Source organism: Neoarius graeffei, chromosome 25 (genome assembly GCF_027579695.1).
Source record: "Neoarius graeffei isolate fNeoGra1 chromosome 25, fNeoGra1.pri, whole genome shotgun sequence".
Taxonomy (NCBI): Eukaryota; Metazoa; Chordata; class Actinopteri; order Siluriformes; family Ariidae; genus Neoarius; species Neoarius graeffei.
The window spans coordinates 20,833,902-20,905,990 of NC_083593.1; the positions used below are offsets into that span (position 1 = coordinate 20,833,902).

The following is a 72,089-nucleotide window of genomic DNA, read 5'->3' on the forward strand; positions in this document are numbered from 1 at the left end:
AGAAAGCACATGGTTAAAATACAGTTATGAAGATAGATTATGATATAAACTAACGATTCATGTGAATAACTGAAAATAAGGAGCTCACACAACTAATCCGAACCATCTCCGAAAGTCAGTTTCTATGCAGAATTCCCCCATCATCGACAATTTCATAAACGCCACCATTGAAAATATTTTAACCAATCAGAAAAATCCCCCCCAATCGTTTGCGGCAATGCTCTGACGTCACTTGGGCGCAGAAGCTCCACATGGCGGATAAGACTTGAAGCATTGGGATTGTAGGCCATTACATCAACTGTTGTTTTCACCATTTTCCTACGCTAAAGGACACTGTTAGTCTCAAACAGACCTTATTAAACAGGGAAATATTTCAAGAAGGCTGTTCGATGACCGAGAGAGAACAAAATGCCTAGCTGTGTAGCGGTCAGGTGCACATGCAGGACTGGATCAGGTCAGCAGCATGGCTGCACATTCTATGGCTTTCCGCTGAAAAAAACAGACTTGCTCAAGAAATGGCTAGTCAGTATGAAAAGGATGGGCTTTGTTCCTACAGTGAATTCCCGTGTGTGTTCAGCACACTTCCTGGATACCTGTTTTAAGGAGTATTTGTACGCCAAGTATGTCAGTGTGGCGAAAGGCCAGAAGAGACAGAGACAATTGAAGGAAGATGCTGTGCCAACAGAATTTGAACATATTCTCATCTTATCTCATTATCTCTAGCCGCTTCATCCTGTTCTACAGGGTCGCAGGCAAGCTGGAGCCTATCCCAGCTGACTACGGGCGAAAGGCGGGGTACACCCTGGACAAGTCGCCAGGTCATCACAGGGCTGACACATAGACACAGACAACCATTCACACTCACATTCACACCTACAGTCAATTTAGAGTTACCAGTTAACCTAACCTGCATGTCTTTGGACTGTGGGGGAAACCGGAGCACCCGGAGGAAACCCACACGGACACGGGGAGAACATGCAAACTCCGCAGAGAAAGGCCCTCGCCGGCCACGGGGTTCAAGCCCAGACCTTCTTGCTGTGAGGCGACAGCGCTAACCACTACACCACCATGCCGCCCTTCAGAATTTGAACATATTGTACCAAGGAAAAGGCTCCAAAAGAACGTGCAAGTACGGTGTCAAGGATATGAAAATGAGAAAGGGAGGCCATTATTAAAGAGGTATTTATATTGTTCTTATCTAGTAAAAGTAATTTTGTCAGTCTGTCTGTTTAGCTCTATTCACGTTAGGAAGACCAAATGCGCTAACTGATCGCTCAATGCCCTATTATTGCTCAGCACGAACCACATCACATGGCCTTTTTGAAGGAGCAAATCTGATTTCTTTCCACAGTATTGGACCCTTTGCATATTCGTTCAACTGAACTGATGGCAGTGATGTGTCAGCCATAACACTAACAAGTCAACTTGCAACTAGGTGACTCGCCCTGGTCTGCGGAAGTTGATTACCGCTGAATGCTTTGCCCCTTCAGTACTGAAGAGAGACACTCAGCCTTGCACCCAACTGACGTCATGCATCGCCCTTCCAACAGGCTGCATAGCAGCCTACTGGTGGCATTACAACAGCGATACAAAAATGCTCACAACTTTCTCATAAATGGTCAAACATGCCTGAAACTTTTCTTACAGGGTCTCAATATTACAAGCTACCAACCCATGCATGTATTTACATTACATTTTCCATTCCTTTAATTTCTATTTCATTTTACTACTAATCATCCATCCATCCATGATCTGTAGCCACTTATCCTGTTCTACAGGGTCACAGGCAAGCTGGAGCTGACTATGGGTGAGAGGCAGGGTACACCCTGGACAAGTCGCCAGGTTATCGCAGGGCTGACACAGAGACAAACAACCATTCGGTCAATTTAGAGCCACCTGCATGTCTTTGGAAACCAGAGCACCCGGAGGAAACCCACGCAGACACGGGGAGAACATGCAAACTCCACACAGAAAGGCCCTTGTCGGCCACTGGGCTCGAACCCAGGATCTTTGTGCTGTGAGGTGACAGTGCTAACCACTACACCACCGTGCCGCGCCTACTACTATCCATCCATCCATCCATTATCCATAGTCGCTTATCCTGTTCTACAGGGTCGCAGGCAAGCTGGAGCCTATCCCAGCTGACCATGGGTGAGAGGCGGGGTACACCCTGGACAAGTCGCCAGGTCATCGCAGGGCCAACACATAGACATAAACAACCATTCACACTCACATTCACACCTACGGTCAATCTAGAGCCACCAATTAGCCTAACCTGCATGTCTTTGGACTGTAGGGGAAACCGAGGCAAGGGCCCTTCTGTGTAGAGTCTGCATGTTCTCCCCGTGTCTCCGGGTGCTCCGGTTTCGCCTACAGTCCAAAGACATGCAGGTTAGGTTAACTGGTGACTCTAAATTGACCGTAGGTGTGAATGTGAGTGTGAATGGTTGTCTGTGTCTATGTGTCAGCCCTGTGATGACCTGGCGACTTGTTCAGGGTGTACCCCGCCTTTCGCCCGTAGTCAGCTGGGATAGGCTCCAGCTTGCCTGCGACCCTGTAGAACAGGATAAAGCAGCTAGAGATAATGAGATGAGATGAGATTGACCATAGGTGTGAGTGGTTGTTTGTGTCTATGTGTCAGCCCTATGATGACCTGGCGACTTGTCCAGGGTGTACCCCGACTCTCGCTCCAGCTTGCCTGCGACCCTGTAGGACAGGATAAGCCTGGATGGATGGGCTCCTGAGTAGCAATAATGTCTAACATGCTGGTGATAAATTCCATGCATTTGAAGTTGAATACCACAGGGCCTCACTTTTGATTTTTTATTTATTTATTTAAAGTTTGGGCGTTTAATGGATTTGTTTACGCAGAACAGTGTCATAGCAAAACTTCAAATGCATCAGAGATGTCTGTTTCGGCAGTAGCGCTCCACTGCAAAAAATAAAATTCTTAGGAAGTTTATTTGTCTATTTTCAAGTCAAAACATCTAGCCACCCTTATTATAAGACATAATTGCCCAACAAGCAAAACCTCATTTAGCTAGAAAGGCTAGTTTTTAGACAGTCCATCTTGAAAATCTTGTATAGACAAAATGTCTTGAAAAAGTCTTATTTGGAGCACCTTTGAAAATAAAACAAGTTTTTTTTTTAAAACAAGTAAGTACATTTTGGACATTTGTCAAATGCGGTTCATCTTGTTTCAAGAAAAAAAAACAAAGTATGCTTGTTTTGGGAATAAATGAACTTTACTGAAATCTTTGAATCTTTCATTACAATTCAACTCCACATATCCTAAGTTTACTGCGACTGTTTTCTCAGTCATTCAGAGTGAGCTCCTTCTAGATGCTGCACATACTCTAGACCAGACAAGTGCCTTTAAAAAGGCTATGAGTGAGTGGAGGGCATTTTAGTGAGGTCTTTTTGGAATGCTGTGAATTAAGTTCAGTGGTTTTTGTTTGTTTGTTTGTTTGTTTGAGTTTTTTTTGTGCCTGATCTTGTAAACCCCTCGTACACATGAATAGTCAGTGCCCCCAAAATGCACTGTTGCTTTGGCGTTATGTAAGCACTGTAAGTCAAAATGCGTAGACTTTTTTATTTATTTATTCATTTATTTTTTTGGTGCCTGAGGTCCTGGGGAAGTGGAATCTTAAGAGATGTTTTAATGTTTGAATGTTGAAATGGGAAAAAAAAATAAACTTGTTGCAATGCTACACGTGTCGTCAACTTGATTCAAGATAGTCTCTGGTCTCATATCTAGAGTATTTTACTAATTACAGGTCACAAAAGGAGAATCTTTTAAGCTAGCAATGCTTAGTTGTAGAATTTAACAATCCTAATATTAGTATATTTATCTTAAATTCAGGGCGGCACGGTGGTGTAGTGGTTAGCGCTATCGCCTCACAGCAAGAAGGTCCTGGGTTCGAGCCCCGTGGCCGGCGAGGGCCTTTCTGTGTGGAGTTTGCATGTTCTCCCCGTGTCCACGTGGGTTTCCTCCGGGTGCTCCGGTTTCCCCCACAGTCCAAAGACATGCAGGTTAGGTTAACTGGTGACTCTAAATTGACCGTAGGTGTGAATGTGAGTGTGAATGGTTGTCTGTGTCTACACAGCAAATTTCTCAGTGTTGAATTAACACTTTCAGAGTTAATTTGTGTCCAACTGAACCTATATACAGTGGTGCTTGAAAGTTTGTGAACCCTTTGGAATTTTCTATATTTCTGCATAAATATGACCTAAAACATCATCAGATTTTCCCACAAGTCCTAAAAGTAGATAAAGAGAACCCAGTTAAACAAATGAGACAAAAATATTAGACTTGGTCATTTATTTATTGAGGAAAATGATCCAATATTACATATCTGTGAGTGGCAAAAGTATGTGAACCTTTGCTTTCAGTATCTGGTGTGACCCCCTTGTGCAGCAATAACTGCAACTAAACGTTTGCGGTAACTGTTGATCAGTCCTGCACACCGGCTTGGAGGAATTTTAGCCCATTCCTCCGTACAGAACAGCTTCAACTCTGGGATGTTGGTGGGTTTCCTCACATGAACTGCTCACTTCAGGTCCTTCCACAACATTTTGGTTGGATTAAGGTCAGGACTCTGACTTGGCCATTCCAAAACATTTACTTTATTCTTCTTTGACCATTCTTTGGTAGAACGACTTGTGTGCTTAGGGTCGTTGTCTTGCTGCATGACCCACCTTCTCTTGAGATTCAGTTCATGGACAGATGTCCTGACATTTTCCTTTAGAATTCGCTGGTATAATTCAGAATTCATTGTTCCATCAATGAGGGCAAGCCATCCTGGCCCAGATGCAGCAAAACAGGCCCAAACCATGATACTACCACCACCATGTTTCACAGATGGGATAAGGTTCTTATGCTGGAATGCAGTGTTTTCCTTTCTCCAAACATAACGCTTCTTATTTAAACCAAAAAGTTCTCTTTTGGTCTCATCCGTCCACAAAACATTTTTCCAATAGCCTTCTGGCTTGTCCATGTGATCTTTAGCAAACTGCAGACGAGCAGCAATGTTCTTTTTGGAGAGCAGTGGCTTTCTCCTTGCAACCTTGCCATGCACACCATTGTTGTTCAGTGTTCTCCTGATGGTGGACTCATGAACATTAACATTACCCAATGTGAGAGAGGCCTTCAGTTGCTTAGAAGTTACCCTGGGGTCCTTTGTGACCTCGCCGACTATTACACGCCTTGCTCTTGGAGTGATCTTTGTTGGTCGACCACTCCTGGGGAGGGTAACAATGGTCTTGAATTTCCTCCATTTGTACACAATCTGTCTGACTGTAGACTGGTGGAGTCCGGACTCTTTAGAGATGGTTTTGTAACCTTTTCCAGCCTGATGAGCATCAACAACGCTTTTTCTGAGGTCCTCAGAAATCTCCTTTGTTTGTGCCATGATACACTTCCACAAACATGTGTTGTGAAGATCAGACTTTGATAGATCCCTGTTCTTTAAATAAAACAGGGTGCCCACTCACACCTGATTGTCATCCCATTGATTGAAAACACCTGACTCTAATTTCACCTTCAAATTAACTGCTAATCCTAGAGGTTCACATACTTTTGCCACTCACAGATATGTAATATTGGATCATTTTCCTCAATAAATAAATGACCAAGTGTAATATTTTTGTCTCATTTGTTTAACTGGGTTCTCTTTATCTACTTTTAGGACTTGTGTGAAAATCTGATGATGTTTTAGGTCGTATTTATGCAGAAATATAGAAAATTCCAAACGGTTCACAAACTTTCAAGCACCACTGTAAACACAGTAGGGTGTTAAATCAACACTCTGGGTGTTAATTCAACACTGGGGATTTTGCTGTGTATGTGTCAGCCCTGTGATGACCTGGCGACTTGTCCAGGGTGTACCCCACCTTTCGCCCGTAGTCAGCTGGGATAGGCTCCAGCTTGCCTGCGACCCTGTAGAACAGGATAAAGCGGCTAGAGATAATGAGATAATGAGATGATATGAGATCTTAAATTCAGTTTTTACTGCTAAGACTATGTCATGAATTTAAGTGAAATACCCTTAAAATGAAAGAAATAAAAATGACTTGAATGGCTAAATGTAAGAAGTACGATCTTGTTATAAGAACTATTTTGATTATTTTGAGTTAATCAGATCTCGCATAATAAGTTCCCCAATCTTATTTTGGAATTATTTCATCTAAAAACAGGTTAGATTTTTCATCTTACTTTAAGAAATCTTACCAAGTCAAATTTGTCTAGTTCCATTGGCAGATTTTTTTCACCTGATTCAAGCAAATATGCTTTGTTTTAATCTTTTATTTCTTATTTTTGAAAGGCCTTTTTTTTTTTTTTTTTTTGCAGTGTCCGGTTAATGAACTCAAATGGCTTGTTTGTTTGCAGGTTGGCCTAGTAATTACCCCATTACCTTCTTAACCGCTGCCCTCAGGGATGTGATGTAAAGTAAACGCTCCCTGCGCTTGGATACCGCTTTACGCGCGCGCACTGACCGGTTAATGATTGACAGCGACGCTGGCGGTAGAAAAGCTCGTGCACAGGAGGCATTAACGCATTAGACCTCAAACCCAAAGCCGGGTTGAGTCTCGCAGTCAGAGCGCTCAGTGCTGCGGCAGGTGGTGCTGAGATGTCTGGGCCGACCCTGAGGAGCGCAGTGAGCTGTCTGGGGCTGTTCATGGCTCTCGGTGCGTGCGCATTTTGGAAGCGGACCGTTGCGCAACCAGGTGCCGGGATGCGCACATGGGACCGGTTCAGTAAACTGCCCTATCCAGAGGATAAAGCATTCCTGTATGACACGTTCCCTGAGGGATTTCTGTGGGCCGTGGGCACCGCTGCGTATCAGGTGGAGGGCGCGTGGCAAAAGGACGGGAAGGGTAAGTCGGTGTGGGACACTTTCACGCGCGCAGGGACTCGCGTGGTCACGGGTGATGTGGGCAGCGACAGTTACCATAACGTTGCCGGAGACCTGCGCGCGCTGCAGCAGCTCGGTGTTACGCACTACCGGTTCTCTCTGTCCTGGCCGCGGATTTTCCCCGACGGCATGAAAAGGTCTTACAACGAAAAGGGAGTTGAATATTACAGGAGTCTGATCGCGGGACTGAAGCGGATCAGAGTGGAGCCTGTAGTGACTCTGTATCATTGGGATTTACCGCAGAGCCTGCAGGACGCCTACGGGGGCTGGAGCCACTCTGCGCTTGTGGATGCGTTCACGGATTACGCAGATTTCTGTTTCCAAACCTTCGGCTCAGATGTGAAGTTTTGGATCACAATCGACAATCCATTTGTCGTGGCCTGGCACGGGTATGGCACAGGAGTTGTGGCGCCTGGCATTAAAAATGACCCAGATTTGCCTTTTAAAGTTGGGCATAATCTTTTAAAGGTAATACACATGCAGTGAAATATCAGTATGTTACTCAGTAGATGTATAAGACAGTAGTGAGACCAGCTGTGATGTACGGATTGGAGACCGTACCCTTAACGAAGAGACAGGAGGCAAAGTTGGAGGTGGTGGAGTTGAGGTTTGCGATGGGAGGTTAGACAGGATAAGGGACGAGCAGATCAGAGGGACAGCACATGTGGAGAGCTTGGGAATTAAGCTAAGAGAGATGAGACTGAGATGGTAGGGGCACATCCTGAGAGGAGAATGTTGAGGATGGAGCTGCCAGGCAAACGAAAATGAGGAAGGCCAAAGAGGAGATACGTGGATGTGGCGAGAGAGGACATGAAAGTGGCAGGTGTGGTAGAGAAGGATGCGGAAGACAGGGAGCAATGGAGACGAAAGATCCGCTGTGGTGACCCCTAATCGGGAGCAGCCAAAAGAAGAAGAAGAAGACTCAGCTGTGCTCAGTACTATACGGATGCCCCAGTCACACTTTTTCCTTCTTATCTCTTCTTGTTCTTTTGGCTGCTCCCGATTAGGGGTTGCCACAGCAGATCTTTCATCTCCATTGCTCCCTGTCTTCCGCATCCTTCTCTACCATACCTGCCACTTTCATGTTCTCTCACCACATCCTCTTTGGCCTTCCTTGTGCCTGGCAGCTCCATCCTCCACAGGAAATGGGGAAATTCGTACTTTTTCCTTCGTATATACAGTATGATAAAGATATCAGAGCTCTTGGTATGAGCTGATACTCGATTCTGACCTGATACTGACATCCTCCCAGTACCCACTGACTCACCCACTACCAGCTCTCTGTTACCAAGTCATGCGAAAAGCAGGGTACAAAGGGCCCATGCTTTAAGACACTTTCTGAGATCACACCTTCACATCCAAGATCTTGTGTTAAATAATAAAATAAACATTTTATTCAAAAAATATGTTTATTAAAAAATACTATACCTTTGTGGATGGAACTGTAAAACACATAATATACATATAGTCTTAGAAAACGAAGTACATCATTGTACCTTTAGGGGTACAACAGCTTGTCACTGGGGCGATACCCTTTAAGGTACTTATTTGTACCATTAAAATACACTGCAAAAAAATGATTTCTTAGCAAGTGAAAATATCTTGAATATAATTGAAACGATCTAGCGTTTCCTATTAGAAGAATACAAGACACAGATTCTCAGATTATTAAACCTAGTTCTAGATTGCAACCAACTTGTTCTAAGACGTCTTATCAAGTAAAAATATCTGTCCATGCAGCAAGGTAATTTCACTAGTATTCAGTAATTTTCTCCTCAAATTCAGTTTTCAATTTTTTGCAGTGTATTGATTGGGAATATACACTTGTGTTCAAAATAATAGCAGTCCAACACGACTAACCAGATCAATCACTGTTTTTGGTGGAAATTATATTACTGCATGGCAAATAATTTACCAGTAGGTGTAGTAGAGTCATAGAAAACCAACAGACTCAACATTCATGATATGCATGCTCCTGAGTCTGTGTACTCGAATAATTAAGTGAAAGGGACGTGTTCAAAATAATAGCAGTGTGGAGTTTAATTAGTGAGATCATTCATTCTGTGAAAAAACAGATGTCAGTCAGGTGGCCCTAATTTAAGGATGAAGCCAGCACATGTTGTACATCCATTTCTCTCTGAAAACATGAGAAACATGGGTCGTTCCAGACATTGTTCAGAAGAACAGCGTGCTTTGATTAAAACGTTGATTGGAGAGGTAAAACGTATACTGTAAAGAAGTGCAGAAAATGATGGGCTGCTCAGCTAAAATGATCTCCAGTGCTTTAAAATGGACAGCAAAGCCAGAGAGACGTGGAAGAAAACAGAAGACTACCATTTGAATGGATCGAAGAATAGCCAGAATGGCAAAGACTCAGCCAATGATCAGCTCCAGGGTGATCAAAGACGGTCTGAAGTTACCTGTGAGTACTGTGACAATTAGAAGATGCCTGTGTGAAGCTAATCTATCGGCAAGAAGCTCCCGCAAAGTTCCACTGTTAAAAAAAAGACGTGCTGAAGAGGATACAATTTGCCAAAGAACACATCGACTGGCCTAAAGAGAAATGGAAAAACATTTTGTGGACTGATGAAAGTAAAATTGTTCTTTTTGGGTCCAAGAGCCGCAGACAGTTTTTCAGATGACCCCCAAACACTGAATTCAAGCCACAGTACACTCTGAAGACAGTGAAGCATGGTGGTGCAAGCATCATGATATGGGGATGTTTCTCTTACTATGATGTTGGGCCCATTTATTGCATACCAGGGATCATGGATCAGTTTGCATATATCAAAATACTTGAAGAGGTCATGTTGCCTTATGCTGAAGAGGAAATGCCCTTGAAATGGGTGTTTCAACAAGACAACGACCCCAAACACACCAGTAAGCGAGCAGCATCTTGGTTCCAGACCAACAAAATGAAAGTTATGGAGTGGCCAGCCCAATCCCTGGACCTTAATCCGATAGAAAACTTGTGGGGTGACATCAAAAATGCTGTTTCTGAGGCAAAACCAAGAAATCCAGAGGAATTGTGGAATGTTGTCAAATCATCCTGGGCTGGAATACCTGTTCACAGGTGCCAGAAGTTCTCAGAAACCGTGTTTATACAACTAAATATTAGTTTAGTGATTCACAGGAATACTAAATCCTTAAGATTTTTTCAGTTTATACAGTAAATATTTGGAGTTTGTAATGAAAAATGGAGACACTGCAATTTTTTTGAACAGCCCAATGTTCATTTTTCTTCATTTTCTGTAAAGTAATTAAAATATTGATACATTTTTCTTCATGTTTTGATATAGAATATAATGTGCAGTGTTCCCAATGCATGGAAATAAAAACTATTATAAGGATTTTGAGCTTTACTCACGTTTTTAAACACACGGCTATTATTTTGAACACAACTGTATATGTAGCTTTTTGACCCTAAACTCCAATAATGAGCCCAAGAGAGTACATTAGTGTAGATTGTACTTTGGGGTACAGAAATGGACTCCTACTCTACCCCTATTTCTGACAGTGTACAGACCGATACCAATCTAGCTTTTCAGGCCTGTATTCTTGGGTTTCAGTCATGTGACTTTTCTTAGCAATTTCACTTCTGGTAAAACAGCTGGTGGTCTAGCAAACCAAAATGGCTGCCGTAGTGCAAACAACTAGCGATAATTTATCAGAGTACGCTCGTAATCGAGAAGCCACTGCTCGCTATAGATATATTCAGAAGATTGCTATGTGCATTGGATTAGACCCCTACAGTCTGGGAAAGAAGGATTTGTCATACGATCTTGAAAACTACCCTTCAGTAGAGTTCCCCGACATCTCAAACTATCTGGTGTTGCAGACATCCTTCTACACCGCAAAACAGATGAAAGCGTGGAAGAGTATGGAGGCTTACAACTTTTTTGCACGTGGCTGGGTAAAGGACCTCGGTATCAAGTCGCTGCCGAATGAATCCTGTATTGTTTTTGCCCGTGCACAGTAAATTTGCCAGTGTAAAATATGCAGTGTCAAAGTATTTTAATTCTTTCGGAGTTCTTCCAACAATGGACAGAGTAAATTTGAACAAGATAACTTCCAGTGTTGGTGAAAATAATTGGAGTTTTTACACTGTCAGTGTCACATATTTAGTGTTAATGTAAATTGACTCTCTCAGAGTTAATTCTACACCGATTAGAGCACAATACCTTCCAGTGTAAAAAAAATTACTCTGAAAAGCCCCGCTCACCAACTTCCCCGGTCAAACTGACAACGTCGACTCTGGCATCGCCATCTTCCTCGCATCGAAAGATTGTGGTAAGTTTTTCCAAATAAACTATTAGTTGTTTTTTTCATTGAAGCAGAATCTGTGTGTAAGAATAAAGGTACATTGTTATTTACCATACCTGTCAATGTTGGGTACGTGTCTTCAAATACCGAATTTCAAATGGCTAACATGATATCGGGTCGGCGGCTAGCTTAAATGTACCAGCCACATAGAGATAATTAAGGCTGACCACGCAACACCAAACTGAACAAAAACAGCACGAGGTAATGTTAATGTCAGCGAGGACGGGCTGTTGTGTTGTGTCATGCTTGCACATTTATTCCAGTAAAATAGCCAACACTGCACGTGTTGGGAGTCGGCTGAAGTAGCTAACATTAGTGACTTGGTGTCTGTGGTGGCTAACGCGGCAATGCTGCGGGGAGATAAACGTGCACGCTGGCATGAAGATTTTAGTCGAACGTGGCCTTGAATGAATCAGTTTCCGGCGTCGGTCGGTGCAGTCAGTGCTCCGGATGTGTTTACATGCTGCACACCGTGGCTGCTAAAACATGGTCGCTGCAGCTAAAATTTCACCGCCGATCAATATCAATGATTTTTGTTATGTTTTACTAGCGCGGTGTGAGCACATCAGCACAGGATGTCGTGTCGTCAGCTGTGGGGGCTGGGGAGGTGGTGGTGCATGCAGAATGGCTTTAACTGTAAATTGTGAATCACAATAAATAGGACAGAAATACTGTGTGTGTGTGTGTGTGTGTGTGTGTGTGTGTGTGTGTGTGTGCGCGCGCGTGCGTGTGTGTTGGACTTTGAAATATTTTCATACCCACATTTGAGATGGCTTTGTTTTCCCGTTTTTTTTTCATAATATGCATATTTTCTTTTCTTTTTTCTTTCAGATTGTTCTGTAATGTACTGTGGTGCTCTGGTGGTAAGTAATAAGTTGATGTACTTGATACAAAATTGAATTGTGTGTGTTTGTGATTTTTAAAGCTGAAATAGGTCATTTCAGTTTGTCTATTTACAACCCCAATTCCAAAAAAGTTGAAACGCTGTGTAAACTGTAAATAAAAACAGAATATGATAATTTGTAAATCATGGAAACCCGATATTTCATTGAAAATTGTACAAAGACAACATATCAAATGTTGAAACTGAGAAATTTTATTGTTTTTTGAAAAATTTATGCTCATTTTGAATTTGATGTCAGCAACACGTTTCAAAAAAAGTTGGGACAGAGGCATATTTACCACTGTGTTGCATCATCTCTACTTTTAACAACACTCTGTAAACGTTTGGGAACTGAGGAGACCAATTGCTGTAGTTTTGAAAGAGAAATGATGTCCCATTCTTGCCTGATATACAATTTCAGTTGCTCAACTGTTCAGGTCTCCTTTGTCGTATTTTGCACTTCATAATGTGCCAAATGTTTTAAATAGGAGACAGGTCTGGACTGCAGGCAGGCCAGTTTAGCACCCGGACTCTTTTACTACAGAGCCATGCAGTTTTAATATGTGCAGAAAGTGGTTTGGCATTGTCTTGGTGAAAGAATGAAGACCTTCCCTGAAAAAGATTTTGTCTGGATGGCAGCATATTGCTCTGAAACATGTATATATCATTCAGCATTAATGATGCCTTCCCAGATGTACAAGCTTCCCATATCATGTGCACTAATGCACCCTCATACCATCACAGATGCTGGATTTTAAACTGTGCACTGATAACAAACCGGATGGTTCCTCTCCTCTTTAGCCTGGAGGTCGTGGTGTCCATGATTTCTAAAAAGAATTTCTAGTTCTGATTCGTCAGACCTCAGGACAATTTTCCACTTTGCCTCAGTCCATCGTAAAAGAGCTCGGGCCCAGAGAAGGTGGCGGTGTTTCTGGATATTGTTTATATCTGGTTTTAACTTGCATTTGTGGATGCAGTAATGAACTGTTTTCACAGACAATGGTTTTCTGAAGTGTTCCTGAGCCCATACAGTGATTTCCACGACAGACACGTGTCTGCTTTTAATGCAGTGTCTCCTGAGGGCCTGAAGATCACAGGCATCCAATGTCAGTTTTCAGCCTTGTCTCTTGTATACAGAGATTTCTCCAGATTCTCTGAATCTTTTAATGATATTATGTACCATAGATGATGTGACCCCCAAATTCTTTGCAATGTTCCATTGAGGAACGTTATTCTTAAATTGTTGCACTTTTTGCCCACACAGTATTTCACAGAGCAGTGAACCCCTCCCCATCTTTACTTCTGAGAGACTCCGCCTCTCTGGGATGCTCTTTATATACCCAATCATGTGACCGACCTGTTGCCAATTAACCAAATTAGTTTTTTTTTTTTTATATTACACAAATTTTCCAGTCTTTTGATGCCCTGTCCCAACTTTTTTGAAACGTGTTGCTGACATCAAATTCAAAACAGGCATCAATTTTTCAAAAAAACAATATATGAGTAGCACGCTGTGTGAGCACAATCGCTATCAGGCGCGTTAAAATGTAAATAACTTTTCTAGAATTTCACCAAAACTCACTGAATTTTCAGCATTGTAAGAGAACTCCCTAAAGTATTATTCAGCAAAACCCCAGAATGATAGCACAAATCTAGAATTTTTAACAGAATTTTAGTTCTTAAAATTTAACGTAATTATGGACGTCACGCGTAACATTTACACCCGTGAAAAATCACTTTGAATGCTGTTTTGAAAGTTTTGATCAAATATTCTCTATAATAAAAAATCGCTTAAATATTATAAACACACAGTCTTTTAATGTATCAAAAAATAATTTTGATAAAGCAAGGAAATTCGGAAGAAAATTTGTTTTTTCTTTTGCTTGTTGTGTGCGTCACGCTGCCAAAATCTAACTAACCCCTTCACAAACAATTCCAACTTTCATGGACTTGTAGCGCGAATAAACCTTTCAAAAAAATATATAATACTTCTCACCCAGTAAATTAGAATCCTGGTGATTTATATCCTCGTAGCTTCAGTAGATCTAGAGATTTAGTCAATTTAGTAAATCCCAAACGCTGTGAAACACGCCAGCCATCTATGCTGAGAAGTGCTGCTGTAGTTGAGAAACTCTCATTTCTCCCGCTTCCAACTAACTCTGTGACCCATACCAAAATAACAATGTCATGCTCATCACTTAAGGATGATTTATGCCAAGTTTCACGGAAAAATACAGCGAAATAAACTTGCTAGAAGCATTTTTCAAAATCCCAAACATTATGAAACATTTCTTGTAGGGTTTCAGGTTACAAATTTCGAGAATAGAGAAATTGCAGCACAAAAGTTTGCCACTAAACTCGCGAAAATACTCCATCCTAGCGAGTTTCACAACCGAACTAGGCTACGTGACAGTCCGTGACCACCCAGGAATGTTCTAGAAGGTACGCTTCTAGGCACGTGCGATCGAGAAAGACGCCACGTGAAGGTAGTAAAGGTAGTATTTTGTATTTTTGCAGTATATTGCTGTCTGTTGTTGCCCAAATGAGGATGGGTTCCCTTTTGAGTCTGGTTCCTCTCGAGGTTTCTTCCTCATGTCGTCTGAGGGAGTTTTTCCTTGCCACCGTCGCCACAGGCTTGCTCATTGGGGATAGATTAGGGATAAAATTAGCTCATGTTTTAAGTCGTTCAAATTCTGTAAAGCTGCTTTGCGACAATGTTTATTGTTAAAAGCGCTGTACAAATAAACTTGATTTGATTTTGATTTAGTATTTCCACTGTCCTATGACATTTTTGCTTGTTTTAGCGCGATAAACAATGCATTATGGGTAATCATTAAAATGCTGATTTCAAGGTTAAAATGGGTAAAAACTAATTTATATAGATATTGTAAAAATTGTGCCTAATAGTTATTTCAGTACATAAAATCAAAACCTGAAATTTTTTCCCTATGTTACACCATTGTGCATCTATAGCATGCTACTCATCTTAACATTTCTCAGGTTCAACATTTGATATGTTGTCTTTGTACTATTTTCAATGAACTATAGGGTTTTCATGATTTGCAAATTATCGCATTCTGTGTTTATTTACAGTTTAGACAGCATCCCAACTTTTTTGGAACTGGGGTTGTACCTTTTGTGCCACAGCTTATACTGCTGTGTTGTGGATCATAATGTTGATTTCAGTTTGCTGTCTTTGCAGATACCATCATGTTAATCAAAACCAGAATCTACAGTACACAGAAATATGTCAAGATAAACGAGCCAAGCCTCGAGGAATTCTTAAATTCTGGTAAGCCACAGTCAGTATGACACTGTTGTTAGACACACCGTTGTTAAAACTAAAGGAACCAAGAGTGTTGGTGTGTTCATCATTTTTTAAAATTGAAAATAATCGTTGTCTTCACCTTTTTGGCAAGCTACCCTATGGGCATGTTTAGGGGTCAGCAATTAAGATCTGAGTTTTGTGGTTGGTTTAGTTGAGTTGTATTTACAGTTGTACACCATTGAAAGATTCAATGCCTGGCAGCATCAGTGCATTAGTAGTATGTTAGCACCTCAGACCATGCTATGAATGCACTGATGTGTTTTTGGAGAATGGCCTTGGTTAATCTTGAGCATTTTGTATGGATTGAAATCTTGTTTGTTTGTTTGGTCATAGCTTTCTTGAAGTTCTCAGTTCCACCAGTCAGTGAAGGTGTCAAGGTTTTTGATGAAACAGGAACTGAGGTGGATGCGGAGGTCTTCTCTGACATAGCACAGCAGCCCAATACTGGCATACTTACCATCAAATTTGATGATGGTATAATCGCTCTTTATTGATTCTATTTAAGTCATTATAATCAATGGAATGTACTGATAAATTGCTTTTTTATTGTTAAAAATAAAACAAATTGGTGTTATTTTGTCCTGTCTCTTTCTCCTGAACTACAGATTTCAAGGAAACTTTGTCCAGCAGTTCCCAAGAAACAAATTCCTGGTAGTATTTTATGTTTACTTTTAATGCCAATATTTCATGTTTTCTTTGAATAAATTGGTATTAAGTTATGGATATAATTGTGTTTGTGTTCTTTCCCCCCTGCAAACATATTAAGTTTTGTGTCATAGCTCTACATGGTGAGCCATAACACTGGGACTACACAAGTAGATCATGTGTAACACTGGTAGGAGTCAGTTAAAAATCAACACTCTTTGGAGAAATTTCTTAATCAACATGTAGTGTTAAGTAGGTTTAACACTTGAAAAGTTATTTCTTAACACTTAACTCTTCAGTGTTGAATGTGAATAACACTATGGGTGTTACTTCTCACATAGTGTAAAACTTGATTGACACTTCTTAGTGTAGTGTAGTGTAAAATATTAACTCTTACCAGAGTAAAATTGACTCTGGAAATTTAACTCTATGTTCAGTGTACATTTTACACTCTGTAGATAGGGACCATATGTTCACTGAAGTAGTGTTGAAATGAACTCTTTAAGCGTTATATTAACACTGGCGATTTTACTGTGTGCAAGTATATATTTTTTAAGCATTTCATTCGCGTCTTTACAACGAAGCGCTGCAAGCTGAAGTGTAAACAAACAACAGTTCACTTGATTCTCACTTGTGTTGGCTCTTATCTCTCAGGTAAATCATTCACAAAGATCATCAGAAACCCCTTTAAAGACCTGGATCTTAGTTAAACAAGTCGGAGAAGTGATCACGACGCATTATAACTGTATGGCTGGGGAAGAATTTTGTCGTGCATATGGATTTTGTGAGGAGTAAACAAAGAAACAGCAGGGGGCTTTAGTGCTTCGTGACTAAAAAAAAGTACCGTAAAATAACGAGACATAGCAAGAAAAGTACTTGTAAAATACTAAGGACATAGCTGAAAGGGATATACGAATCTAAAAAACACTAAGGACATAGCTGAGAGGGATATATGAACCTATCACGGAGTGATCACTGCAAACTCGAGCATGCTTCGACTCGGCTCCCTTCGATTTCAGTGAGAGGTTCAAAAGCCACCTTTCTCAATGTCTTTTTGTGAAATCCTGTGTTCGTTCACCCTTTTTTATTAGTTCACAGGGAACCCTGAAGAAACTTTTATCAGTTTCATGGTTTGATCGATTCAAACAACCTAAAACAACGCAAGCGTAAGGCATTTTTCATGTGAGCAATGCACCTTCTTTGTACAAACGCTTTGTCAAGTGAGCTTTGGTAGACCACCAGCTAAAGTTTTGAATAACTAATGAGGCGGATGTGACATCACGTGAAACCCAGCAATTAAACGCATTCCTTTAGTTGAAGTTAAGATCCATCCATTATCTATACCACTTATCCATTAAGGGTCGTGGGGAAGCTGGAACCAATCCCAGCTGACTTTGAGCAAGAGGCGGGGTGCAAACAGAGATGAACATTCACACCTATGGGCAATTTAGAGTAGCCAGTTGACCTAATTTGCATGTCTTTGGGCTGTGGGAGGAAACCGGCACAGACTGTGCACAGAAAGGCCTCCTTCGGCTACGAGTCTTTCTTTCTTTACTAGTATGAATATATCTTGGTGATGATCTTGGTAAATAGCAGTTTATTTGATTATAGTAATTTGATTTCTGACTGACCTATAGTGGGACGCTGTGGAGGCCCTGAGAAGCGTAAGTTGCTGAGTGATGTAACATTGTTCCATAACCATAGGGAAAAGTGTAATAGTTAAATACACTAATTGTATGACATTCTACTCTGTGGGAAAATATATTATAGCATTGGCAAGGAAGAAACTCAACCAGGAATCATCACTCAGTTATGGACAAATTCACAGTTATAGCCCAAATACAGGCTTGGTGGTAAACCACAGGACTGACTTGATGAGGGTAGAACTTTCAGGGGTGACAAAATCCAGTGGGCTTTCACTAACATACACTGACTTCCCAGTAGAACGTACCAGCACAGACAAATACACAAGACATTTCAAACGCTGGAAGCAGATAGCAAATCAGTTGTCTTTAAGCAAATATATAATTGATATAGCGTTATGATAATAATATTTGTATTATATATATATATATATATATATATATATATATATATATATATACACACACAGGGCGTTTCAAAAAAATTTGATATAATTTCGTAATCTAATAACTTTGCTAATTCTTGTTCAATTGACCTCAAATTTTAACAGCATGTGTGGGAACAGGTCAAAGTTTTATGTTTAATGTGTTTTGTTTTCATCTTTTTAGGTATCGAGATGCCATTCACTGGAAAAAAAAATAGGCATTTTGTGTGATAGAGTGCCATGTCTACGGAAGAGTGATAGTTCCACTAAGAAATACATATATTTTTTTAAATTTCTGAGAAAAAAACTCAGAATTTTTGAGATTAAAGTTAGAAATTTCGAGAAAAAAGTCAAAAATTTCGAGAAACAATCTCAAAACTTTTGAGAAAAAAAGTCAAATTTCGAGAAAAAAGTCAAAATTTTCAAGAAAAAATTCGAAATTTTTGAGAAAAAAGTCAAAATTTTCGAGAAAAAAGTAAAAAAATTTGAGAAAAAAGTTGAAATTTTCAGGAAAAAAAGTCAATTTTCGAGAAAAAAGTCAAAATTTTCGAGAAAAAAAAGTCAGAAATCTGTAGAAGGCGGGCTTCCATACGGAAGTGACACTCACTCGCGGCCGGTAGACATGAATGGCTGAGACCAGAGCCATGGAATTCAGAGTTGTGACAACCGGGGTACAGGAAGTCGGTTGGTGATGTGATTCACGTAGATTCAAATACTTCTAGGCAGCGGCTTTCTGTTTGCTAGAGACTAACACAGAACCACTACATAACAAGCAAAGATTAAGTAGAAACGAATTACATTTACCTTTACCGCACTTTCTGTGTTCTACGGCCACTTCCTGGAACTAGTGGAACTATGTCAATGGCGATCTATGTGTCTAGTTCCAGGAAGTGGCCGTAGAACACAGAAAGTGCGGTAAAGGTAAATGTAATTCGTTTCTACCTTAATCTTTGCTTGCTATGTAGTGGTTCTGTGTTAGTCTCTAGCAAACAGAAAGCCGCTGCCTAGAAGTATTTGAATCTACGTGTATCACATCACCAACCGACTTCCTGTACCCCGGTTGTCACAACTCTGAATTCCATGGCTCTGGTCTCACCCATTCATGTCTACCGGCCGCGAGTGAGTGTCACTTCTGTATGGAAGCCCGCCTTCTACAGATTTCTGACTTTTTTTTTTCATGAAAATTTCGACTTTTTTTCTTGAAAATTTCGAATTTTTTTTCTCAAAAATGTTGACTTTTTTTCTCAAATTTCGATTTTTTTTTCTCAAAAATTTCGACTTTTTTCTCAAATTTAACCCAATATCGCAATATATGATGTGATTCGTCTCACCAGTATTTTGTATCACAATATTCAAGACAACAATATTCTGTCCCGTGCCTAATTAGCATTCTGTGAATCTATCAGCTGAAATGTTATCTAATCTTTTACAGGTTTATACAGCAAATCTATAAACCGTACTTGTGGATAGCACATATTTCTTAATCAGAATGTTATGTACATAAATTACATCTTTTCTCATGTATTCTATAAAATTATGATGAACTCTTTTTCGACCAATTTGCCTCTCACTGTCCTGCACCAGGCTCATGCTGCAGCGTGGCATGTTTATGATGAGCGCTATCGTGCCCATCAGGGAGGGAGAGTGTCCATAGCTCTGGCTTCCCACTGGATCAAACCAAGTAGGACGAGGCAGGAGAGCCGACGGGCTTGTCAGTGCTCGCTGGAATTTGTGCTGGGCTGGTTTGCTCATCCACTGTTTGTAGATGGAGATTACCCACCATGCATGAAGCGCAACCTCACTCACAGGCTACCATCATTTACTGAGGCAGAGAGGAATTATGTTAATGGAACGGCTGATTTCTTTGCCCTGTCTCATGGGCCTGCTCTCAGTTTCCAGCTGATTAACGACAGCCTGCGCTTTGGGCAGATTGAGGATCTAGATCTACGTATGCTGCTCTTCTGGGTTCATTCAGAATACAACAAGCCTCCCATCTTTGTGGTGGAAAGCGGCTGGTTTGTCAATGGCAATACCAAGACAAAGGATGCTAAGCACATGTATTACCTCAAACGTTTCATAGTGGAGACTCTGAAGGGTAGGTGAAGGGAAGAAGAAACATAGTATTTATATTTAGTATAAATAATAACATTAAAAAAATACATTTACATGAAGTAATAACCTAAACGTGGCTCTTGATTCCAGTTTTCGGGATCCACAAAAATCAAAAAGGGTTGAATTAACTGTGGTTGAGTCTAGCTTGTCAATCTAGTTAAATAACTAAGTTTTTATTTTCCAATTCAACATGAATAGTAAAAAAAAGTCCACAATTAGACCACGTTGATCAGTCAAAATATTGCAAAATCATAATCTGTGTATTAAAAGGTTTTATTCTGGTGAAAAGCTGTTTAGAGATGTGGAACATTACAGTGTTGACATTCTAGCTAGCAGAACCCTGAAGTTCTCGAAATTGTGGCTACACTCTAAGGTTGCTTTAAATTAATCATTAAGACATCAGTAAAGTGTTCATTCTCTCTCTCTCTCTCTCTCTCTCTCTCTCTCTCACTCTCAGTCAAAAGTTTGGACACACCTACTCATTCTTAGGTTTTTCTGTATTTTGACTGTTTTCTACATTGTAGAACAATACTGAAGACATCAAAACTAAACTATGAAATAACATCTGGAACACATATGGAATTATGCGGTAAACAAAAAAGTGTTTAAAAATGCTTCAGTATATTAGATTCTTCAAAGTAGCCACCATTTACCTCGATGACGCTTTGCACAGTACTGGCATTATCTTAACCAGCTTCACAAGGTAGTCACCTGGAACGCTTTTCAATTAACAGTTACGCCTCGTCAAAAGTTAATTAGTGCAATTTCTTGCGTTCTTAATGCATTTGAGATCAAACAGTAAATAATAAATAATAAAAATACAGTAAATAGCCTGATTCCACAACTGTAGTAATTCATATTATGTCAAGAACCGCTCAACTAAGTAAAGAGAAACGACATCCATGATTATTTTAAGATATGAAGTGTCTTTTAATTAGTAAAAGAAAATAAAGAAAATCAATTGAACTTCCAAACTTTAGACTTGTTCTGAATATATATACAGTATCTTCACTCAATGAATACATAGATATGACTGGTCATGGCCATCTATATTGCATATTCTTCCTGGATAATGAATGGCTGGCAGATATTACCTTATATACAGTATAATATTATAATATATAATGCATCCTGAATTAACCCTTTTTGGATTGTCAGTTTATACCTGTTTTTAGGAAAATTACTGTAATTTCCTGTCTATATTATTGGCTATTGAATGCAGCATGTCTCAAGTATCTTTTTACAAAATCTCTGTTCCAGACTCCAAGATGTATCGATTGAAAATACTTTTAAACCTCCGAAACAGTTCAGAATTTCCTTCAAAAATGATATCTGTCAGTTTGGCCATCAACGTTAAATATTTAAGATCTGAATGGTAATTTTTGCTTATAAACACATTCGAAGTTTCTGTTTTTTTTTCCCTCAGGTATAACATTTTAACCTTTTTTACTCGTAGTATTCATAGATATGGACCAATTATTTTGCTAAAAAAAAACAACACCACTCGACATAAGAGAAAGAGTACCTTTCACTGCTTTCATGATATTTTTCTAGTTTCACAAACCACTGTGTTGTTTCAACATTTTCCATGAGTTTGATCGTATAACAGGATAACAGCAGGCATGCATGAACAATCATAGCCAACGTCTTAGTATCCATAATCAGTATAAAAGCCTATAAAATATAGTCCAGTTTTTAAAATATCACACATTAATTAATCAGTGAAGACGTACTGATATACTTTCCTCTTGTTACTGACTTCTCAGCAATTCGACTGGACAAAGTGAATGTGTTTGGATATACTGCCTGGTCATTGCTCGATGGCTTTGAGTGGTATCGGGAGTATGGAATACGACGTGGTCTTTACTATGTAGACTTCAAATCTGATCACCTGAAGCGAGAGCCAAAGACGTCAGCCATGTTTTACAGTAAACTGATTGAGAAGAATGGCTTCCCTCAGCTCCCAGAGAACAGGCCTCTTGCTGGAGTTTTTCCTTGTGATTTCACTTGGGGAGTGGCGGCAAACTCCATACAGGTACAGAACAATGTTGTTTATTTCACTACTTGTAAAGGTAGAAGTAACAGAGAGGTATGTTCACCAATTATGCCTTAATTTTAATTAAAGGCCCCCCCCTTTTTTTTTTTACCTTTCAACTGGTCTAAAATGCAAACTTATTTACAGGGATTATTTCTATTGGCTGTTACATATTTTCATTACTTACTGGTAATTTAGATGACGTGTCTCTTAATTTGTACTGCACAATATGATGAATAAAAAAAAAGAAAGCAAATTAAAAGTTCAGAAAAAGCATAGGGTAGTTTAAGGCTGCCACACTGTAATTAGAGTTTCTTGTCTTGTGACAGAGTTTGGTGAATGCACTACATGAATTTTCCAGAAAATACACATTAACCATAACTTCCGTTTACTTTGATCTTGGATCAAGAGAAGAGCAGAAAGGCAAACTTCTGAGGCGTATAATTTATGTTTTGCTATTTGACCATCAGCAGTAGTTTATAATATGTAACTTATTAAAGCAGCATTATTTAGGAATTTTATCTTAAAGGGATCCTCCAGCGGATTTATTCTCAATCTTATTTTAAGTAAAAGTAGTCGCAGATTTCAAAAATCAAACTTTCATTTTTGGAGACTAGTGTTCAAGGAATATGAATTTTCTTTAAAATGTCAGATGGGCTTCCTGTGGTAGTGATGTATGCAATGACACCATGTAGCAGTCGCTTGGAGCAACTTATCAGTTTATATTCTCTGTTTACATCGTAGCTTTGCAAGTATTTTACCAGATTTATCAGTTTTTTTAATAAGTATGCCTCATTGCATGCCACAATGATGCTAAAAAGAAAGCATAAGCAGGAAGTAGACTGCATTTCCACAGGGAAAATGCAAAGCTTGCCTACTCAGCTGTGACAGAGGGTCACCGACAGAAACTGGATCAGACATGAGACCTTGCACAGAAGGTCCGGGTTCGAGCCCCGTGGCCAGCGAGGGCCTTTCTGTGCGGAGTTTGCATGTTCACCCCATGTCCGCGTGGGTTTCCTCCGCATGCTCCGGTTTCCACCACAGTCCAAAGACATGCAGGTTAGGTTAACTGGTGACTCTAAATTGACCGTAGGTGTGAATGTGGGTGTGAATGGTTGTCTGTGTCTATGTGTCAGCCCTGTGATGACCTGGCGACTTGTCCAGGGTGTACCCTGCCTTTCGCCCGTAGTCAGCTGGGATAGGCTCCAGCTTGCCTGCGACCCTGTAGAACAGGATAAAGTGGCTACAGATAATGAGATGAGATGAGATGAGATGAGATGAAATGAGATGAGATGAGACCTTGCACTACAAAATCTTTTTTTCCATGATCTACATAAAGTGTGTGTGGCAAAGTGTGTGTGTGAGAAAGTGTCACAAACAGAAACTGGATCACACATGGGACTTTGTGCTGCAAATGTTTTTTTTCACATGATCTACAGAAAGTGTGTGTGTGTGGCAAAGTGTATGTAGTGTGTGTGGCTGCATGCTCTAAAATCTCAGTTTTGAGTGGCTCAGCATGCAGCTGAGCTCTAAAATCTTTTTTAAACCGTGTCACACACTCTCTTTGCTAATCTTCCCATCACCAGCTGTAGATCATGTAAAAAAAGATTTTAAAGTGTGAAGTATCATGTCATGCTGCGAGTTGAGCCATTTTAAACCGATATTTTAGAGTGCGTAGCCATACACACACACACACACACACACACACTTTCTGTTGATCATGTAAAAAAAGATTTTGCAGCACGAAGTCTCATGTCTGATCCAGTTTCTGTCGGTGACCCTCTGCCACAGCTGAGGAAGCACACTTTGCATTTTCTCTGCAGAAATGCAGTCTAGTTTCTGCTTGTGCTTTCTTTTTAGCATCATTGTGGCATTTATCCATCCATCCATTATCTGTAGCCGCTTATCCGGTTCTACAGGGTCGCAGGAAAGCTGGAGCCTATCCCAGCTGACTACGGGTGAAAGGCGGGGTACACCCTGGACAAGTCGCCAGGTTATCGCAGGGCTGACACATAGACACAGACAACCATTCACACTCACATTCACACCTACGGTCAATTTAGAGCCACCAATTAACCTAACCTGCATGTCTTTGGACTGTGGGGGAAACCAGAGCACCCGGAGGAAACCCACGCGGACACGGGGAGAATATGCAAACTCTACACAGAAAGGCCCTCATCGGCCACTGGACTCAAACCCAGGACCTTCTTGCTGTGAGGCGACAGTGCTAACCACTACACCACTGTGCCGCCTTGTGGCATTTATATGCTATACAAATGAGTCATACTTATTTAAAAAACTGATAAATTCGGTAAAATACTTGTAAAACTAGCAAAACTATGATGTAAAGAGAGACTATAAACAGCTAAGTTGCTCCAAGCGACTGCTACATGACGTCATCGCATACTTCACCACTGCAGGAAGCCCATCTGACATTTTAAAGAAATTAAATTTTTCTCGAACACTATTTGGTCTCTGAAAATGAAAGTTTGATGTTTGAAATCTTCGACTACTTTTACTTAAAATAAGTTTGAGAATAAATCCGCTGGAGTGATCAGTAATCAGGTATCTTTCGAAATACATAATATTAGCCTTTGAAAACCATTAGTAAGCCTGCAAAAGCTGTCTGTCTGTGTTTAGATTGGAGTGATGACCGCTTCCAGAGTAGCTCTTCTCCAGTTAGAGACAGTTATCCTTGCACACATACACAAAAAAAAACAAACAGATTAACAGTATATCCATCCATCCATCCATCCATCCATCCATCCATCCATCCATCCATCCATACCACTTACCATCAGGGTCACAGGGGAAGCTGGAGCCAATCCTAGCTGACTTCAGTCAGGGTACACCCTGGACAGGTCACCAACCTATCACAGTGCTAACACAGAGTTGAACAACCATTCACACTGTGGACAATTTAGAGTCGCCAGTTGACGTCAACCAGACTCTAGACAGAAAAACCCCAGTTGGCCACGAGGTTCGAACGCAGAAACTTCTTGCTGTGAGGTGACAGTGCTAACCACTGCACCACTGTGCCCCCCATTAACAGTACATTAGCGGCCTATATTAAGGTGTATATTAACATGCCTCCACATTAACAGCACTGTAATTCCTAAATTTAGCTAAACTTCCAAAACTTTTATGTGTCCCAACTGTAAAATCCTAAATGGTTTTATTCCATATAAATTAGATAATGATTGTATTATTTGTGTGCTTGTAAATATACTCACTACCTACGGAAGCCGCGAGAGTCCCTTCATATAATCTTTTTTTTATTCACCTTGTTATCCTGAGATAACGACATAATTGATTCAGGATGTCGAGAAAACAACAGAACTATTCCGTGATCTCGAGAAAACAAGACAATTATTCCGTGATCTCGACAAAACAAAACAATTATTTCATGATCTCGAGAAAACAGCTGAGATTTCTAGCAGATAATTAATAATTGTTTTGTTTTCTCGAGATCTCGAAATAACGGTTTTGTTTTCTCGAGATCTCGAATTAGTTGTGTTGTTTTCTCGAGATCCTGAATTAATTATGTCGTTATCTCGGGATAACAAGGTGAATAAAAAAAAAGGATTATATGAAGGGCCTCTCTCGGCTTCCATACACTACTGAGGCGGGCTGAACTTTATTTGTTTTTAAACTCATGCAGTTTGCCAAAGTCACCTCACTGACCCTGTTTGACTTTATGTAAGTGGGAAGATTCAAAGGTTGGAAAGGAGAACTCAGTCTCCATGTGTGATCTTATGCTCACCTATGACCTATATTCACTGTCAAGTTCTAAAGCTCTAAACAAAATGCATTATAATCTATAACAGCGATGTTAATTCCAGTCCACAGAGTTCAATTTCTAGATTTCCAACACAACGTGTATTTAATCTGAAATTAATTCAGATTAATTCTGTAGTGAATTTCAGCTTGTTGATGAATAACTTATTTACTACTTTTTGGCAAGTTATAAATTTTCTTATTAAATATTCACGACATAATACTCATCTCATGTCATTATCTCTAGCCGCTTTATCCTGTTCTACAGAGTCGCAGGCAAGCTGGAGCCTATCCCAGCTGACTACGGGCGAAAGGCGGGGTACACCCTGGACAAGTCGCCAGGTCATCACAGGGCTGACACATAGACACAGACAACCATTCACACTCACACCTACGGTCAATTTAGAGTCACCAGTTAACCTAACCTGCATGTCTTTGGACTGTGGGGGAAACTGGAGCACCCGGAGGAAACCCACGCAGGAGAACATGCAAACTCTGCACAGAAAGGCCCTCGCCGGCCACGGGGCTCGAACCCGGACCTTCTTGCTGTGAGGCGACAGCGCTAACCACTACACCACCGTGCCGCCCACGACATAATACTGAATAAGAAATATCCTGACTATCATGAAGCCCACAAGCATCAATGTCAAACAACACCCACATTTTGTACACAATGGGTGATGAACACACTGTGGCCAAAAGTATGTGGACACCTGATGATCATATCCAGATGTATGTACTTGCTGAACATCCTTTTCCAAAACTATGGGTATTAATGTGGAATTGCACCCCTTTGCTGCTATAATAGTCTCCATTCTTCTGGGAAGTCATTCCAATAGATTTTGGAATGCGGCTGTGGGGATTTGTTCCCATTCAGTCAGAAGTGAATTAGTGATGTCAGGCGCTGATGTTTGGTAAGGACGCCCGGGGTGCAGTCGACATTTCAGTTCATTCGACGGTGTTCAGTGGGGTTGAGAGTAGAGGTCTGCGCAGGACAGAATTTTCAGTCCCGCTTCCACGCGCTCCCGCATTGTGCAGTCCCGCTCCCTCCTTCTCCCGCAAAGAATTATGATTTTCAGTCCCGCTCCCGCCTGTGCCTGCCATATTTTGTCCCGCTCCCGCCCGCAAATCCCACATGATGCAGACGTTCGCGTTATTTCTCACAAAAAGTCTTGTCATTGGCTTGGGGAATTAAACATGCTGAGCTTAGCTGAGCTCTCCACTGACCGATCCTTCACCTAGCGCACGTAGCGAGGGTGCGCGTTGCCAGGCGGCATGCACAGCTGAGGCTTTACAGAGATACCCATTGTGAGCTTCACTAGAGGAGCTCTGCTCTTCTGCCATGATCGGAGATCTCAAACACGGAAGAGCGGAAAGGAATCGGAAACGTACGCAAGATTAGACCACTGTGGCAGCGGAGGCGTGGCCAAGCAGCAGTCTGTGAATGGAGGGCGGGGTCGGGGAAGGTAAGCGGCTAGGTCATTACACCTGATGTCAATTTGTGTGTGTGTGTTTGTTCCAGGGATGGAGTATAAAGGGAGGGGGAGAGGAGAGAAGAGGGATTCGCTCCCCGACCACAACACGTGTGTGTGTGTGTGAGTGAGTGAACGAGTGAAAGAAAGAAAGCTGAAAAGCTCAATAAAGTGAGTGGGTGTGAACACGAACTCTCGCCTGCCGTGCTTCTGTGCTCCACACACATCGGGGATTACTACAGTGGTGCTGAAACCCGGGACGCACACCACTCACTTTATTGAGCTTTTCAGCTTTCTTTCGTTCACTCACTCACACACACGTGTTGTGGTCGGGGAGCGAATCCCTCTTCTCTCCTCTCCCCCTCCCTTTATACTCCATCCCTGCAACAAACAAACACACACACACACAAATTGACATCAGGTGTAATGACCTAGCCACTTACCTTCCCCGACCCCCATTCATAGACTGCTGCTTGGCCACGCCCCCGCTGCCACAACCACATCCACAAATTTAGGCATCTTAAAATGTTTTTATTAATGCCAAATAAAATATCCAGCACAAATTATATATGATAGACATAAATTAATAATTTATAAATTTTATTTTAAACACGTTTTTAGTTAGCGGGACTGCAGCTTATCACCTCTCCCGCCCGCGCCCGCATTGTGCACTCCCCCTCCCACCCGCGCCCGCAATGAGCTTTCAAAATTTGTCCCGTGCCGCACTTCTTTGCGTCGGGTCCCGCGGGACTCCCGCGGGAGTGCAGGGCTCTAGTTGAGAGCTTGGCTCTGTACAGGCCACTTGAGTTCTTCCATGTCAGCATCAGTAAACCATCCCTGTGTCTGAAATCGCTCCCTACTCACTATATAGGGCACTATATAGTGAGGACGCCATTTTGTAGTGCTGTCCGAAACCTTAGTGAGGCTTATTTACACCCTATATAGTGCACTCAAAGTATCCCACAATGCATCACAAAAAGTAGTGTACAACCGATGGTCACTCACCAAAGCAATATATCCCATCATGCATTGCGGTCATGCTAAAAGAAATCAAATTAAAAGTCTCAAATTTGATTTAATAAAAGGTAGTGGCAAAGAAGAAAGTATTCAGCCTTGATTTAAAAAAAATGAAAGATGCAGGTACTTTGTATTTATTAATGTGAGAAATACACTCAGTATAATATGTATTTATTATTTTGAAAACCCACCAGCCGGCTGATATTCATCTCATCTCATTATCTCTAGCCGCTTTATCCTTCTACAGGGTCGCAGGCAAGCTGGAGCCTATCCCAGCTGACTACGGGCGAAAGGCGGGGTACACCCTGGACAAGTCGCCAGGTCATCACAGGGCTGACACATAGACACAGACAACCATTCACACTCACATTCACACCTACGGTCAATTTAGAGTCACCAGTTAACCTAACCTGCATGTCTTTGGACTGTGGGGGAAACCGGAGCACCCGGAGGAAACCCACGCGGACACGGGGAGAACATGCAAACTCCACACAGAAAGGCCCTCGCCGGCCCCGGGGCTCGAACCCAGGACCTTCTTGCTGTGAGGCGACAGCGCTAACCACTACACCACCGTGCCGCCCACCTGGCTGATATTGCATGTTTTAATTGTGAGACAGTAATGACATAAATACCAGCGCGACGGACTAGTGTCTGAAAGCATTTTTTCCCTTTCATTTTACCACTGAGCTCACTACATAGTCCTCTATATAGTAATTCCCTATATAGGGAGTAGTGAACAAGTGAGCGATTTCAGACACGGGCATGTCTTTATGGACCTTGCTTTGTGTATACTGGCATTGTAATGCTGGAACAGGTTTGGGCTCCTTAGTTCAAATGAAGGGAAATCATAATGCTATGGAGTACAAAGTCATCTTATACAATTGTGCGCTTCCAACCTCATAGCAAAAGGTTGAGGAAGATCCACATAGGGATGTGATGGCCATGTCCACATTATTTTGGCCATATAGTGCACAACAACAACAACAACAACAAAACCCTTAAATTATCTTTATAAGGTGTTAAGCCACCAAAACAGACGGTAAGCAGCTAATTTGATCTTAAAATTTTGTAGTTAATCTTTAAAATTTCAAAATTTAAAACAAACAGATTTCTATTTTTCTCCTTTATTTTTTCATCTGTGTTGCAGGCAGTTTGTGAGAAAACTTATATGTTGTCATACACATCGATATAATCATTTTTGTCATTGCCTATTCCTTCTGTAAAGGCCATACTATAATATTTACACCATTTTCATGCTTATCAAACCATCGACTAAATCCTTGTTCCCTGTGAATGGGGACATTGTCATCTTGGAAGAGAGCACTCAATCAGAATAGAAATGTTTCATCATGGTATGAAGGTGATCAGGCAGAATCACTCTGGATTTGCAGTGACACAGACCATGCCTATCAAAATGCTCCCACATTATAACAGCCAGCAGTTTTTTCCTTTCAATTGTCTTCTGTCTATGGGGACCTCTTTGGCAGGTCCTTAATTCTTAATATAATATTCTAATATGCTATTGAATATACTATAGTGGTTTGACAATGTATATATGTGAACAGGTGGAGACTACACCTATGCAGTTTGTTGACTCAAGTGTGTACATCTGGAACATCTCAGACAATGGAAAACTGAAAAAGCTGGAGGGTGTGGAAGTCCCTATGCACAGAAGGCGCCATTGTGCTGACTTTGCTGCAATCCGGCAACAAGTATCAGATATCCAGCACATGCATGTTTCCCATTTCCACTTCTCCCTTAACTGGTCCTCTATAGTCCCGACAGGCCGTGTATCAGGAGCTAACAACACCTTGCTAAGCTATTACCACTGCTTTGCTAGTGAGCTCCGGAGGGCCAACATCACCCCAGTGGTCACTCTTTGGCATCACACTGGTAAAATCTCCAGTCTGCCAGGGCCACTGGAGACCAATAGAGGTTGGCAAAGTGAAGAGACAGTGCAGGCCTTTGCTGATTATGCTAGGCTGTGTTTTAAAAGGCTTGGAGATCACGTTAAGATGTGGATCACGCTGAACGAACCCAATGACGAAGACCTTGGCTATGTAGTTGGCCATCAGTTGCTTCGTGCCCATGCTCTAGCCTGGCATGTGTATGACAATGAGTTTCGCCAGTCACAAGGTGGGAAAGTCTCTTTGGTGCTGCATATGGACTGGGTTGAACCTGCATTCTCTTTCAACCGAGAAGACATGGCCCCTGCAAAGCGGGTTCTGGATCTACGTGTGGGTTGGTTTGCAGAACCCATCTTCGGCAGTGGAGACTATCCACCAGTGATGCGCCAGTGGCTCCAGCAGCGAAACCCTCTCGACCTATTCAACTACCACTTACCCACATTCAGTGAAGAGGATCGACAACTAGTCAAAGGCTCCTATGACTTCTTTGCCCTCAGTCATTTCACAACTTCCATGGTGTATGATGAAGTGGAGGATAAATACTTGTTCAAGGACACATTAGAGGTACAGCTGATTTCAGATGTAACCTGGATCATGTCTCCAAGGCGTAACTCTCCAGTGGTTCCTTGGGGCCTACGCAAAGCCCTTAACTGGATTGCTTCACAATACAAAGGCGTGCCCATTTATGTCATGGCTAACGGGGTCCAAGAAGATATAGCCAGATTCAAAGACAGTCTACGGATTTACTATCTGTACAACTATATCAATGAGGCCTTAAAAGGTAAGATCAGTCTTCCAATATTAAGTATTCAGGGTGTAACATGAATAAAAATAGACTGTGTGCATTTCCATTTTGTGGCTTGGTTTGATGAGTAATAGTTCACTCAGTGCTATTAGTGTCCACAAATTTTACATCAGAAGACAAACACCACCAAAGCTAATTAATCATTACACAGCACCGTACAGGTTTAGTTCACTGACCTTCAGTGAGCCCATGAACATTGATATGAGCCACACAGACACATTTCACAGTGGTATATGTCCTATTTTGGGAAAATAGTTAGCTATTAATCAGTAGAGTTCTTATTGTTTATTTGCTAACAATCCAGATATATCAATATAACAGCTTGGATTAGAGCTTGTTAATAGTTTCTCAATTTGTTTTCCAGCATACGCACTGGACAGGGTCAATTTGAAAGGCTACTTTGCCTACGCATTTAACGACCGGCACGACCCTGGCTTTGGCATGTACGGCCATGTACAGGATGAGGACATAGTGAAATCCTCGCTCACCCACTACAGAAAAATTATTGACAATAATGGGTTCCCAGACCCCAGCAGTCCCCCGCAATACTGTCCACACACACCTGAACACTCACCTGTGTGTCATGTGCTGGCCAAGCGCCCTGTTGTGGGTTTCATCTCTTTGGTTGCTTTGTCTATGCTTATTACTATGGGTGTTGTTATATACTATTGCACAAAAAAACCTAAATAAGTCTCATTTGCGTTAGTTAAAGCTAAAGAGCAAGAGGAAGTGATACCTATTTTCAGCTACTACTGCATGACTACTGGCTGCTGAATTAGAAATAAAGTGTATACACCTAAATGGACCCAGATTGAGATGTGAAGCTCGTTTTTGTTTGCATTTTACAGTCGAAGGTTTGTATACAGGGATGTAGAATTCTTTATATTATCAGATTCTATGTATTTGTGTATGTATACACACAACTAATAGATAGCAAGTATTCTAAGCCACTGTTAAATATCTGCAATCTCACCAAAACTGAGTGCTTGATACCAAGTGCCCAGTAGCATCACATGGTTTTCCCAGCTAGCACGCAGGCTAGATAGTCCAAAAATGGTTTTGATGTGTTGGCTTATATAATTTATAGAGGAAAATAAGCAGCACTTTAATAAGCTTATCTATTGTTCTGAATATCTGTATTGAATTTATTACATGAAAAATGTGTTGAATTTAAATGTTATATTTTGTGGAAAATTCTGTGAAAATAATAAAGATGTTCTGCACTCCACTAAAAGTAGAGGAGAAAACAAAAAAAAAAACCCTCATCACACATTTCATGTTGAAATTCAAATTTCTGATGCATGACAGAGTTTTCACTTCATCCATCCATCCATCCAAACTCTCCAACCCTCATATTAACCAACGTGTCTAATCTAAAATACACAGCATTTAAAAAAAATTGACATTCTGGGATATTTACATCTCAAATAATACCAAAAACACCCTGCATATTGACATGAAAACAAACATGAACCGGGTGAAAATCTTAAAAGGTCATGTTTATTACACAGAAAAATCTGCAGGTATTTTTCAGCCAAAACAAAAATATAGAAAGACGACAGAAATCAGAACATGAAGTTGTCAAGCCCATCCTCCATAAACTTCTTATAAATAGCCATGAACTTTGCCACGAAGGCCTCCAGGTGGTAAATGGCTTTGTTGCCCAGCTGTAGTCTGTGTTCGTAGTAGGCTGCCATTTGAGCCACCTCAGGTTTCAGATGGCCATCACAGTTACTGAGCAGCTCAGACACAAGTCCCTACATAGTGAAGAAACACAGAATGACTGTAAATCAAACTGCCTTGAAGGAAAATTTTAAGTGGATTTAAAACAGCTCTGAACTGACGAGCACATAAGGGAGTGTGACATGATCAGAAGTGGCCAGACTATACCTTCATGATGATTTCTGGTGGAATGCAGTGAGTTAGTAGTTCATAAAGTCTTGCCCGAACCTCCAAAAGCCTTGAAGGAAATGAACAAATTAAGACTTATCAATTAATTACATAACAGCCATAAAAAGGCAAACAAAAATCACTAAGACCAATGCTCAGAGTAAATAACTTTAAAACACAACAGCCTAAGAGTTTGACAATCGCAGGCCATGCTAATGGGAACACGTGTAAATCCTTTTTATCTCTAGTCCTTATGAATATCAGACCGTTGATACCAGAGGTGGACAAATCATTAGTGTGATTTCACGTACAGGCTATTATTTGTTTATTTATTTACTCCTAGTTAGAGTTGCAAAATTCCAGGAATTTTCAAAGGTGGAAACTTTCCATGGGAATTTTCGGGAAAAGACTGGGAATTTTGAAAGTGGACATCAATTAAGTAAGTAGAAAAAAATACTGTAGCATAATCTTGGTTAAAAGAGGCAGATTTATGGGAATAAAGTTGTGCATAGCACGCTGTTACTCACTCACATGGACAAAACATGTTATTTTCTCAGGAGCCATTGAAGCCACACCCCTTACATGCATTTTGCATCCCTCTATCACATGCACAATAACTTCTAGAATTCTGAAGAGCTAGAACTGTTTTAAATACAAACTGCCGAGATCACACATTACAGACAAAGGACTACATGCCATCAAGTAAGTTTTGAGGATGTTTGAGGATGATTTTTTATCTATTATGGTATTTAAGTAAAAATGAAAAAGGTATAGTAGAATAAATCTAGTGCTAATTTACTTGTAAATTAGAATTGTGCCATTTCATTGAAGTAGTTAGCTTGTGATGCTAGTTACAGCAAATTGTGCTAGCTTAATGGGAAACCAGATAAGCTAAATGAAAGCTTCCTATGAACATTTCATGTAAGAAAACTAAATTTAATGCTAGCTTACTGGTAAAAATAAATGTAAATGTAGAGAACATGCAAAATAGAACATGCAAAAATAAGGCTTGAGAAACTGTGTGTAAATGCATTGATATGCAAGACTTTATTTGACATTCAATACTTTTTTTTCGAAGGGGAAAACATTTTTCATTTTACATTCTGAATTTGAGTTTTTGAGTCACATCTTTCTGACTCAAAAACTCTCGAGTTACGGTCTGTCTGTTCTGTCCCATAAGTGGGAGCTGTAAGCAACATATTGGCAAACGTTCATGTTTTGTTCAATAAAAGAAATAAGCATTGATAAAGTTCTTCTTACAAATAAATCAGAGTCGTGTTTTAATTGTCTCCATTTTGCAATAATGTCTGCTGATGACAAAATAAAATGTTTATGACTTAATAATAAATAATTAAATAAATTATATATATAAAATTAAATAATTCCCCTAAATTACCGTAATTCCAGTGCTTTTTTTAAAAAAAAAAAAATTCCCAAAATTCCCGTACCAAAGTTTCCATGGAAACTTTCCAGAAACTTTCTGGGAACTTTCCGCCCCTTTGCAACCCTACTCCTAGTTGCCTGGCAAACATGCAATGAAAGAAAATAAAACCTTACTCTTACCGACTTTCCATAAGGTATGGTAGTTCTGTTTAAACTTAATGGGCTTTAAAGTGGTGTGATGAATGTTGATGCTGTAACTATAGTAAAAGCTACTCTTTTAGACATCAAGTGAGGCATGATGGTAGAACTTTTCTGACGAATCAGATTAATTACAAGCAGAGATTATCCCCCCCCAACTCTCACGGTTACCAGAGGACCAGCCCCCCACTGTAACCCTAGCTATGTAATAGGCGAGAGGCTGAGGACTACAGAAACGGAGATCGGCGCCGCCTAATGCGCCAAAAGGACTTTAGACTTAGAGATGATGGTTTTGAAACTGACCGATGTGAAACACTACCCATACTTGACATGCCATGCAAGAACTGGATACCGTGAACCAATTTTTTTTTTTCAGGAAAAATGTAATCTCATCTCATTATCTGTAGCCGCTTTATCCTGTTCTACAGAGTTGCAGGCAAGCTGGAGCCTATCCCAGCTGACTACGGGCAAAAGTCGCCAGGTCATCACAGAGCTGACACATAGACACAGACAACCATTCACACTCACTTTAGAGTCACCAGTTAACCTAACCTGCATGTCTTTGGACTGTGGGGGAAACCGGAGCACCCGGAGGAAACCCACGCGGACACGGGGAGAACATGCAAACTCCACACAGAAAGGCCCTCACCGGCCACGGGGCTCGAACCCAGAACCTTCTTGCTGTGAGGCGACAGTGCTAACCACTACACCACCATGCTGCCGACAAATGTAATGTGCTACATAATCTTTTACCAAGTCCCCCCCCTTCATGTGTATTAATACACTTAACTGGCACACAATAGGTGCAAATGTTCAAAGAGCCCCCGTTGCCTGGTAGTAAGACATAACACCCAGACATACAGGACCAACCTTTGCGGGCTCTGCTGATTGACGATGGCGTTAGCTGTCTCTCTGAGGTACACTTCCCAGTCTGTTTCAGGGATGTCCTGATCTGCAGAGAAAGGATACCTGAGGACACGGACAGAAAAATATCAGTTGTTTTTCCTTGCAGCAGGTACTGTTTATATAAACAAATGTCTACAGTTTCCTTTGATTTAAAAAATAAAAATGCATGTTTTGAGAAATACATATAAATCAGTTTCACAACAAAGCTCGACATCCAGTCCCGCCCCCGTCACAGTCATTGGCCCTCACTCACTGTTGCACTCGACAGGCCTCACACATGAGAAGAGCTTTACGAAGATTGCGGCCTGACTTCTCGGTGATCTGCCTGGCCAGCTCATTCGGGAGAACAAGCCCTTCCTTTTTGCACACACCTATCAGAACACTACACACCTGAAACAGAGAATTAGCCTGAACTGAAACACGTCTCTCACACACACACACACACACACAAACAAAACCTTTCAGTGATCAGTGAGCTGCATTCTAACATCCATCATGCTGTAACTGGATAGTATACTGAAGTTAAATTCTTGTATATAATGCTGAAATAGGGAGGTCATGAGATCCAGTGATAATCACATCTGTCATTTTGTATTTTCAAATAAACAATGAAAACATTTAACAAAAGACATAAGCAATACGCAACGAGTTAATATGGAATAACTTTCTTTGGGGACAGCTTTTACACACAGATGTGTCCCTGTTGCTCCGTTGTCTTCATGACCCCTCACAAATAAGAAACTGTCAAGAAGCTACGTGAGATGTATTAACATGAAGAGGCTCTTAAGCGCAGGGGTGGGAGTGGAGGGGAAAAAAAAAAAATAATAATCACAAGACTGAAACTTTGTGTCTTCATCAAGTGCTGCAAAGTGGCCGTGGGGGAGAGTGCGGGAGGGGGCTCTGCAGGGCCTCCCCCAGAACCTTTTGCATTTCTAGTGCGATCTCAGCCAAAATTTTACTGCTTGGAAGGCATCACAATTTGGCTGAAATAGCACTAGAATGCACCAGAGAGCCTCACTACTGGACCTAAGAGTTTAGAAAGAAAACACAACATACTGGTATTTCTGAGCAATTTTAATAAGTAATAAACAAAATAACAAATTAACCCGAGTTGAACTTCTTACTGACTTTATTAGTGAGCATCACGAGGAGAAAAGAAATTGCTGTAAGAAAGCCTGAGTGGGGCGGCACGGTGGTGTAGTGGTTAGCGCTGTCGCCTCACAGCAAGAAGGTCCGGGTTCGAGCCCCGGGGCCGGCAAGGGCCTTTCTGTGCGGAGTTTGCATGTTCTCCCCGTGTCCGCGTGGGTTTCCTCCGGGTGCTCCGGTTTCCCCCACAGTCCAAAGACATGCAGGTTAGGTTAACTGGTGACTCTAAATTGACCGTAGGTGTGAATGAGAGTGTGAATGGTTGTCTGTGTCTATGTGTCAGCCCTGCGATGACCTGGCGACTTGTCCAGGGTGTACCCCGCCTTTCGCCCGTAGTCAGCTGGGATAGGCTCCAGCTTGCCTGCGACCCTGTAGAAAGATAAAGCGGCTAGAGATAATGAGATGAGAAAGCCTGAGTGTATATGTGGAGGTCTATTCTTAAACCATAGACACATCTCATATATTCTACGAGATTTATCTATGGCATATGGCTAGGCTATTATCACAATACGTAAGCTTCTAAAAGCTAATCGGCTATAATCGTGATAAAACATCGTTTACTGTTTACCTGGAATTGACAGCTACAACCAGTCACAGAATTACCTGCACTTCAGCACCTGGGAGAGTGAGTGTGAGCCTGTGCGGCAAAGACGCTTCTGTGGTTGGCATTCTCTGCATGTTTACAAAGTGATTTTTTTTTCCCATTGGAGCCGCAGTTTATGGTATGAGAACACAAAGCCCGACCTGGCAACTGGAGCTTGACACCACTTTTTTTTTTTACACACAGCCAATAAATGTCCCAATACACAATCCTCCTCTATCTTATTTTCATTCAAGTTATGACACGGTAAAATCCCCAAAGCTGTAATATCCACTCCACTTACAATCTCTGTCTCCATTTGATCACAAAACAATAAAGCAGTAGTCTCCAAGTTTAGCAGAATAAAAGGGTACGAGGCAGAGAATAGGAGGGTGCAATTAAAAAGGCTGAAGCCCTTGACCGAGAACCATAGGCGAGAAAAATGGAAAACCGGGTTTATCTGAGACACAGTTTCAAGGCTGGATTTGGGGAGGAATTTCAAAATTTATTGTAAACAGCAAAATAGAGTCTGAAGTGATGGGAATCAATGCTAAAAATTTTAATAGAACTGCCATATAGTAATGAATCAAAAACAAATTAAACAATACAAAACTTTATACATTTTCGATGTTTACAAAATCAAGTAACAGTTACAATAACTTGATTTTGGGTTGTTTTATAATCAGGGTACGCAAGCTAAAAATCACATTTAACACTTATTATCTTCAATATCAAAAGGCTTGACTAAATAAACTTGGTTGTTTATTGTAGCCCTGTGATAGCTCTATTTACCATGCAAAAAAAATTGGTGATAACATTATTTTTGGTGAATGTATGGCAATATATGTCATATTTAGCAAAATTACTCGTGTCATTTAGAAAAAGTGCTTTTTTGACCACAGGTAGCTCCAGAAGGGATGCACTTAATCATTCTTTATACCATTAAACAAATATTTGGTTCCATATCATTGGAAACATAGTTAAGTTTTAATGTTGAATGCCAGTAAGTTTTCAGACTATTTTGATCAAATTAGTATGTAATTGTGTCAAAAAAATGTCCTCTCCGAGACAGACAGCTAATGTTTCAATATAAAATAACATATCTAAAATGATTATTTTCATTCTAAAATGTGGTCAAGATATTGGGACATAAATATTAGAGACAACTAACACAAAGCTTACAGCCTTATATTTAAAAGCACTATGGAAGTAGTGGATTCTGAATTGTCAAAAAAAATTGTCCTGTTCGAGAATCACTTCATTTGTTTCTCCCATCTTATAGCAGATTACACAAAACTACCATACACACACGTCAAAAAATTACCTGAAATCTGTTCTTTAACTTGTCCTTCACTTAAAAAGTGGTACAAGAACCAGTTTGAATCAATTTGAATTTTGGACCCCTGTGACACAAACTTTGTACCCTGATTGGAAAACAACCCTTTTGTAAACATCAAATATGTTTTGTATAGTCAAATGTCTTTTTGATTCATTATTCAATTTCTGAACAGTCGGAGTATTGATCGAATCCTAAAGCTTCTATAAGCGTCTCTGTAGTGATATCAGGTACTGAACTTGATTCAGGTTGTTTAGATGTTCGATCTTCCCCTTTATCCTTCTTTTGTTTGAAAGGAACCGCTCTGCTGCCTTTTGCACAAGTCTGTTCACTTCAGATGAATTCAAATTAGGGATATAAATAAAGCATGTGATCTCTCCTTTATATTAAGGAGGTTCAGAGTCCAAAAGATTTTTCAGATATTTTTTGAAAAAAAAAAAAAAAAAAAAGTCAGTATTTTCATTTAGCATTGCACTATACAAGTTATAATAAGTGAATCTATATTTATCTGATGAGTGACCATTCTTGCAACAGCAACTGTACAAAAACAAATGCATATAAACTCATGTTTATAATTTTAACAATTACAGTTAACATTAACTGCATGACAGATGTCAAGTCTCAATATGTGACTCCCCTATGAGGATATGCTGCATTCCATCACAAGTCAAAATGTAGAAAAATGTCAATGCGTCAAGCGTGCCGAGTGGGCGGGTTTGACCCAAAACAGGCCGTATGGACCCTTTTCACGTGACGTCACGACAAACGCGGCCGCCATTTTGGACATGTACTACCAGTAGTTTGCCACAGCCAGCATTGAGGAACAGCAGCAAAGAAAGTGTTTATTTTCAGCAAGACTTCCATCATGCCACTATATTGTTGTGCACCTGGATGTATCAACAAACAAGGCAAGGGTTATCATTTTATCGGATCCTGGTAGATGCTGACCGACGGAGAAGATGGATTGCGGCATACCAACGCTTGTGTAGTGACCACTTTGTTGGAGGTAAGACGAATAAAATTAGCCAGAAAAGGCATTACATTGCTGTTAACATTCTGTGGCGGCGAGTGTGTAACCAAATAGGTTAAAATAACCCATTGTAACCTCTGTTCTTCTGTAGTAGCTATTAGCTAACGACATTAGCTAGCGTTGTGTTCCTTTGCTGTTGGTAGACTGTAGGACAGATCAGAGGCAGTGTCCTACAAACAGCGCTTAATTTGAGGGGGAGCAAGCCGGAGTGCGCTCCGGAACCTCGGGCGTTGGCTCCGGCAGCTATTTACACTGGATCCGGTGATCCGACACCTCTTTTGACTATGTAACAAAAAAAACAAACAAACAAATAATTAAATAAAACAAATGCAAGTTTATTTAGTGTTAATGTCTGATTTTGATATCTGTCTTGTTGGTGATTTCTCTCATGAAACGACATCCACAAAATATCTGCAGATGAACTTAATTTGCAGTGTTATTACAAAACATGCCCAGAAGCGCAGCGCGCGCCCCCCTCCCCCCTCTTTTTTTCCGCACCGGAGCCGCTCATCCTCTGCACTCCGGGACCTCCCACTTTACAAATTAAGCACTGCCTACAAATAAGTGTTCAAAACAAGAGGAACATGTATTTGTCTCTTAAATCCAGGCCGTTCCCTGTAATCTGTAACAACGGTTGGAGAAAGTAATGGCAAATAGTGAGTGCACAAACCATAGAAGGTAAACTGTACACAGCGCCAGGGCAGTGTGATGGTATGTCTACTTTTAGATTGTGTTAGCTTATCAATGAACACACTCGTCACTCGACGAGTTTCACGTCTTTACGACGGATACTTAAATGTGTGTTAGGTATTATTGTTGCAGTCTAAGCAGTCATTGTAGCAGCTAGATGAGCAAGAACCAAAAGGGTCTGTGCCATAAACCGTTATTTCTGTACGGCGTTGCTAATGTGTCGTTACTGTTATTTCTCCCTCTGCTCGCCCTGTAAATGCCCTACGTCGCTGGATAGTGAAGGTGTTTTCTGCATCTCGCTCCTTTTTCCTTGTATGTTCTCCGTTTGTCGCCTTCCTCGCATTCAAACCAATTCGAGCCGAAGTCCGCTACATGTCCAAAATGGTGGTCGCGTTTACGAAGGTCACGTGACTGAAAAGGGTCTATATAATGTATATTTATATTTAGCTGACCAGCATTTATACATGGACCCGTACACAGACGTATTTCACTCGATAATCATAGTGATGGCTAAAATTACAGACTTACCCATGGGTCAAGGCCTTTTTGAAAACCAGGCATATAACATGCCGCTCTGCTTCTTAGTCGCCGTTTCTAGCCATGTGGTAGCGCGGCTCAATCACAGCACACAAAACACTGTCAACACCTTGTCAGCCAATCAGGTTACAGCTTAGTTACAGCACACGACAACATAACGGCTGTCTCTATTTCCTATGGACGTTTAGTATTTGGCCATTATTTAGTTGAATAAAACCTAGTTTCACGTCACACGCTGCTCAGTTTTGTACACATGCGTAACAAAAAATAATTTTTGTTTACTCAATGAAAAATAGACGGCGGCAAATCCTACTACAGACGGCGATTTGCTGCTGCCACCGACCAGCTACTTTTGAGACCTCTGATAAAGGTTTCCCAAATCAACATGTCAGCAACTTCAAATCAATATTAGTGTTCCCTGTGGCCGATTTTTTTTTTTAATTTGAGCTGAAACGTTCGTCTACTCTGCCAGCGCTGCCGTGATTGAAAATCACGTGACTGTATTCCTGCGTGCTGACTAGCCAAAGCTTAAAAAAAAAACAACAACAAAAAAAAAAACACTTCAGAATTTTTTCAAAAGACGGAAATCTGTCTGCAGATGGAAATTTCCCACCCCTGTAAAAGTGTATTCATGTTGAAACAGATCTTCATAGCCACCTACAGTACAGTGCAAAAGTCTTAGGCACCCTATTTTTTTCATACAAACTTTGTTATAGATTTCTATTTTATGACTTCTACATTATCGAGTCAGTACAAAAACATTTGTTCCAAACATTCGTTTCCCAGCACAAAATTAAATGTTACAGAAAAAAAAAAGTTTGTAACTGAGCAGCATATTCCATTATAGACTGGTACCAAAATTCAAAAAAGTGCTTATTTAAGGAGTTAAAGGCATTTTTGAGACAAAGTCGGCAAACAGTCTTATTTTGCCAATTTGGGTGTGCTGAATTCAAATCTGCAATATGCCGAGCTCTATCTGACCTCTGTTGACCTCTAGAGGTCATTGAACTTTGGGCCTGTAAACGTCTCAGCTGAACCCAGTTTCTCAGCTTTCTAAGGAATGAAATGTACTAAAATGATTAATGAAGTTAGCAAATGGCCTTGTTTGTTAAATGTTTGGGTGCTGAATTCATTTTTCATTTGTAAAACGACATATGACCTCTGATAACCTCAAGGTAACCTCAAAACTTGGCCTATAGGCCTATGCATTTAACGGCATTTTTAAACTGACTTTACTCCCCCAAAAAGAATATGAACAGACAAAAAACAAATAGAAAGGAACAAATACAACATTAAATGCCAGTCCATGTACATGTGACTTACTTTTCACAATGAGAATGCCTAGGCGATCACCTTACATAACATTGCATTACATTTAGCGGTTATTGTTTATACAAAGCTACTGAAAAAAGGACAGATTCAGCAGCATACAAAATGTGGGGGCATACAGGGTATACAGGTTAATCAGGGTTAGTATATATGAGAGTTTTTTTCTTTGTTGTTTGTTTTTTGTAAAGGCTTTACCCCGTTTAAAACAAAAAACAAAGAAAAAACTCTCATATATACTAACCCTGATTAACCTGTATACCCTGTATGCCCCCACATTTTGTATGCTGCTGAATCTGTCCTTTTTTCAGTAGCTTTGTATAAACAATAACCGCTAAATGTAATGCAATGTTATGTAAGGTGATCGCCTCGGCATTCTCATTGTGAAAAGTAAGTCACATGTACATGGACTGGCATTTAATGTTGTATTTGTTCCTTTCTATTTGTTTTTTGTCTGTTCATATTCTTTTTGGGGGAGTAAAGTCAGTTTAAAAATGCTGTTAAATGCATAGGCCTATAGGCCAAGTTTAATGACCTTGAGGTTATCAGAGGTCATATGTCGTTTTACAAATGAAAAATAAATTCAGCACCCAAACATTTAACAAACAAGGCCATTTGCTAACTTCATTAATCATTTTAGTACATTTCATTCCTTAGAAAGCTGAGAAACTGGGTTCAGCTGAGACGTTTACAGGCCCAAAGTTCAATGACCTCTAGAGGTCAACAGAGGTCAGATAGAGCTCGGCATATTGCAGATTTGAATTCGGCACACCCAAATTGACAAAATAAGACTGTTTGCCGACTTTGTCTCAAAAATGCCTTTGGGTGTCACAATTCTGGATTTTGGTACCAGTCTATTAAGAGGCCACTTTTCAGATTTAAAAAAAAGAAAACAATGAAGGCTACTGGGTTTTGGTGCAAAATTAAGCAGCGAGTGTGACAGTCAAAGTGTCCAGAAGAACTGTGGCTGGTTCTGCAAGATGCTCCGTAAAACCTACAGCTCATTTCCTTATCAAACTGCACTCATTGTACCTGAGACTACTTTTTTTTTTTTTTTTAAAGCGAAGGGTCGTCTCACACCAAATACTGACTTTGTTTCATTTATTATGGCTTACTGCTGTTTATAGTATTTTTTTAATGTTGAAACACTTCATTATTTTTAAGCCATTTCTGGTCTGCAGCATTTCTTTACATGTGCCTAAGACTTTTGCACAGGACTGTAGATATCAGCCTAATTTCACCCACTGAGATTGCTAGTGAATGTAACCTGCCTGACTTTCCGACTGCCTCGCCATCAAACATAAGAGCCTGTGTTATAGGTGATGGCTTGAGGGGTTAGTGTAGTTACCTCCTCAGTGCTGGGCAGTGGCACTCTCACAGCCAGGCACCTGCTCCTGATGGGAGAGATCACTTTAGAGGTGGAGTTGCAGCACAGGATGAGGCGACAGGTGGCCATGTACTTCTCCATGGTACGGCGCAGGGCATGCTGTGCGTCTTTGGTGAGCCGGTCGACCTCCGTCAGCAGCACCACTGCAGTTAAGAGGAGCACATGAGACATTCTGCACCGTACAAAATTTGATAAGCAGTACGTGTGCAAGCAATAGTGATAAAAATACAAGCAGATACAACTCTTTCAAATGTAATCAAAATGAAAATCTGTACTGACCTTTGAACTCCCTCTGTGTGCTGGACTGTATCTGCTGTGACTGAGCCACTGTTTTGATCAGCTCTTGGATGACGACACGGTCACTTCTCCCTGCATCACTACAACACCAATGGGTCAGGCACCAGTCGAACCATGAGAATAGTGACTCAGTTAAAATAATGGCACCCCGAGTGTGTCGCAGCTTACCTTGGATTCACCTCCAAATGGTAGTTACTGGCAAGTGTGTTGATTTCAATCTTTTTTTTCGATGGAGCCTGTACGGGGAAATATTTATCAATACGTTCATCAGAACCTACACGAGAGATGATTAAACCTATCACTGCTTACTTACAAAGTTAGTCAGTCACTGATAACTCCTAAATGCTTGGGGAAGTATTCTGAACATAATGATAGTTCTTACTACAACGGACTGGTGCTCAATCCGGAGCTTCTCCACCCCACTACCATACAGCTCACGGAGGAGACACATAATTCTTGTCTTTTTGCCAGCGCCAGACGGACCATAAACAAGCAGGTGCGGGAAGTCGCCACATTGTACCTGAACAAAACATCATAGGAATAAAGCACACTTATAGTCATGCGCAACAATAATATTCAATTAGAAAAGCAGACTGTATATAGGAAATGTCTTGCACGCTACAATTGTACTCGATATTGAACTTCTGAAAGGAAAATATTCCAACAAAATGGTCAGAAAATGATTATTATTAACAAGATTTCAGATCCTCTGGTCACATTTTATTGTCCATTTGGCAAGTATTTAATCATTATTGTAGAATTCACAAAAGTAAACGTATCTCCTTTAGGATTACGCACAGAATTTATCTGGTGAAAGACACTTTAAATAGTTCTCATCTCATTATCTCTAGCTGCTTTATCCTGTTCTACAGGGTCGCAGGCAAGCTGGAGCCTATCCCAGCTGACTACGGGTGAAAGGCGGGGTACACCCTGGACAAGTCGCCAGGTCATCACAGGGCTGACACATAGACACAGACAACCATTCACACTCACATTCACACCTACGGTCAATTTAGAGTCACCAGTTAACCTAACCTGCATGTCTTTGGACTGTGGGGGAAACCGGAGCACCCGGAGGAAACCCACGCGGACACGGGGAGAACATGCAAACTCCACACAGAAAGGCCCTCGCCCGCCACGGGGCTCGAACCCAGGACCTTCTTGCTGTGAGGCAACAGCGTTAACCACTACACCACCGTGCTGCCTCCGCTTTAAATAGGTTTAAGTTAAATATTAAGTACAATTCATTTTCTGGGAGAATACTGAACATGTATTTTGTATCTATTCTGTTCATTCTCAATCTTGGAGGAGGAGAAGAGTGGAATTTCTTAACCAGAGGCTTAATGCAAATACAGGCTTCTTGCCAAAAACATATCTTTAAATAACAAGAGGACAAATGTAAGTTATTGATTTGCTTTTAATAAGGTTTTTAGCCCCATGCTTAAATATGAATAAAGTTGACCAAACAACTTCCGGCTTTTTTTGTTGTCTGATCACTGGTCTCCTAAACTGTAAAAACTCCACAGAAAGACAAAGAAATTACAGTAGACAGTTAAAAACATGGAAATAAATGTCCTAAAACAAATAAAGGATATCCATTGCCTCCCCCCCCTTTTTTTTTTTTTTTACTGTATTTAGTCACAGAAACACAGCTTGGGCTTCCTCTGGCCAGATGTTCACGGTCACAGAAATATAGCCACCATATTTATTTGTAATATTTAATTCTAAAAGCTCTCACAAACGCTAGTTACGAATGTAACTGTGGTTCTATGAATGCCGGATGACCGCCAGAGGCGGCACAGCCTGTGGATGGTATCCTTCGCGTAGCGCAAGTCGAGACTTATACCAACAAAGAAGTCGTGATGACGTACCTCATGCATAAGAGGCACTGCAGCACGTCATTCGTCCTCGGAAAACTTCTCGCGGTTGCGATGTCCGAGTGACTGGGAACTCTGGCGGTCATCCGGCATTCATAGAACCACAGTTACATTCGTAACTAGCGTTCTATTTCATGCCTCCTGACCGCCAGAGGCGGCACAGCCTGTGGATGACTAATACCAGCACTGTCATGAGGACGAGTATGTCAATCCATAATTGAAAGAATGGCAGGCCCAAGGCTTGTAGGTGATGCCACATTTACCCTATAAAACCTGGTGAATGTTGAAGGGCCAGACCATGTTGCTGCTGCACAGATGTCAGATAGCGGGGTTCCCCTCAGGGCTGCCCATGAGGTAGCCAAGCTCCTGGTGTTGTGGCACATTACACTGCCCACTGGTAGGGAATCAGCTGACTTGTGTGCAAGGGAAATCACCTCGCAAACCCAATGTGAGAGGCGCTGTTTAGATACAGGCGAGCCAATTGCACCACCTCCATAAGTGACAAACAGTTGGTCTGACCGTCTCGTGGCTTCGGTCCGAGACACATAGTGCCTCAAGGCTCGCACAGGGCATAGGTCTAGACGGTCCTCATAAGAAGCAAGCTCAATGGATTGGTTAATAAAGGATGGAGATAGAACCTTCGGCAGAAAGGCTGGGTTTGGCCATAGCGTAACGCCAGATAGATTTGGTCCCCATCTCATACAATCTGGGCTGACTGAGAGTGCGTGTAACTCACTCACACGTTTTGCCGAGACCATAGCTAAGAGAAAAACGGTCTTCAAGGAAACCCATCTCATGTCCGCTTCAGCCAATGGTTCGAAAGGGGCCTGGCACAGAGAGTCTAGTACGCGATGCAAATCCCACTGAGGGCTGCGAGGGGCTCTGTAGGGGTGGAGGCGTCTAGCGCCCCTAAGAAAGTTGCGGATGAGACTATGTGCACCAATAGTCGCACCCTCCACTTTATCATGCCTCGCAGAGATAGCTGCTACATAGACTTTCACGGTAGATGGGGATTTACCCTCATCAAGTAGTTTCTGTAGAAACTTGAGCAGTACGGGTATAGGACAACCCGTGGGAGAAACGCTTACGGTCTCACACCACGTCTTGAACAATTTCCAGCGGTTGTCATACAACGACCTAGTTGAGGGGGCCCTCGCGTTCTCTAAGGTATTGATGACCGCTGGGTCAAACTCTAACAGAGGGTTGTCGGGCCCAAGGGCCACACCCACAGCTGGAGACGTTCCGGGCAGGAGTGCCAAACTTTGCCCTCCATCTGAGACAGTAGGTCCCTTCTGAGCGGTAGTTGCCACGGAGTTCCGGTCAGCAGGGAATGAAGCACAGCAAACCACGGTCTCGCTGGCCATCGCGGAGCCACCAGCAGAACACGGTGACAGCACTGGCGTATCCGAAGTAGCACCTCCAGAAGGAGGGGAATCGGTGGAAAGGCATACAGCAGTTCGTCCGGCCACTCGTGTGCCATGGCGTCCAAGCCCAGTGCTTCGTCCTCCTGCGTGCGAGAGAACCACTTTTGGCAGTGTGTGGACTCTTTGCTGGCAAACAGGTCCACCGCTGCTGTACCAAAGCGATCCCAAACCTGCTGTACCACCTGTGGGCTCAGGCGCCACTCCCCCGGGTCGAGGCGTTGTCTCGACAGGGAGTCTGCCACCGCATTCAGTTTCCCTGGCAAGTGGACTGCCCTGAGGGATGCCAGCCTGGGGAAGGCCCACTTCAGTAGAGATTGAGTTAAGCGAAAAGCAGTGGGGGATCGTGTTCCCCCCTGGTGGTTGATGTTGTACACCGTCGTCACATTGTCTGATCTGACCAGTACGTGGCGCCCCTGTAGGTATGGCATAAGGTGTTTTAGAGCCAGGTGTACTGCTCTGATTTCGAGGAGATTGACGTGTTCGCCCATCTCTCCTTTGCTCCACAACCCACTGACTGCTCTGTGTTGCCATACTGCGCCCCACCCTGTAAGAGAGGCGTCTGTAGTCACAATCTCCCTGTGTGTGGGTGCTGCACCAAGCGGAACACCTGATGTTAAAAAGGTCTCCTTCCGCCATGGGCTGAGGGCAGACATGCAATGTTCTGTGATAAGAACGGGTGTCTTCCTGTGACGGGTCACGTCGAGGCCGAGGCCAATCAGCCATATTTGCAGAGGCCGGAGTTCCAGCAGACCCAAGGGGAGGATCTGGGCTGCTGCTGTGAGCATACCCTGGAGCCGCAGTAGTATTCTGAAACGTAGTCTTCGTCCCACCCGTACTCGTGACAGTAGTGAAGTGATGTTCGCTACACGCCGGCTGGTCAAGGACGCGGACATTGTCTGTGAGTCTAGGATCATGCCAATGAATTGAGCCAATTGGCTCGGGATAAGTGTGCTCTTTTCTAAATTGATTGTCAGTCCCAGTTCTGAGACATGGCTCTGCAGTGTTGCTATATCTGCTAGGCTGCGTTCCCTCGTCGGGGAACAGACTAACCAGTCGTCCAGGTATGGTAGAATCCTCATACCTGACTCCATGAGGGGGGACAGTACTGCCTGTATGCATCTCGAGAAGACTCTGGGTGACAGAGCGAGGCCGAACGGGAGTACCCTGAATTGGAACAGACGGCCCTGGAAGGCAAAGCGGAGGAACCGACGATGTGCTGGTGCCACCGGGATATGAAAGTAGGCGTCTTTCAAATCCAGGGTAGTAAACCATTCCGCTGGGGAGATTACCTTCAGAACGTCTGCTGTGTGCAGCATCTTGAATGGCATTTTCTTTAGGTACTTGTTTAAGCCCCGGAGGTCTAGAATTGGGCGGAAACCGCCGTCTTTTTTTTGGAACGACAAAATAAACTGAACAGAAGCCGTTGAAAGTAGGAGAACACTCTACTTCCTCTATGGCCCCTTTCTGCAGAAGAACGGTTATCTCCGACTGGAGAACCAGAGATCTTGTTGAACTTTTTACAATTGTGGGCCTGAGACGGGCCTTTGGAGGGGGCCGACGTCTGAACTGCAGTCTGTAACCCTCTGACACTGTTTTTAGAACCCATGGGTCGCGAACGATTCTGGCCCATGCGGCCAGTTGAGTCTCTGTGTACAGTCCAACCGTCGGCCCGGGGCCTTCAGCGGGGAGTGCGATTGGGCTTCGCTCCACTGTTAGTGGGGGTGGAGCGGGGCATGGGATATGCCTGGCGGCGAAAGGGTGCAGAGCCCCTGGGGGCATGTCTGTTCTCCCTTTGCCGTTGAGGTGCCGCGCGCTGGGGGGATGAGAATTCCCGCCGTGGTGCTGGGGGCTGCGGTGCTCGGAAGCGAGTCACCTGTGATAAGCCCACCTGCTGTTTCCGTGTTTCCGAAACTAGGGCGCGGCGTTCCAGAGCGTCCTTAGCGGCTAGCCCGAACAGTTGGCCAGGTATGAGGGGCAGCTCCCGTAGGGTGGCTCTGCACGCGTCCGGGAGTGGCGTTTGCGAAAGCCAGACCTGGCGGCGAGCGCGCACTAATACCGCCATCAGACGCCCTAACTCCTGGGTCATGAAGCCCACGCCCTGTAGGGTGGCTTCAATCGCCTCACGTACAGCCGGATCTGAGTCTGCCTTCAGCAGGGAAGACTGCGCGGCCAGAAGAAGGTGAGAAATCGTATTGTCGATCCTTCCAATGCGCGCCGCATGATTGTAGGCTCGAACAAGATCATCGTCTGTGCGCCTACAGGCCTTGCTTGGACAGCGTACCTGGGGACGTACTGCCTCGTCTGGGGAGACCACCAGAGACGCCACACAGGGATCCACCGCTGGCATTGTATCCAATCCAAACAGGCCTGCATCAGCCATGTTACTCATAGCGCGTGCCACAGAGGTGGGGTGGGAACGTGCAGCTGCAGTTTTAAACGCCGTCTGGAACTCGTCCACAAAGGCGTCACATTTTGGGATGATGGAGGAGGCGTCCACCGAGGGCTGCCTGAAGTAGGCGCTCACACCAGCGTTAGATTGCAGCGGCTGTAGCCCACGTTGTACTAGCGCCGCAGTAATTGTGGCCAGCAAGGATTGGGGGCCGAGAGTCCCGCCATCCCCATTTTTGTCGGAAAAAACGCTGGAGGGGGCATCGTCAGAGGAAATGCCCGAGCGAGGAGAGCCAGGCAGCTCAAGGGAATCGTCTTCCACTGGATTAAAGAGAGAGTCAGTGGCGGCAGTGGAGAGTGTATCGTCCTCCACGTCTGGCTCCTCTCGGGCAGGCAGGGTGGGAGCAGTAGCCAGGGTACCACCTGCTGGTGGTATGGTCTGCATGTTTGCCTGAGGGGGTTGGAGCTGAAGCAGTAACGTCTCTATTCGGCTTACAGCCGAGGAGAGATCGTCTACCCGTTTGTTGAGCACAGAAGTGGAGTGCGATTTCGCCTTCTTCTTGGCTGGCTGCGCAGCCTGAAGGCCTGTGCTGCCGCGTTTCACGGCTTTGTGGGCACCTGCGGCAATATGCTCGGTTGTCGAGAGCAGCGCGTCACTTTTGGCCAATAACTCGGTAAGTCTGGCCTCTCTTACCGTGAGCGGTAGGACGGCACAGCTTGGGCAAGGGTTCGTCAAAGCTGAGCGAAGGTGAGCGGTGCCTAGACAAGACGGGCATTCTAAATGACCGTCCTCAGATGCAAGTGGTGCAAAGCACGTTTTGCATGTGAGGGAAAGGACATCCATCATAGCGCAACTAACGCAAACCCGAACTAACACACGACGCAATAACAATAATGTAGATCAAACACCGAATACACAATGCTAACACGAGTGACAGGGCTAACGAGTTGGCTAGCTAGCTAGTCAGACACGGGGAGAGCCACCGTGCTAACTAGGGAATACACCACACTTGTCAACAAAACGGGGAAAACCACCGCGGGGATGTGAGTGTGTGTGTGCGGGGGTGAACACGGGGTGAACCGCCGTGCACTTCCGATCACGGGAAGAGCCTCCGTGAGCTTACCTTTCTTGTTCCTTTCCTTCTTTTTTTTTTTTTTTTTAGAATATAAATTCCTTCACGGGGGAACCGCCGTACAGGATTCCGGTAATCCGGTAATTAACTTGGGATGCTCGAATCAAGCGCGAGAAGAATAAGAGGACGAATGACGTGCTGCAGTGCCTCTTATGCATGAGGTACGTCATCACGACTTCTTTGTTGGTATAAGTCTCGACTTGCGCTACGCGAAGGATACCATCCACAGGCTGTGCCGCCTCTGGCGGTCAGGAGGCATGAAATAGAACGCCTCTCACTGGTGTATTAGAAGGTGAAAAAATTGTGATCAAACTGCGTTCAATTCAGTGGTTTAAACCCAGTGTAAACCAGCTGGAGATGGGGCTAAACCACCGTAACCAGCTTTACTTGGGAAATGTCACATTCATCAGAGGAAATGGAGTAAAACACAACACGGTTTTCTTAACCCCATGCAATGCAGATTTGTTTTGCTTTTACGTGAAGCATTTTATGTATATTCAAGCTGCAACTGTTTTTTTTAAGTTAACTTTGTATAGCTAACAAATTAAAAAAAAAGTTTGTCTCTCTCTTCGGTATAATAATTTAGCCGTTATATCAGCCTTCGCACTAACTCGTATGCTATTCCTGTGTTTAACTGCTAGTCCAGGAACAGTGCATTAGAGATAGAAACACAAGTTAAATTTATATCCGAGAATTTACACAACTCATATTTTATGTCTCTCAGCTCGTTACAGAACAAACAGCACCAGGCTAACTCGCAAATATACCGGGCCTTGTTCAGTCCTTACCAGGTTTTTTAACTGATTTGCTTGATCTTTGTGATAGTCCAGTTTCGCCAAAGATGTTGGTCTGTATTTATCAACCCATAAACTCATATTGTTTCAGAAGTGACTAAACTCTTCAGTAGTTATGTGTCTAAGCCGCTAGCCTGATCGCTATTGCTGCTGCCGCGAAATATAACAAACCCGCGCGCAAACACAGCGGTCACATGACTGTAGTACGGAAGCCGCGGAGGGACAGTGATAGCGTTTGGTAGTAGACACACGAATGTGTTTCAGTGCATCGTCACCACTGAGCTCTACGTAAAATATCTAGCGAGCTCATTGGCCAGTCAGAGTGAAGCCATCTGGCCGCCATATTACCACACCCAACGGATCGGCACGAATATCTCTGCCTAGGAAACTACACAAAATTGGACATGTTTCTCTCTCTCTCTCTCTCTCTCACACACACACACACACAACTGGACATGTTCTCTCTCTCTCACACACACAACTGGACATGTTTTCTTTCTCTCTCACACACACAAAACTGGACATGTTCTCTCTCTCTCTCTCTCTCACACACACACAACTGGACATGTTTTTTTTTCTCACACACACAAAACTGGATGTGTTTTCTCTCTCTCTCTCTCTCTCTCACACACACACACACAAAACTGGACAAGTTCTCTCTCTCTCTCACACACACACAAAACTGGACAAGTTCTCTCTCTCTCTCACACACACACACACACACACACACACACAAAACTGGACAAGTTCTCTCTCTCTCTCTCTCTCTCTCTCTCTCTCTCTCTCACACACACACACAAAACTGGACAAGTTCTCTCTCTCTCTCTCTCTCTCTCTCTCTCTCTCTCTCTCTCTCTCACACACACAACTGGACATGTTTTTTTTTTCTCACACACACAAAACTGGACAAGTTCTCTCTCTCTCTCTCACACACACACACACACACACACACAAAACTGGACAAGTTCTCTCTCTCTCTCTCTCTCTCTCTCTCTCTCTCTCTCTCTCTCACACACACACACACACACAAAACTGGACAAGTTCTCTCTCTCTCTCTCTCTCTCTCTCTCTCTCACACACACAACTGGACATGTTTTTTTTTTCTCACACACACAAAACTGGACAAGTTCTCTCTCTCTCTCACACACACACACACACACACACACAAAACTGGACAAGTTCTCTCTCTCTCTCTCTCTCTCTCTCACACACACACACACACAAAACTGGACAAGTTCTCTCTCTCTCTCTCTCTCTCTCTCTCTCTCTCTCACACACACACAACTGGACATGTTTTTTTTTTCTCACACACACAAAACTGGATGTGTTTTCTCTCTCTCTCTCTCTCTCTCTCTCACACACACACACACACACACACACACAAAAAAAAAAAAAAAAACTGGACGTGTTTTTTTTGTGTGTATGTGAATGGTTGATTTTTGTGGGGTGTTTGTGTTTTAATCATAATGTACAGTGTTCAATACATTTTATTATTATGGATATATTCAGGAAGATTACTGCAGATTTTATTATTATTATTATTTATCCATTATCTGTAGCTGCTTTATCCTGTTCTACAGGGTCGCAGGCAAGCTGGAGCCTATCCCAGCTGACTATGGGCGAAAGGCGGGGTACACCCTGGACAAGTCGCCAGGTTATCACAGGGCTGACACATAGACACAGACAACCATTCACACTCACATTCACACCTACGGTCAATTTAGAGTCACCAGTTAACCTAACCTGCATGTCTTTGGACTGTGGGGGAAACCGGAGCACTCGGAGGAAACCCACGCAGACACGGGGAGAACATGCAAACTCCACACAGAAAGGCCCCCATTGGCCACTGGGCTTGAACCCAGAACTTTGTTGCTGTGAGGCGACAGCGCTAACCACTACACCACCGTGCCGCCTCACTCATTTCATCAGAACAGAACATAATAGATTATAATTTATTTCTTATTTAATTTCTATAATGACAAAGTATTTGATTATATGTACAAAATACTTCTAATAAGTACACAGACAAAGATGAGCAGTGGTAGTGAGAGTCAGGAAAAAGACCTGAAATAAATTATTATGGATGGAAATGGACTATTTCACTCTTATTACTTATAAATATAAGAAAGAAGAAAGTTTAAGGGGTGGCATGGTGGTGTAGTGGTTAGCGCTGTCGCCTCACAGCAAGAAGGTCCTGGGTTCGAGCCCCGGGGCCGGCGAGGGCCCTTCTGTGTGGAGTTTGCATGTTCTCCCCGTGTCCGCGTGGGTTTCCTCCGGGTGCTCCGGTTTCCCCCACAGTCCAAAGACATGCAGGTTAGGTTAACTGGTGACTCTAAATTGACCATAGGTGTGAATGTGAGTATGAATGGTTGTCTGTGTCTATGTGTCAGCCCTGTGATGACCTGGCGACTTGTCCAGGGTGTACCCCGCCTTTCGCCCGTAGTCAGCTGGGATAGGCTCCAGCTTGCCTGCGACCCTGTAGAAGGATAAAGCGGCTAGAGATAATGAGATGAGATGAGATGAGAACATAATAGATTATAATTTATTTCTTATTTAATTTCTATAATGACAAAGTATTTGATTATATGTACAAAATACTTCTAATAAGTACACAGACAAAGATGAGCAGTGGTAGTGAGAGTCAGGAAAAAGACCTGAAATAAATTATTATGGATGGAAATGGACTATTTCACTCTTATTACTTATAAATATAAGAAAGAAGAAAGTTTAAGGGGTGGCATGGTGGTGTAGTGGTTAGCGCTGTCACCTCACAGCAAGAAGGTCCAGGTTCGAGCCCCGTGGCCAGCGAGGGCCTTTCTGTGTGGAGTTTGCATGTTCTCCCCGTGTCTGCGTGCGTTTCCTCCGGGTGCTCCGGGTTCCCCCACAGTCCAAAGACATGCAGGTTAGGTTAACTGGTGACTCTAAATTAACCGTAGGTGTGAATGTGAGTGTGAATGGTTGTCTGTGTCTATGTGTCAGCCCTGTGATGACCTGGCGACTTGTCCAGGGTGTACCCCGCCTTTCGCCCGTAGTCAGCTGGGATAGGCTCCAGCTTGTCTGCGACCCTGTAGAACAGGATAAAGTGGCTAGAGGAGATGAGATGAGAAAGTTTAAGATGAAGGACAGAGCATTATTATGTTGAATAATGGACAGGGGTCTGCCTTTCCCTTTAGCCTCTTTCATGGATATAAGCTACAGAGTCTGCAGTATCTGTAATATTAAAATCCATAATTACAATACTCTAGGTGAAATACAGTACCAGTCAACAGTTTGGACACACTCATATGTCCAAACTTTTGACTGATACTGTATATTGATTGTAAAATGTATACCATATGGCGTGATCTTTTGTGATTGAAATAAACCATAGGAATAGATAAGCATATTGAGTTTTAGTACATTTCTAATATACTTGAAATGCAATAGTAGTGCAATCAATATTTATAAAATATAGTTTAATTTCACTCCAACACTCTAGGTATAGGTGCATCATGGATTAAACTGCACGTACCGTAGTATATTCAAAGCACACTGAAACTTCAGATTTATATGCACTCAAAAGATTTTTTTTCTCAGTGCTATCTTTTGGTGCTCAGTGGTACACAATTGAAGGGTTTAATCTTTTCCCCCAGAACCTTTACAGTAATATCTGTAAACAATGTAAGACTCTACATGCCCAGGCACCTCCAAACCATTTAAAAAATATATATTTTCTCATTAGACTGCTAAACCATTTTCTCTAATACGTAAATTTGTCTGAAATGCTGTGCACAGTAACTTGTGTTCTGACATGGCAGGAGTTCTTAATATCAGTAACCGCCTCGTGCTCAAACTATGTACACTATTTGCATCAGGTTTAATTAAAATAAAGTTAAGTATCATCTTAAATATTAAGTATCATCTTTCAAAAGTTTTCATATATCTATAGTAGGTGGCGGCACGGTAGTGTGGTGGTTAGCACTGTCGCCTCACAGCAAGAAGGTCCTGGGTTCGAGCCCAGCGGCCAGCGAGGGCCTTTCTGTGTGGAGTTTGCATGCTGTCCACATGGGTTTCCTCCGGGTGCTCCGGTTTCCCCCACAGTCCAAAGACATGCAGGTTGGGTTAATTGGTGGCTCTAAATTGACCGTAGGTGTGAGTGTGAATGGTTGTTTGTCTCTGTGCCAGCCCTGTGATGACCTGGTGACTTGTCCAGGGTGTACCCCACCTCTCGCCCATAGTCAGCTGGGATAGGCTCCAGCTTGCCTAAGACCCTGTAGAACAGGATAAGAGGCTACAGATAATAGATGGATGGAGTAGGCAAAAAGTAGTTGTAGCCCTAATGTTGTAGCTCTGAGAATGCACTATATTATAGCATGCTTTGTTGGAGCATGTTACGTGTTGAAATATTTTACAGTGTTTGAAAGAAGGTGGTAATTTACAATCACTACCATACACACCTGTCACTTTCTCAGTAGGAGGCACAGGACTGGATATGCTCTTATTTTCAAGGCCACCTGAAATGAGAGAGCAGAAATATCCATGTGGGTATAAGTCACAGTTGAGTCCACAACACCTGGCGATGAGCTAAGTAACTGAGAGGGTGATGCAGTGTGTGTCTATGCACAGATGGCACTTCACCCTTACACTGGGCATTTCAACAAAGTGTTGCTTACTTTTAGTTTTGTCACAACTCGTCACTTTTTGCCATTCAGAGTCAAAACGACATACCAGACCACACATGATGTACAACAGAGACACTACACAGGATTAATGTACACATAACTAATGATGCATTCACATAAAAATGAGCTTACCTTCCACTAAGGTTTTCATGAACATCCTCACTCACATTTATTCTACACTACAATCGTATAAGTATCTCTTTCTATCTGGCATATCACTACAGTGACGTGGCCACTCTGATGGCTTCAGCCATCAAAGTTTCTAGGGAAGAATTACAGTAGTGGTTTCCCATTGCCTTTTACTGGATTATTATAGAGGTTTTCTCCTCTCAATCATTCACACACACTCTCACACTTATGGACAATTTAGAGTAGCCAGTTAACCTAACCTGCATGTCTTTGGACTGTGGGGGAAAACGGAGCACCCAGAGGAAACCCACGCAGACATGGGAAGAACATGCAAACTCCACACAGGAAGACCCCTGTCGGCCACTAGGCTCGAACCCAGAACTGTCTTGCTGTGAGGCGACAGTGCTAACCACTACACCATCGTGCCGCCCCATGTATAAGTATAAAAGTTGTATATTTTATGGCTCAGTTCTGTGTGTCGTCTTCAGCATATATGAGCATAATAAGTGAAGTTTGAAAATGATATGACTGGGCATTTTTTTTAAATCCCCCAAATCCCAGGACCCATCGATTGGTGCAGGCTTATGTACATTCTTGTAACTATGTATTTTTTCCTGTTTGTTGCACTGTAGTTACAAGACAATTTAAAGTGAGCAATAGTGTTTGTTGTCTCATCTCATCTCATTATCTCTAGCCGCTTTATCCTGTTCTACAGGGTCGCAGGCAAGCTGGAGCCTATCCCAGCTGACTACGGGTGAAAGGCGGGGTACACCCTGGACAAGTCGCCAGGTCATCACAGGGCTGACACATAGACAACCATTCACACTCACATTCACACCTACGGTCAATTTAGAGTCACCAGTTAACCTAACCTGCATGTCTTTGGACTGTGGGGGAAACCGGAGGAAACCCACGCAGACACAGGGAGAACATGCAAACTCCGCATAGAAAGGCCCTCGCCGGCCACGGGGCTTGAACCCGGACCTTCTTGCTGTGAGGCGACAGCGCTAACCACTACACCACCCTGCTGCCCCGCTGTATAATGTAAGACAAATAATTAATTTATAAATTGAGACTTTGTGGGGTCTTTGTGTGGCCTGAAATAAATGTGTTAAAATAAGTGCCAGGCTTCCAGGCACCATTTGAACCATCTGTCTATAGAGCCCTTGCACATGACGTCACACATCACGTGATAATTTCACCTGGGGGACAAACAGACACCATCTTTCCTGTAAGCAGATTAATATAGACAGATTAGCGGCAGGCTGCCAGTTAGCTCCGTTGTGTGTTGTTGTTGACGCTGATTTTAAAAGCAACTAAGTAAATGTCATAGGGAAATGAATACTTAACTATGAGTGAAAAATACTGTGGCGAAAATACTGTGTGTGGAAGAAGAGTCTGGAGACAGAAATCTTAGTTTCTCAGTCGTTAGCCTGTGCTACTTGCTCTTGATAGCACTGGCTTGACTGCTTTATTAGCATTCGCTAACACTACTGATGAACGCTACACCGGCTGGAAGGTGACTTCACTGCTGTGCTGATGGCGCTGGCTAGCGGTTAAGCTCACGTTGGCCTTCAAGAAGGTTTAGGGTGATACATTTTTGGTTCCTCCCACTATAAATCAAAATCTGATTGGTTGATTCATCTGTCACTTCTTACATACTGTAAAAATATACTGTCATGGCCTTCTGTCCCTAACCAATAAGTGAGCCAGCTCCAAACACTTCTCAGCCTAGAGACAACAAACAAACAAACAAACAAACAAACAAAAATCTCATTGGATAACTCGAATTTAATGTTTTTTCAGGACAGTAATGCTTTCATTTCTGAAGCAAATGAGGCCAAATTAAAATTGAAGAGAACAATTATAATGAAATTATGAACGAAAGAAATTAAATATAACCTTTGAAATGCTGATATGTTTGGGCCTTCTCTGAAGGCCTAGAAGGCCCTTACGGTTCCCCTCTGAATTTTGTTTGGATCATAACCACTAATAAACTCTAATTTCCACGTATATATCTATCCTTTGCTTCTTTCTGACTTAGATTATTCAAGTAATCCGGCAGTAAAGCTTTTTTAGCTGTAGTTTTCTTCAGACAACAGACGTCAGACATCTTCAATATCCCTTGTCTTCAGTACATGAGTAGTATGTAAACAAAGATTGCTTGTCCCCCAGGACAAGGGTAGCAATGGTTGCTAATGTAAATGTAACGTCAGTGCAAGGGGTCTATAGTTAAAAACTGTTTGCTGCTAAATTGGTTATTTGCACATAACTACCGCTTATCTGTCAGGAGAGTTACTTTGTCTCTGCAATATTTAAAGCCTAACTCTAACATGTTTAATGTTGGAACATATGGACTGGCTGCTTCAAAGCCCTGGACCAATAATTATATAAATGTTTTTACATTCATAGAGTTAAAATCCCTTCTTTTCCATTTGCTGATGTTGGGTTTATAGCATAAACGAAGCAGAAGTTTTATTTAAATTTAAATGTATATTTAAATTTTATTTTAAAATATAACAACTGCTAATATGCTACAGGAAGTGCAGAATGTTAGAAGTGTACTAATACATGCAGCAGATTTTCCATATATCCCTGACAATGCATGTTGCAGCAAGTTGTAAAAGCATGCATAATGGAGTGCAGAGCGAGTGTGTGTGTGTGTGTGTGGCGGAGGAGCCTAAGATAAAAAAGATATCATATAATTCATATCATAGTTGGTATAAACAGCATGGAGTCTCTTATCTGATAATAACTCGAATGCATGTAATATAAAAAATGTCTGCAATATTTTGTAGTGTCCTAGGAATCACTGTTCACCGTGTAATGGAACGGATATTTTTCTGTAAATCCAACATCTCAATATCTGATACTACTACATCTCTAAGTGTGTTCTCTTCCTAGGATAGTTTTTCAGGAAGGCTTGTGCAGAGAAATTTCAAAAATCTGTTTCACTTTGAATTATAAGAAGTCTGGATCTAGAGCTGTGACAAATACTTCTCATTTTAAATTTCGTACTTTGTGCATGACTTTGTGATTATTTTGGATTTGTTTATTTGGGTGATGGTGTAATCCTAAGTGAGCAAAATGTAAGTGAATCAAAAATGTAAGATGTAACAGTGTGGGAAATAAGGAATTTTAAGCAGACTGTCACAGGACAGACAAGTCTGAAAAGTTGTCTGTCCATCCAAATTTCAGCCTGTCTGAATGACGGGTCAAAGGCCTGGAACAATGTGGCTGGGGGTTCGGGGCCCACCTTAGGTCCCCAGAAGCTGAAGGGCTTTAGATACCTGGAGATGGCTTCTCAGCTATTTCCAGGTACATTTGTGTGATCTTCAAAGGCCAAATTACACTAGACATTTGTTGCTAATTACACTACATATTGAACATAATTTACAAGAAAATGTCAGAAGATTCAAGAAAATCATGCTTAAAGTTATACCCAAGAAAACAGTAGTACACACAGGTCAGTTCCATGTCTAGAAGAATGTGGGGGGGAAGGACGGTTACAACTTACTGGTACTCGTATATAGGTACTACAATAACACTCATGAAACATTATGTCAACAATGACTATTTTTTATACTAAATCTATAAGAAATTTAGTAATTAACAATACAACTATTCTTACATAATAGAGTTAAAATTTTCAGTACGAGAATCCAAGTAACTTTGTAACAAAATGACTTTTAAAATAACTCAAAACTAGACATGGTAATATCATTTGGCATTCAGACTAAAATCTGCTGGACTAGAACTTAGAAAATAGAAGAAAATAAAAACTATTAAAATATAAATCTACATCCTACAAAGCATATGACTGTCATTCTTATTATGAATGAAAAAAATGCACATAATACTAACAACAACATAACCATTGATTCGCAGTTTGGCACTTAACATAATACTGTACTGCAAAGTTTCATGTAAATTGAACTCTTAATCAAATGACTAGATCAATCAGATATTGTCAACCCTAAAACACTAGTTCAACTGCATTGTGCAATAAAAACAACAGTGAATACTGAGTGTATTATTCTTGTCTTATTTAGTGTGCCACTTTGGGAATGGGAGATACCTTTTGATGGGGCTAGGACCTTCAGTAGCCAAGTTATGAATATTTAAATCCTCGTGCATGCGAATGGCTGGAGCTAGTGCTTGTGCTCAAGCTTTCTATGATCTGTGCTTGCTCCTGATGTCGGATTGGGCTGAGCCTGGGCTGGTTGGAAAGGTCTCAGGGAGAGGGATGTGCCTGTAAATTTTGGCGGGGCTAGGCCCATTAATGGCCGAGTTATGAATTTTTAAAAGCTGGCTTGAGCCAGGGCTCATGTTAAAGTTTACACCACGGGCGATTGCTCTAAGACAACGAGGGAGGCTCAGCCTCCTCTAAAAATGATGAACATTGTGTAGGATGAATTGCGCTAGGCTTATGTTATAGCCGACCGTATAACATTGCTATTTCAGATCCAGAATCATAGAAATATATGTGCTCAACCCAACTACAGTGCGAAATCATTCCGTTATAACTTTCCCCAGTTCGCCTAATGTGTGCGTGAGTTTTTCCCCCTCGTGACAGCGCGATGCAGCCCAGCCTCAGTGGACTTCAATGGCATTTGGGAGCTATGCGCTTTTCAATCTCAAAATGCAAGACGATTATTGGACAAATACTGCGAAACCGCCCACCCACGGAGTCTCACGGACTCCCAGCCTTAGTGGACTTCAATGGCATTTGGGAGCTATGTGCTTTTCAATATCAAAATGCAAGACGGTTATTGGACAAATACTGCGAAAACGCCTGCCCACAGACTCCCAGCCTCACAGTGGGAGGGACATGGCAAAGCTTTCCGCGAGGAGACTGGTGATTGGTGAAAGCGGCCGGATATTTTCTTTGATTGACAGCTCGTTTCAAATATAGACAGGCAGCGGTGAATTTCAGTTCAGTCCCATGCGGATTCACAAGTGCTGTATTGTAAGAGATCAGCTTATCATTCAATTTCATTCATTACATACGGTTTCTACCAGCTTTTTTAGTTTGTATATATTTTCATTGTAAATAAATTGTAAATATAGTGTTGTCAAGTTTGCTATCTTAGTTCCAGAAATTTCGTTTATTTGAGTGACTGAACTTGAACTTGAGGGGGCTAGTCAGCTAGCAAGAAAGCTGCGCACGGATGCCAAGCATTGCTGATTTAATTTTGGCGAAGCCATTTGCCAGTCTTCCTTTCGAGGAAAAAATTAAAATTAAAGGGCAGGGTAGACCAACGCCTCAAATTGACTTGGTGAAAAAGGTAGGGAATAATACTCGTTCCTTTCAGCTCTCCTGGTACGAGAAAGTGAATTGGCTAACAGCAAGTGACCCACATCAACAACAGTAAATAGGCTCCTTTAGTAATATGTCATGGATGGACCAAAAATATAGAATCTATTTAAAATGTTTATGCTGAGTATATTATATTGGAATATATATTTTTCTGGATATGAATTAAACACAGCTACAATTTGGAAAACATTTTTAAACAAAAACACAGCCGAGAACATTTCACACTACAGACCTGGATTAAAAGTGAAGGATTATCAAAATTGTCAATAAAACATTTCTCAGTCAAAATAAGTAAAATATAGGGAAAGTGTCATTGAATGAAATGTGTGGCACCCAGCTCTGTGTTTGGCTCCCCAAGGTCAGTGCTTGTGCCTATTCCAGAACACTCTGCTGTTACTGCTGAGGTTCCTGACAAAGAGCTGCTTTCAATAATGATCAATTTTTAAACAACATGCCACAATTTTAAAATATAAAATGTTAAAATATATGGGGCGGCACGGTGGTGTAGTGGTTAGCGCTGTCGCCTCACAGCAAGAAGGTCCGGGTTCGAGCCCCGTGGCCGGCGAGGGCCTTTCTGTGCGGAGTTTGCATGTTCTCCCCGTGTCCGCGTGGGTTTCCTCTGGGTGCTCCGGTTTCCCCTACAGTCCAAAGACATGCAGGTTAGGTTAACTGGTGACTCTAAATTGACCGTAGGTGTGAATGTGAGTGTGAATGGTTGTCTGTGTCTATGTGTCAGCCCTGTGATGACCTGGCGACTTGTCCAGGGTGTACCTCGCCTTTCGCCCATAGTCAGCTGGGATAGGCTCCAGCTTGCCTGCGACCCTGTGGAACAGGATAAAGCGGCTAGAGATAATGAGATGAAAATATACCCCCCCCAACACCACCATCATATATATTGGACAGGAGGCTAATAGGCCAAAAGAACCTGTTATTTCACAGTTTGTGACCCTGCCAACAATCAGCCAAATCAGAGGCAAGAGTATGGGCAAAATTGATGTGTTTTTTCTTTTAAATTCTGGAAATATCGTAACCGACCAGCCTCCCCTGTTTGAAAGACTACCAGCTGCCACTGGTTTACACATAGGGGTTTCGGGGGTGAATAATAGGCCAGGGCAGGGTTGTAGTAGGCCGTGCCTGTGCTGGTTCAAAAGGGCTTGGGGAGAGGGAGGTCCCTGTAAATTGTGGCAGAGCTAGGACTATCGGTGGCCGAGTTATGAATTTTTATAAAGTCGGGCCCCCGGGGTTCCCCGTTTCACAGACCATGTTATGGCATAATGTATTTGCCCAGTGTAACATTTGGAAGAAAACTGGAAGTAGATTAGACCCATATCTTTACAATTTTTTCATGGGCCATCCAGTTTTATGCTTTTGAAATACAGACAGACATATTCGAATTATTTTTTAATCGGCCATCCGGTCCGATGCTTTTGAAATGCAGACGGACAAACGCAAAAATTACCCATCAATGTCCACCAGTCCAGCCTTATTTCCCACACTGGTGTGATGTTATGCATTTACTGCTTCAACCAGAGGTGGTGTTGGTTGCACTTGGAAATATTTTCCACAATTACACAAACCCTTTAAACAATAAATACTGCAATGTGCTTAATGTAAACTGACCCTATAGGCAGCAGTAACACTTTTGACTCCCATATGTATGTGAGGTGATATGCGGGAGAAAAAAAAATGTCCCCATGTCTGGAAAAAAAATTAAGTAAATAAAAAATAATAAAAATAAATTTTTATATATGCTATAAATCCTTTTAGATTGTTTTCAGAAAAATGACATTTATTTACCCAGACCCATAAATTTTGCAAATATTTAATTTATCCTGTTATAATAGATAGTTGGTTCTGAACATTTTCAACAACTGACAAATCTAACAATGTTATTGATTATAAATCCAAAGTTTATTATATATATTTTTTCAAAACACTATAAATCCACTCATTCTTTTTTCAAAATGCTATAAATCCATTCATTTTTTCTGTCTTTCTGTTTTTAAAACAAGAGAACATGCTGTAGATATATAATATCAGGAACTTTCATCATACAGTTTATAATAAAATCAAATACATTTTATATAAACACTTAAATAACATTCATTTATGTTTAATCTTACCTTTTAAGACTGTCCACCACAGAAAACAACTAACTAAATAACAAATGGCCAGTTAGTTCAATTTTTTAAATGCAATCCATTCAAAGTGCCACCTTAAATAGCATGACAAAACCACTAATTAAATAACAATAATCAACATTGATAAAAATGCATTCAATAGTCAAGTTATTCAGTAAAGTCTTGAACCTGTAAAAACAGCACCATTGCCCGCTACATAAAGCAAATAACTTCAAAATAACACAAATAATAACCCTGGTGTTCAATCTTAAATTCAAGACATTTCAAAGTGCCACCCTGCATGACAAAAACACTATTTAAAAACAATTATCAACTTTGATAAAAAAATACATTCAATAGTCAAGTTATTCAAGTTATTCAGTAACATGTTGAACCTGTAAAAGTAGCACCATTACCCGCTACATAAAACAAATAACTTCAAAATAACACGCATACAAATAACCTTAGTGCTCAATCTTAAACCTTTTGAAGTGCCACCCTAAATAGCATGACAAAACCACCATTTAAAAACAATAATCAACATTGATAATACATTCAATAGTCAGTTATGACGCCGCCATGTGGGATAGTGTAGAACGCTGACCAAGCTCTGATTGGTCTAGAGGAAATGTCGCACTCAGCCAAAAAACAGGTGTAGCGCCTATCACGTTTTGGAGAGAAACTACAATTTGCAGCACATATAAACAAGAAAATATAGCGATTTGGCATGAAACATTAATAGAGCAGTGAATAGGCTCAGCACACAGCAGAATAGCGCGACGAACTCTTTTTTTTATTTGGCGTTTATTGCATTTTGGAAAAGAGCTCATTTTTTATATATACACACAGGTAGGTGGATGTATATACAAATGAAAAAAAAATTTAACAAAATCCAGACAGACAAAGCCAAAGCATGAACAAAAATTGTGGTCAAAACAGGCAAAGAGTTAGGTGATAACCAAACACCATGATCTCAGACAGACAGTGGCAAACCATGAAGACAAGAACAAGATTGCGATGACAAATTGTGAATGAGAACTTGGTAACACTAGGAAAGAGCGAACAAAATAAAACCCTGTATGAGGGAATGTCTAAAGTGTGTTTGTAATGCGAAGCAGGTGTGCTCAATCAGAACCTTGGTTCCTGTGCACATGGGGGTTGGGTATTGTAGTCCATGGTGGCCATGTTTGTAGGCTGTGGTGTGCTCTGGGAAGCATAGCCAACTCTGGCACTGAAATACTGCATACCATATGGGTACTATACTTTATCACCTGTATTTCAAGAACGCATAAATATATTTTCCCAAAGCATGATTTTCAAAAATGGCATAGACTTTCTGTAACAATCATGTAAGTCAGATGAGGAGTAGGTTTAACAAACACAGCTGCAAAAATGTCTGTAGGCCTGGTCTGAATGTCTGGTCATATTTAAACATTTTTATTTTTATTACATATAAAATTCAATGTAAATTAAATCAATAAGTATAGTTGTGTTTAGACAGCTAGTGTGTTGATGTCTTTCAGTGGAATTAGAATTTAATCTTTCAATGCAATTTTATCCTTTTTTACTTTTAGGGTTTATCAGATGTGATTAAAATGATTGCAAAATAGAAACATTTCATTTCAGGAAAGCAAAGAGTTTTTAGCACTATATATAATAGAAAATGTCAACGTTTCACCATATGAAGGGTTTTCCAAGCTATACAAATACTATTGTTATACAAATAGTGCTGTAAAAATATTAAGGTAAATATGAAGGAAATACATGTTGTTTCATCTAAAGTTTAACTTGTATACCTGTGAGTCTATAAATACAAGAACACCTCTCTCTCTTTCTCTCTCTCTCATGCCACACTGCCTGTTTCATTGAGTCTCCTCCTATCTATGAAGGTACTCACTTAAATCCGTGTGACTCCTTTGACTCCTTTTGCACAGATAGTTTCAGAAACAGCACAAAGGATATTTGAATGTAAAAGTTTCGGCCTTATTGACAGTGGCCTCTTTCATATCAACTCACTGGACTGTTGAAGAGTCAGGTAACCAATTCTCATTCTTTCCCATAGAGGATTGCTATCTTTGTCATTGTTAAAATGCACTATGAGGGTGGCTTGGACATGTTTTGCATTTTGAGAGGATTTGTTCATGTAATACTTTCATGATACTCTTTGGTGCTCTATTTATACTCGGATAGCCTTGTTTTAGACATTATGTATGTTATGTATCTTTAGATAGAATGTTTAGGATTCACAGCACCACATACCGTACAAATCCTACCACAGAATAGCAGAGATAACTCGTCCTGACATATCCAGGCTTGAGAGCAGGTGGTGATTACAGAATTGCAGAATATCTAATAAGAGCTCCTGTGGAATGGAAATTGGGCTTTTCACAACATGTTTTGGTTGAACTGAGGATAAAACAGAAATGTAAGCACCAGAATATTCTTTATCCTTCTTTTGTTTGCAGGTTTCTAAAAGGCTCATGGGAAAAATAAGTTGATCATCAAACAATATTCTGTCATCTGAAGACTTTGTGGAGTTTTGGAGCATTACTGTGAGAACTAAGTTTGGAATGAGCAGGATGTTTGGCTTTAGTGGCTCTGTAGTGACTCTTCCAATTACCCAGAATTCCCAGACTGTCCTGAGACCAGCTTCCGGCAACGTACAAGGGGATGTTTTGCCCCCATCCAGCCAACTTAGCTTCCAGACTATGGGCTCTAATTTGTTCTGGCACTTAGGCAAGCTGTGTGACTCAAAAAACTTTGTCCTTGTAGAAGTTTCACGGCCACTGCCCCGCATTATAAAGCATAAGCCCAGCTCAATTGTTTTCTCAGATAGGACTGAATCAGTACAGTATGATGATCTTGTCAGACCTGAACACAAACTCTTCAATTATGAGAGTTCAGATGAAGGGTCGCCTTCAGGACAGAGTGATGATGGTGATGATAACAGCAGCAATAATGATGTTAGTGGTATTTCCCCTGGGCTGCACAGACAATTCGTCATCAGTCAGAAACGCAAGACTATGCACAAAGCTAGGTTAAAGAGAAGAAGGTCAAGAAAGGAACAGGAGCCTTTACCTGCTGTTACAGAAACAAAACACGAGACCATGAGTACTGAGGTGAAGGAGGATGAGATCACATTCAGTGAGAAACAGGTGAGTCTTTGCACTGCAAAAACATTTGATTGCACTTATTTTTGGTAAACACTTTTCCCCCTGTTCTAGTTATGGTAAGTGTGCGGTACAGACTCCAAGGTACTTTTTTTTTCAGAACACTACATCATGCTAACTAGTGAGACATTTTAACTAAAGTATACTGAAATGTGGGACATGATGGCTTGAAACAATTCCTGACAAATTATAGCTATTAAGATGAAGGGGGGGGGGCAGCACGGTGGTGTAGTGGTTAGCACTGTCGCCTCACAGCAAGAAGGTCCGGGTTCGAGCCCCGTGGCTGGCGAGGGCCTTTCTGTGCGGAGTTTGCATGTTCTCCCCGTGTCCGCGTGGGTTTCCTCCGGGTGCTCCGGTTTCCCCCACAGTCCAAAGACATGCAGGTTAGGTTAACTGGTGACTCTAAATTGACCGTAGGTGTGAATGTGAGTGTGAATGGTTGTCTGTGTCTATGTGTCAGCCCTGTGATGACCTGGCGACTTGTCCAGGGTGTACCCTGCCTTTCGCCCATAGTCAGCTGGGATAGGCTCCAGCTTGCCTGCGACCCTGTAGAACAGGATAAAGCATCTAGAGATAATGAGATGAGATGAGATGAGAAAATGAAAAGGACATTAAAAAAGCATTATATTTGGAAATTTGTCTAACATCACAAGGTATTATGTTAGAAATGATGCTGAAATGCTGAAATGACTGACCACAGCATTATTTAAAACTGGAAGGATAGTGGTGAACCATCAACTTTGCAGGAGCAACGTGGTCAGAAAAAAAATCCTGACTGATCACGATCAGAGATCACTTCAATGTTTGGTGAAGCTGAATCATACAAAAGACAGTAGAATTCATGATCATGTTTAATAGTGAAAGTAAAAGCATGGAGTTATGAGGCCACATGGTGGTCCACATAAACAGCTGTGTGGCCATAAGAAAACCACTTGTTAGTGAAGCTAATCAGAAGAAAATGCTACAATTTGCTATAAAGATTGGGCTTTGGAGCAATGGAAAAAGGACATGTGGTCTGATAAGTCCAGATTTACCCAATTCCAGAGTGATGGATGTGTCAGGGTAAGAAGGGAAGCACATGAAGCAATGCAGCCATCATGCATAGTGGCCACTGTACAAGCCTCTGGAGGCAGTGCTATGAAGTGGGGTTCCTTCAGTCAGGTCGAGGCTCAGCAACATTATATCACAATAAAATGAAATCAGCTGATGACCTGAATGTACTAAACGACCAGGACCAGGTTATTCCATCAGTGGATTTTTTTTCTTCCCTGATGGCATAGACATATTTCAGGACATCAATGCCAGGATTCATTGGGCTCAAACTGTGAACGAGTGGTTCGGGGAGCATGAGGAATCATTTTCACACATGAATTGGCCATCACAGACTCCTGTCCTTCACCCCAATGAAAGTCTATGGGATGTGCTGGAGAAGACTTTATGCAGTGGTTCAACTCTCCTGTTGTCAATACAAGATTAATTTGAAAAATTAATGCAACTCGTGGGCAGAAATAAATATTGTGGCATTACATAAGGTTGGAGAAACAATGCCACAATGAATGCATAGCCTAATCAAAATTAAAAGTGGCCCAATAAAATATTAGTGTGTACAATTATTTTTTTGGTCAGGCAGTGTAATATTGAAATAAATTGAAAACTGAAAGTAATATTGACATAATGCCTTATATTTTTCCCTTTTTCAGACCAGAACTGTTGGATATTTTTCCCATTTACAGGACAGTTTCCAATTTTCTTTTCAATTTCTTGATTAAATAGTGAAATGTAACGTGAGTATGCCCATTACTCCGAGTCAAAATAATGATCCAATTATAGGCCTACTTTACTATGTCTTCTACCTCTTAATGTGTAGAGCCTGTAAGGCATTTTAGTGACTTGCCATATTTTTAAACCATTTTAGTGACTTTGGATGTGTGGAAAATGAGGAACTGGAGACAGACATTACAATTTAAGATGCGCTTTATTTTTAACGCTCACTTTTCAGTGTTCACTTAAAAGTAAACGGCCTTTTGATTTCATAAAATCGGTGAAATTTAGTTCCCTCTGAAATATAGTCAGTCATTGTGATATATGTTTATATCTGTAATATCTTAAAAACAAACAAACAAAAACCAGGCCATTCTGTGGCTGAGAAATTATTTAATTTGCGGGGAATCCCAAGCAAATAATGTGCATGAAATTGCTCCTTTGCGCAGTCAGCAGACAGAGGAAGTCTGGTGTGTGCATGCACATGCTTACCTTTGACTGTGCATTGACAGTTGCATCATTCTGTCGCTAAATGAACAGCTGATCACATTGAGGTGGTCGCTGACTGCTGATATTTATTAGTTTGGTCCTGCATTTCCTTTCCTTTGCAACATAACGCCTTTTCTTCTCACTTTCCGTTACTGTAGTCGGTCTTTCACATTTTATGCGCATACTCAAGTCCTCCATTTCCCTTTCTGATTTCAAATTTGTATCCCACAATGCCATGTGCAAATGGGTAAAGCCCACCATGTGATCAGTGGTGGCTGGTAGTCTTTCAAACAGGGGAGGCTGGTCGGTTATGATATTTCCAGATTTTAAAAGAAAAAAGAAAAAACATAAATTTTGCCCATACTCTTGCCTCTGATCTGGCTGATTGTTGGCAGGGTCACAAACTGTGAAATAACAGGTTCTTTTGGCCCATTAGCCTACTGTCCAATATACATGATGGTGGTGTTGGGGGGGGGGTATATTTTAACATTTTATATTTTAAAATTGTGGCATGTTGTTTAAAAATTGATCATTATTGAAAGCAGCTCTTTGTCAGGAACCTCAGCAGTAACAGCAGAGTGTTCTGGAATAGGCACAAGCACTGACCTTGGGGAGCCAAACATAGAGCTGGGTGCCACACATTTCATTCAATGACACTTTCCCTATATTTTACTTATTTTGACTGAGAAATGTTTTACTGACAATTTTGATAATCCTTCACTTTTAATCCAGGTCTGTAGTGTGAAATGTTCTTGGCTGTGTTTTTGTTTAAAAATGTTTTCCAAATTGTAGCTGTGTTTAATTCATATCCAGAAAAATATATATTCCAATATAATATACTCAGCATAAACATTTTAAATAGAGTCTATATTTTTGGTCCATCCATGACATATTACTAAAGTAGCCTATTTACTGTTGTTGATGTGGGTCACTTGCTGTTAGCCAATTCACTTTCTCGTACCAGGAGAGCTGAAAGGAACGAGTATTATTCCCGACCTTTTTCACCAAGTCAATTTGAGGCGTTGGTCTACCCTGCTCTTTAATTTTAATTTTTTCCTCGAAAGGAAGACTGGCAAATGGCTTCGCCAAAATTAAATCAGCAATGCTTGGCATCCGTGCACAGCTTTCTTGCTAGCTGACTAGCCCCCTCAAGTTCAAGTTCAGTCACTCAAATAAACGAAATTTCTGGAACTAAGATAGCAAACTTGACAACACTATATTTACACTTTATTTACAATGAAAATATATACAAACTAAAAAAGCTGGTAGAAACTGTATGTAATGAATGAAATCGAAATGTAAGCTGATCTCTTACAATACACCACAGCACTTGTGAATCCGCATGGAACTGAACTGAAATTCACCGCTGCCTGTCTATATTTGAAACGAGCTGTCAATCAAAGAAAATATCCGTCCGCTTTCACCAATCACCAGTCTCCTCGCGGAAACTGCCATGTCCCTCCCACTGTGAGGCTGGGAGTCTGTAGGCGGGCATATTCGCAGTATTTGTCCAATAACCGTCTTGTATTTTAAGATTGAAAAGCGCATAGCTCCCAAATGCCATTGAAGTCCACTGAGGCTGGGAGTCCGGTGGGCGGGTGTTTTCGCAGTATTTGTCCAATAATCATCTTGCATTTTGATATTGAAAGCGCATAGCTCCCAAATGCCATTGAAGTCCACTGAGGCTGGCAGTCCGGTGGGCGGGCGTTTTCGCAGTATTTGTCCAATAATTGTCTTGCATTTTGATATTGAAAGCGCATAGCTCCCAAATGCCATTGAAGTGCACTGAGGCTGGGCTGCATCGTGCTGTCACGAGGGGGAAAAACTCACGCACACATTAGGCGAACTGGGGAAAGTTATAACGGAATGATTTCGCACTGTAGTTGGGTTGAGCACATATATTTCTATGATTCTGGATCTGAAATAGCAATGTTATAAGGTCGGCTATAACATAAGCCTAGCGCAATTCATCCTACACAATGTTCGTCATTTTTAGAGGAGGCTGAGCCTCCCTCGTTGTCTTAGAGCAATCGCCCGTGCATGTGATGCATGACGTAGTATCTTGTATTGCGTCACCGTGAAGCAAGAAAAAATAGCGGAGAATTTAGGGTCAAGTGGCCCTAAATTCATCAATTGTTCTATTAAAAAAAATGAATAAAATTGGAAGTCTGTGATTCAAATTCAGTAACTTTCGGTCCACTAAACAAAAATAATTGGGTGTCAGGGAAAATTGTATTTATGACCTAGACTTGAAAAATCTGAAAGGCAGTCTACCTTGAAGACATGCATACAGCCACCACACATGTAGGGGGAACTCAGCACTCTCTCTTGTTAGTGATTATCTGAAAGACACAGATACACACATTAATAGACAGCCAGTAATTAGACACAGGTGTAACTCGTCACATGTTACCTGCTGGTTCAACCTGACTCCTCGCCCTTCACAGCCAACGCTTGACCACACCCTCGCTGCCACATACAGTGTCTTGCAAAATTATTCATCCCCCTTTGTTTTTGTCCTGTTTTGTTGCATTACAAGCTAGAATTAAAATGGATTTTTTTTGGGGGGGGGGGGGGGGGTAGCACCATTTGATTTACACAACATGCCTGCAATTTTAAAGGTGCAAATTATTGTTTTATTGTGACACAAACAATAATTAGGATGAAAAAACAGAAATCTGCAGTGGGCATAGGTATCTCCCCCCCCCAAAAAAAAAGTCAATACTTTGTCGAGCCACCTTTTGCTGCAATTGCAGCTGCAAGTCTCTTGGGGTATGTCTCTATTAGCTTAGCACATCTAGCCACTGGGATTTTTGCCCATTCCTCAAGGC

General features: G+C 41.6%; 2 protein-coding genes across 4 annotated transcripts; one reads left to right on the forward strand and one right to left on the reverse strand.

Annotated features, from left to right (window-relative positions):
• Positions 1 to 6,629: 6,629 nt before the first annotated feature.
• Positions 6,630 to 31,976, forward strand: kl (klotho). Its single transcript, XM_060909625.1, has 5 exons — positions 6,630 to 7,382; positions 19,746 to 20,256; positions 22,040 to 22,308; positions 30,140 to 31,262; positions 31,651 to 31,976. Exons 1-5 carry the CDS (start codon positions 6,630 to 6,632, stop codon positions 31,974 to 31,976), a joined length of 2,982 nt encoding a protein of 993 aa, XP_060765608.1.
• Positions 31,977 to 32,764: 788 nt separating this feature from the next.
• Positions 32,765 to 51,821, reverse strand: rfc3 (replication factor C (activator 1) 3). Of its 3 annotated transcripts, none has more exons than XM_060908229.1 (9): positions 51,603 to 51,821; positions 44,375 to 44,512; positions 44,161 to 44,228; positions 43,975 to 44,072; positions 43,657 to 43,838; positions 35,917 to 36,053; positions 35,628 to 35,726; positions 33,177 to 33,246; positions 32,765 to 33,043 (listed from the first exon to the last, which is right to left on the reverse strand). In XM_060908229.1, exons 1-9 carry the CDS (start codon positions 51,687 to 51,689, stop codon positions 32,852 to 32,854), a joined length of 1,071 nt encoding a protein of 356 aa, XP_060764212.1. In that variant the 5' UTR covers positions 51,690 to 51,821; the 3' UTR covers positions 32,765 to 32,851. The 3 variants fall into 3 exon arrangements, with proteins under 3 accessions (XP_060764212.1, XP_060764214.1, XP_060764213.1); XM_060908231.1 differs by lacking the exon at positions 51,603 to 51,821 and adding an exon at positions 50,806 to 50,921; XM_060908230.1 differs by lacking the exon at positions 51,603 to 51,821 and adding an exon at positions 45,731 to 45,815.
• Positions 51,822 to 72,089: the final 20,268 nt, after the last annotated feature.

Coding starts and splice junctions, on each gene's coding strand:
- rfc3 (XM_060908229.1), bottom strand. CDS start 51,689: ATGAGTTTATGGGTTGATAAATACAGACCAACATCTTTGGCGAAACTG. Junction 44,513..51,602: donor CAAATCAGTTAAAAAACCTG/GTAAGGACTGAA, acceptor TGTTTTGTTCAG/GTACAATGTGGCGACTTCCC. Junction 36,054..43,656: donor CACTGCCCAGCACTGAGGAG/GTAACTACACTA, acceptor TCTCTGTTTCAG/GTGTGTAGTGTTCTGATAGG.
- kl (XM_060909625.1), top strand. CDS start 6,630: ATGTCTGGGCCGACCCTGAGGAGCGCAGTGAGCTGTCTGGGGCTGTTC. Junction 22,309..30,139: donor TGGCGGCAAACTCCATACAG/GTACAGAACAAT, acceptor ATATGTGAACAG/GTGGAGACTACACCTATGCA. Junction 31,263..31,650: donor TATCAATGAGGCCTTAAAAG/GTAAGATCAGTC, acceptor TTTGTTTTCCAG/CATACGCACTGGACAGGGTC.